General features: G+C 50.5%; 1 long non-coding RNA gene across 2 annotated transcripts; it reads left to right on the forward strand.

Annotated features, from left to right (window-relative positions):
* Positions 1-48,409: 48,409 nt before the first annotated feature.
* Positions 48,410-54,058, forward strand: LOC104694929. 2 transcript variants are annotated; one of them, XR_005602210.1, is made up of 5 exons: positions 48,410-48,636; positions 49,938-50,085; positions 50,234-50,371; positions 52,273-52,562; positions 53,826-54,058. It is a non-coding gene; the product is annotated as an uncharacterized LOC104694929 (long non-coding RNA). The 2 variants fall into 2 exon arrangements; XR_005602211.1 differs by having other exon boundaries at positions 52,273-52,322.
* Positions 54,059-70,611: the final 16,553 nt, after the last annotated feature.

A 70,611-nucleotide genomic window follows, 5' to 3' on the forward strand; every position in this document is an offset into this window, starting at 1 on the left:
GATTCACCTAAGCAGGAGGAGAGTGCAGGCTCCTAGCACTGTGGAATGTTAATTAAATGGATATTTTTATACCACAATGTGTTTAGTTGTATAAATCAAAGATTTATTGAGTGTCTATAATGGACAGAAATAAAACTTGATTTAAAATACACAGTTTTCCAAGTGAACAAGATGGAGGAAGCTCATAATCTGAACTGTATTTTTTTTCTCTGCTGCTTTCTAGAACAGGGGCACTACAAGAACCGTATTCAGCTCTCAATCCCTAAAATTATATCTGGTATAGGAACTGAGAAAAATCAAATGGCAAAGAAAGTCAGGGTTTCTTGTCTGATGGTCATCAATTCCCTCTGGATGGGTCCTGCTGTACTTCTGGAAATAGAGAACAGCATCAGGGACCCCACAATCCATGGAAGCAACCTGATGGATGCAGGAACAGTTCCCAACACCCCACCTGAGGCCAAGAGAAACTTTGATTGGTCCTGGTTTACTCTGCAAATATCAAAACAATGAAATTAAATCATGGGTTAGGCTGGCCCAAGAGGAAATGGGTTGAGTTTTCTTGCAGAAACAAAACAAATGTTGTATCTTCTTTTTTCTTCTCTTTTGCAGTATTTCAAGGAAAGACGCAAATCTGTGAAAGGGGAATTCTGAGCTTAAGAACTATTAAAAACCCCTAACAAACTCCCTACAGCTTTCCCATGCTTATTTCTCAGTAACCCATTTTTTAATCAATTGTTGACCCTTAACCAAGATGTTTTTACAACTGGGTTTAAACATTTCCTCTGCCTGAGGTGTGTGAGTGCATTTCTACATCATCTCCCAGCATCCCCCAAAAAGCAGGAGTCTGTGGGGGATTTGGGCACTGCCACCCTCCCTGGGAGGGTGGGCAGGCCCTGGCACAGGGTGCCCAGAGCAGCTGGGGCTGCCCCTGGATCCCTGGCAGTGCCCAAGGCCAGGCTGGACATTGGGGCTGGGAGCAGCCTGGGACAGTGGGAGGTGTCCCTGCCATGGCAGGGCTGGCACTGGATGGGTTCTAAGGTCCCTTCCCACCCACACCAGTCTGGGATTCTGGGGATGTGTGGTTTGCTGTGGGGTGTCTGTGTGCCCCTCAGGGAGGGGCTGTGCTGTACAGGAGGGCACAGCTCGGGGAGCTTTGTCCTGGTTCCACTCCAGCTCATTCCCAGGCTGGGCACCCCACGGCGCTCAACAGGAATTCTCCAGAGCCGGGCTCGGGCCGGGCCACCCCAAGGTCATTGTGCACTCTTTGACTTTACAGCAGCCTGACTTTTGCTCGAAAAGTAACAATTTAAGGAATTTGAAGAGTATAATGCCGACTTGGAGGAACTCTGGGCTGCCCACGTTGAGACTGATTACAGGTTCACTGGCAGTTCACACTTTCACGGGCGATTTCATCGGTGCCAATGGAATTGCAAGGACATAAAACTGCTGTGACAGGAGACTGAGCCCAGGGTAAAAATGAGTGATCTTGACCAAAAAACTGTTACATGTGGGTCACAGCCCTACCCAGCTTTGTTTCCTTTTCCCTTTAGAATATAATTGAAGTGGGTTTTGTTGTGCCAAAAATGAAAGATTTCAAAAAATACCTTCCTCTGGTGGGAATTAACCTCCTGACCCTTTTATGGCCCCTGGAAGAGGAGGAGGCGTGGGTCTGGTTTGGGTGCTGGCTGAGGTGAGGCTGAGCATGGCCCACCCACAGTGCAGGGATGTGGGATGTCCTATGTGGAGCAGTGCCTGAAAAAGGGTGGGAGATCTCCATCCCGGGGCTGCTGAGGGACAGCAGAGTTCCCTGGGAAGCCTGGCCTAGTGGAAGGCATCCCTGGCCATGAAGGAGATGATCTTGAATGTCCCATCCACCCCAAACCATTCTGTGCCTCTATGAAAGTGAGGAGTCGGAGCTGGTCTCCACTCTGCAGAATGTGCCCAAAAATCCTGCCCTGGCTGTGGGGACCGTCTCACAGAAATGCTTCACTGGGCTGAAGAGCTTCTATGGAAACTTTTTACTTTGATGAGTGAGCCTTTTCTGATGGAAAAAGCACTTTGTGGGGAAATTCTTGATGAGAAATTCTTTGCAGTGTTATTGTGCTCCTCCCTTAGAGCTCCCATTCCCAGCTGCTCTCCCCTGCCACTGTTCAGACATTCCTCCCAAACAGACAATGACATTTTCAAAGGGAAAATGAAAATTTAACCCATTTGTAACTTAATTGAGGGCTGCCCAATGTATACCATCACAAGTCATCACATATGCAAATGAGGGGCTATTCCTGAGCCGTCCTGGGGCGTGGTCCTCTCTCTTTGCAATTAAAAGCAGGATAAGAGTGGGGGGTGAGCAGGGCAGCCCCCAACCCCCCGTGTCCCCTCCAGGTGTGAAATGCTGGGTGCTCCTTCCTGGGCTCCGCGTTCTGCCCAGGTGGCATTTGGTGCGGACAGAGCGATGTCCTGGTCCCAAAGGAGTCACCCAGGCCTGGCTGGGCGCCACTGACAGCGCTGGTCAGCACCAGAAGGGCTCTCGATGGATGGGAATTGAGGACGCTTCACTTTTTGGAGCAATATCAGCAAAACCCTAAAGCGGTCCTCGATGTGAGGTAGCACCCCGGCCGGCTGTGCCCGGCGGGAGAGGCGGCTGTGGGAGCTTGCATTCCCTGTGGGGCAGAGGGAATTGTCAATAAACCAGGACTGTTTGACTAAGGAACGTTTCCCAGCCAAATCCCGTCAGGTAGAGAAAAACTGTTTCCATCGGAGCTCGTTTGTAGTCGTGAGCTGGGGCTTAAGGGTTTTTAACCTTTTTCTCACATCACCCCTCCTGCAATCAGAGCCTCTCCCCGGAGGCAGAGCGCCGTGGCGTTCCAGGAGTGGATTAATCCCGGGAAATCACCGGCCCCGCGGGATGCAGCGCGGTGGCAGCTGCTCAGCAAACCAATTTCAATTCCTCCTGCTTTTTTAACTTGATGGGTGTGAGCCCGGGATCACCGACTTCCCGTCTGGGAGAGGGAAGCGGAAGGACGGTCCTCACATTCAATCAAATCGCCCCTAATGAGGCACATTTCAATTAGCGCAGCCCAGCCAGGCGCCCGCGAGCCCTAAACCCCTGCGCTGAAGCCGGGATTGTACCGGGAGGAGATGTTTGATTCCCGTGCAGGGCAGACTGCTGGGGTCTGAGCCCGCTCCTCGTGCTTGGGTGACATCGAAAGAGGGGTTTGTGGAGGGAGGGATGGAGGGAACGGATCCCAGGGTTCTCCTGCGACACAGGAGAGCTGGGAATGCCCTTCCCTGTCCGCAGCTCAGAAGAGGTAAATGCGGACAACCCCCTTCCTTCCTGTGCCTGTGGCAATCCCAGCAAAATGAAATTATATATTCCCATCATAAACATTATTGTTTCAAAGCTCTTTCTGCTTTAGGCTGCTTCATCCTGCTTCTCCTTCCCGCTGGAGTCCATTATGGCTCACCTTATTTGTGTACGGATTTTCCCTTTCAGAATCAAAGCACCTGGAGAATAAAAGGAACAAAGGAACGAAATGAGCGGAATGGGAAGTGTGGCCTGCACTCAGAACAGGAGCGGAGCTGCCCCGGCCACTCCTGGTCCTTATTCCCCAGTTTGCTGTGGTGGCTGCCCCAGAGGTCCTGAATCCTGGACTCGGCCAATGGCTCTGCAGAGCTGGTTACTGCATTCGGGTGGGTTTCTGCCTTGGTTCAGCACAGCAGTCCTGCTCCCTGCGATGCTGGCTGAAGGATCCTCACATCCAGGGGAGAGCAGATTCCCACGGGGATGCTGACGTTCTCCAGAGGATTTGGGGAGTATCACACCTGGTTCTCAGCCAGGGGTGTGAGGCAGCAGGTCCCAGCCCACGATAAACAGATTAGGGAAAACACAAGAACTTTGAAAATCTGGGATTACAGAGCCCCTGGTGTGCAGCACGGGACGCAGCTGGAGAGCGGGATCCAGGAATCTGCTGCTCCCGGAGCCGCTCGGTGCAGCCTGTGGGAACAGCTGGAGCTCACAGACAGCACGGGCTGTCCAGGGAGCAGGATGGAAATGCAGGGAAGGGGCTGGGACATGGAGAGCAGCATCTCCTGCTCGGCCTCCCAAGCCCCGTTTGCCCAGCACAGCTCCTGCCGTGCTCTGGGTGCAGGCAGAGCTCCCGGGGGTGTGAGTTGCAGATCTGTGCCAAATGTGTTTGTTCCTCTTGTAAAACACACTGAAAGTGTTCCATTAGAAGCCTCAGCCTAAAAAATCCTCTATTAAACATGGAGACACTTTATTTTCTGGCATCACTTGCTTTCTTGATAAATGGGGAGCAAACCCCACCATGGAACCTCTTAAGGAATTCCTATTTAATTAGAGGTGCTTTTGGGATTCCTCATTGTTCAGCTGTGTGAGTGCATGAGGCCATTGGCACTATTTTGTTATATTAATGGTACAACGAAAAGATGGCCCATAAACATCCTCTCTCCCTGGAACATCCCGCAAGCGGCAGTGTGTGCTCAGGAGAGCCGATGGGATGTGGTGAGAGGGGAAAGCCTTGTTTGGAGGGAGCCCATAAACTTTTCAGCAGGTTTAATAAAACATAATGTTGGCCTTTGGCTGCACTGATCACTCTTAGAATTGTTACAACACGATGGGCACTTTTGTATTTGTCAGGCACTCTTTACAATCCTACACAGAGAAAGAAGGGGTCTCAGAGCAGGAGCAGCGAGGGCTGGAGCATGAGACAGACAGAACGCAGCGTGGGTCACACAGCCAAGTGTCCAAACAGATTTCTTGGCATCTGCTTTGAGCAGCACTGGCAAGTGATGAGGTTTATTATCACTGTTCAAACAAGCAAACTGGCACAGGCTGCCCAGAGCAGCTGTGGCTGCCCCCGGGTCCCTGGCAGTGTCCAAGGTCAGGTTGGACAGGGCTTGGAGCTTGGCACTGGATGGGCTTTAAGGTCCCTTCCAAGCAGTCTGTGACTCTGACACATTCTTGAAATACTTGCAGAAAGTGAAGCTGCTTTGTAGGAGCAGCAGCAGCTCCACTGCAGGTGCGACTCTGCATGGGGAACGCCCGGCCGGGCAGCGCGGGATGGATCATCCCTGAGCCACCAGCGAGGGGACCACTGCCCTTCCACAGCACAGCTGGAGCAGTCAAAGGCCACGCAGGGTCCTTCTCATTTCCTGCCTGGAGGTGGGGCAGGGAAACTGGAATGTTCAGGGACTCTGCTTTGAGGTTGCCCCCTGCATGCCGAGCTCCTGGCTCGGTGTTTAATCCCCTGTTTGGAGGTGTGGATCACATGCTGGGACTGGCTTAGAGCTGTCCCCAGTGATGGTCTGCACACACAGACTCAGTAAACATCCATAGATCCACAGCAGCCCTCAATAACTCCTTAGCTGTTCATCCTTCTGGAGCACTGTGCTCGTGCCAATTCCTCAGCCTCCAAATCTCTCCCACCGTCAGAAATATTGGAAAATCTATTTGTAAGAGCTCTCTTTCAGGAAAAGCCTCAGAAGCTTTTATACCAGTGCTGATGTGTTTTCCCCCAGAGCACACCAGAACAAGAATTCCTTTTTTTTTGTGCAGGGACAGTCCCTGAGCAGCCCAGCCCCGGGACAGGAGCTGCGGAAGCGACCCTTTGGCAAAGGAGCTGGTGACTGGGAGACGGAGTGGAGGACTTCCTCAGTCCTTCCTTCCCACGGGGTCCTGGCTTTTCCAGTAATTTACATCCTTAACTGATATTTTTCCATGGGAGAAGAGACTGAGGAGTGTAACTTTGATCCCCAGGGCAGGTTGCCTGTGGGAGCTCAGGGATCCCAGCCAAGGTGGGGGGAGGAGGGAGGTTTTCCTCTGCAGGCTGGGAAGGCTGGGGGGGAACGGTCTCTTTCCCATTTTCCTCTGGAGGGAGAGATCTGGAGGCACACTAAGGTGGAGCAGGAGGTTTCCTGGTTGTAGTGAGGAACACAAGTTTCTCCAAATATCTTGTATTTCTTCAACCTTATTAATCTGTGATATTTTAGATGAAATAAAGTTTATTTTACAAAAAAAGAGGAAGAAAATTAGTAAATCTGGACATCCATGGTTGTGCTGGGCTATCCTGGTGTGTTTTGAGGCCAAGTTGAAGTCTATAAACCCCAGCTTGGGATCTTTGGGTGAAACATGTCATTTGGGATGAAATTATTATCATTATTAGCACTGATGACTGTGACACAGAGTGGCCTGGAATGGCAGGTGAAGCCAACACGCCATTACCCAGAATGTCCACATTCCATCTCTCCTTGGCAGTCGTGGGGTGTGTTTGCTGTTGGGATTGCCAGCATGGGATGTAATTTGAATTTTTAGGATTTATTAAAGTCAAAGAAAAAGACAGTGGTTTAGGGATCACTGGAGAACATGTTCTTAAAAGGGAGGGCTGCACCTGAGCAGCAGATTGTACCTTCCACATGGAATTCATGAGAGTCAGCCCAGAGGGGCACAAACAGCTTTGCTCCAGGATTCTGGGATTTCCAGCACAGAATTTCTATAACTGGTGAGCCCAGGTGAGAAGGTCCATGAGCAAAATACAGCAGGGATCTCCTCCATCCGCCCAGGAGGCACAAAATCTACATTTGGAGTGTGGGATGGGGCATGTCCAGGGCAGGGAACGGAGCTGGGAAGGGGCTGGAGCCCCAGGAGCGGCTGAGGGAGCTGGAAAGGGGCTCAGGCTGGAGCAAAGGAGGCTCAGGGGGGACCTTGTGGCTCTGCACAAGTCCCTGACAGGAGGGGGCAGCCGGGGGGGTCGGGCTCTGCTGGCAGGGAACAGGGACAGGAGGAGAGGGAACGGCCTGAGGCTGGGCCAGGGCAGGCTCAGGGTGGATATTGGGGCAAATTTCTATCCAAAAAGGGCTGTCCAGGCCTGGCACAGCTGCCCAGGGAGGTTTGGAGTGCCCATCCCTGGAGGGATTTGAAGGCCCTGTGGATGTGGCACTTGGGGATGTGGGTCAGTGGTGGCCTGGGCAGTGCTGGGATGGTTGGACTCGGTGTTCCCAGAGGGTTTGTGCCCCTGCAGGACTCCGGGACTCTCCGATGTGCCAGGCTGGGAGGGCTCCAGGCCCTGCGGCTCCCCGGCTCCGGGCAGGGGGCTCAGCCACCCCCAGCACGCCTCCAGCACAGCCTCCCCACGGGGATGGGCCCTGGAGCTGATCCCTGCCCAGGGGAACAGGGCACCTCTGCTTTCCCAAAGTCCCTTTTCCTGTCCCCAAATGCCCCCTTGCCCTGGCAGAAGCAGCGCGGACGGAGCAGGGATGGGCCAGGGCACTCCTGGGAGCCTGGGGCACTCTGTGATATCTATTTTAACGTTGGGCACATCTAAATAGCTCAATTCCAGCTGCATTTGTGGGAAGAATGAAGGATTTGAGTCGGTGGGGCCCAAGGTGCCTGTTTGGCCCTGCCCTGGGGCAGTGCAGGGACGCTCCTGCCTGGCCTGACAGCTCGTCTCACACTTGGGGGCAAATTAAACTGTGCTGGAGGAGAAATTGGTGTTAAACAGCACAGCCTGGGCAGCTGAATGTGCACTTTCATTGGTGTCTTCTTTGGTTTGCCCACAGGAAGGAAAATTTTCCCAAAGAATCAGGGTGAGAAGTTTTATGTCAGTGGAAAAAGTGGAGTACAGAGCACCTCAGGATACTCACTAATGAACGTGTTGTGCCTCTACTAATTTCTACAGTGTGTATATTTAAATACTTGCAACATCTGCAATAATTGCTAGCACTTGGCTGCCTATGAGGGAAAATATTAAACTATAAAGCTTTGACCGTTCCTCAGTAGAGGAAAGGGAAAACATGAAATCTGTACAAAAAACTGTCTTTGTCTTTGGATTGTAAGTGAAAATATCTTTATTAAAGTCACAGGAAAACCTTTTGGCAGATTGAGCAAGAATATGTACAACATGTCCATTTGCATGCACATGTACAAATAAACAATGACGTTAATTTATCTGATGCAGCTACTTAGGGCAATATCCCTCAAGATCTGCCAGCTCAGCTGCAGGGCTTTAACAGCAGGACACATGTCCCTGTGTATAAACCTGGGCTGCAATCATGGCAAGGGAGATCAGGTCAGTCAGTAATTTCCCTTGCCCTGGGTGTAATAAACTCTGGGGTACCCAGGTAGGGAAAATGTCAAACCCTTCATTTATTTAAAATCATTAATTCTGATATTAAAACTTGGAATGTGATTTCATTGTGGCTATGTCTTCATTTCAAACACCACTCAGGAACTCTTTCCTAAAAGCTCTTTTCACAGCTGTGTTGGGTGGAATTTGTGACTTGGGGTTTTTGCACCCTCAAGCTGAGCTGCTGCGGAATTGTGTCTCTAATAAACAGCTCATCCACTCGCAGAGCTTCCTTTAAAGTTCTCTGAAGTGAAGGCAAGAGGAAAATCTGCACTGAGGGAAATGGAGGCTTGATGCAAATTTATTCTACATTCTAGCACCATTCCCACTAACGATTATGACACTATTTTTCTTTCAGGGAGATAAATCCTAGCTGATACATAAATATCTTCCTTTTTTCATGTCCTTTGTGGGATAATTTCTATTCACAGCCACCAGACTTGCTGTTGTTGTTATGCCACGAGCTTTAGTCCTGTCACAGCTTTTTAACTCTCCTCTGGATTTTGCCAGTCACCAAATTTATTGGTTTGGACAGAACTGAGGGTGCTGAGAGCTAATAGAGGACATTGAGGGGACAAGGGGAACAGCTTCCCGCTGCCAGAGGGCAGGGCTGGATGGGATCTTGGGCAGGAATTGTTCCCTGGCAGGGTGGGCAGGCCCTGGCAACAGGGTGCCCAGCAGCAGCTGGGGCTGCCCCTGGATCCTGGCAGTGCCCAAGGCCAGGCTGGACACTGGGGGCTGGGAGCAGCCTGGGACAGTGGGAGGTGTCCCTGCCATGGCAGGGCTGGCCACTGGATGGGCTTTGGGGTCCTTCCCACTCAACCCATCCATGAGTCCCTAAATTCCATGTGCCGCTGGAGCACAGCCAGGTGTGTCCGTGAGCAGCTCGGCCAAGGGAGTTTATATTCAACACTGAAATTCCATAGTGAGGGCACTTTGTGTTTCCTGGCAGTCAGGGCCCTGGTTGTTCTTCAGAGCTGTGCCTGATTTATCTGAGACAATAAAATGCTCTGTTGTTCTTGTCAGAAAGGGAAGGAGAAGATTTTGCAGACTAAGTGAGGCAGAGCGCTGTGCTTGATCTCAGCCTTTGTTTAGGGGAAGGGAGAAGCAGATTAATAGTGCAATGTTTGCAGCCTCTTTGTGCTGATGGAAAGGCATGAATGCTGTTTCAATTCCTTTATAAATATATATCTCAGTGCTGTGCAGCTGTGGTGAGTGCACATCCAGCCTGAGTGGGAGGATTTTCCCAGGTGGGTTATTGATGATGGGATGTGTGAGAGAGTCAGGGCAGTGAGGACCTGCAGGGCCCTGCTCTTCCCACCTCACTGCTGAGGGGGCACAGGGGGCTCCTGGGACAGGAAGGACGAAATATGGAATATCTACTTGTGGTCATTGCTGCTGATCTAAGATTTGCTGTTTCTAGGAGCTGCCCTCAGTCGATGACAGAGTAATTAAAGTCAGAAAAGACTTCTGGGGTCATCCAACCCAACCATCACCTCAGCACCAGCACTGTCCCTGTCCCCAGGTGCCACAGCCACACGTTTTCTGAGCACTTTCAGGGGTGGGGACTCCACCCCTGCCCTGGGCAGTTTGTTCAAATGCTTTACAACCCTGTCCATGATTTTTTTCCCTAACACACAGGGGGGGTTGCAGCTTTATTGCTACCCAGAATAAATTAAAATACCTAAAGCACGGCCTCTGCCTGGCAGAGGAATGTCATCGGTGCACAGTCGAACCAAGAATACAGATAAACACAAAATGTTGAGTAAAACAATTCTAACTTTTTTTTATTCAGATGTTTAAACTGTAAGAAATATTTTCATACTAAGTGCATCAGTCATGGCAGATGTGGGGTTTGACCCCTCAGCCTCTGCCCACCCTGGTGTGGGGGGTGGGTTTGAGCAGCAAACTGCAGCTCTGACACCACCCCTGTTTGCTGGGGACTGCCTTTGATCCTGAGATCTGGAGAACAGGGCTGACAGCCTGAGCAAGTACTACAGGATGCTAACAACTCTGTTTTAATGCATTTTTAACGCTGTAAAGGAGGTGGTGTGGAGCTCGTGGAAGGTTTTATGGCAGAGTTTTAGTGCCTGTCATTAAGGCAATAGAAAGTTATACCCCTTCTTCCATAGGTTAAGAATATTTTGCCATTACTTACAACTGCATTTTCATTGCCCTGATGGCATTTTCTGAGAACACGGCATCAGAAGAGGAGTTTTGCTTCCACAGCAAAGATTAAATGTTGTGCGTGAATATCAGCTTAAATGGTATCAGTGTTAGCTCAGATTATAGAAACAGCTGAAGCAGTTCTAGAATCAGAATCCCAGGCTGGTTTGGGTTGGGAGGGACCTTAAGGACCACCCAATTCCACCCCTGCCATGGGCAGGGACACCTCCCACTGTCCCAGGCTGCTCCCAGCCCCAATGTCCAGCCTGGCCTTGGGCACTGTCAGGGATCCAGGGGCAGCCACAACTTTTGCTGAGGATTTTCAAGCCCTTGCTGCTCAGGGATGTTTAAACACCACTGAGGTGGAATTCAAGTGTGAAGAGAGGGTGAAATCAGCACCTTTTCATTTCTGGGAAGTCCAAGAGAAACTCAGTGACCATCACTGAGCAGGGGGACCAGGCGCGTGTCCCGTGGGAAGAGCCCCTGCAGCGCCTGGGGGAGCAGTGGATGCAAAGGCTGCTTTGGGGTCACTGCCCACACCGAGGATTCCCTGGGAATACACGGCTGGGACAGGGATGTGGTGCTATCCTGCCTCATGCCTGCAGATACCCAACGTGCTGGAGAAGCAAGGAGGGAAAAAGCAGAGAGCTGTAATATTCATCGTTCCTTTCTGTCCCAAACATGCTGTTTCCAGGAACAGAATGAGGAATTCACCCAAGTGGAAAACAGGCCAACATGAAGCAGATAACGCTGCTTTTATGACTTAGCGGGGAAATGATAGTTTAAAATACTTGTTTATTCACTGCATAGATAGAGCTACGCGGTTTCTTCCATAAATTTATCTTGTTCACACTTCATTATTCTCAGAAAGATAAATACAAGGAAGCAGAGGAAGATTGGAAGGGGAAGGCATTTAAAAGTGCTGCTGAACCACATCTGAGAGCACAGTGAATTATGCACCATCCTTTAAAGGTGCATTAGCAGCTGTTACTCGTGGCAGTGGCTGGGCTGTCTTTGCCAGCTCGGGTCACCCATGGAGGCTGCACACGCTTCATTTTCTCTGTTTGACATTTATTGAATGAAACCTGCACCACTCAATGGCACAGCCAACAATCCTGGAGCCAAAGCTGCTGCCAGGATCAGCCAAGTAGGAAGTTCAGGAGGGTTTATCCTGAGATCTGGAGTCAAGGGTTCCCAGAGCCATGGCCATGGAGTGATGGATCACCTGGAGCGAGGAGTCCCCCTGGCTGGAGACCTCCTTTCGTGTCAAGAAAGGGATTAAAACTTCACTTGCAGTGACATTTTGTGGTCCTGTTTATGTTGGAGACACATTTTTGTGGGCACTTGGGCACGAGGATCCTTTCATGCTTTGGGACTCCCAGCACCTGGCGATTCCAGCGGTGGGAAAGATCATGGAAACACAGAATCATGGAATGGATTGGGTTGGAAGGGACCTTGAAGCTCATCTTGTCCCACGCATGGCCAGGGACACCTTCCCTACCCCAGGTTTCTCCCAGCCCCATCCAGCCTGGTTAGATATTAACAATTGGTGGATTCTAATAGGGCCACACAAGGCAGGCTGCTCCTTTGGACAGGGAGACAGGGATTTGTGCATGTGGATCCTGCCTTCAGCCTTTGCAAGGGAACAAAAAAAACCCACAGGGGTAATGGCTCAGATCTGATACCTCCTCAGGCCCCAGCAACAGGATCCAGGGTGTTCCTGTCACAGCACAGGATCCTGGGTGTTCCTGTCACAGCACAGGATCCAGGGTGTTCCTGTCACACAATGGGATCCAGGGTGTTCCTGTCACAGGAACTTCAGAAGAACCAATCCCCAGCACTTTGGTTTCACTCAGAGGAGAGCTATTAGCTGCTCAGTACCAGGTAGAAATGAAATTTAAATCCCTGTAAAAGACAATTGCATAGTTAAAAATACATTTCCTCGTGCTCCTGGCACTTTTCAGCTTTTCTTTCAATATCCTTTTTAAGGGAGCAGGAGAAATGTGTGCGTTTGTTTTCTGAGCCGCCTCCTCCCAGCTCCAATCAAAGGCAGTCTGCAGCACTTGAATAACATTTATTTACTGCAGAAATATTATTTGTCTCTCATCCTCTGGAAGGTATAAATTTTCCATATGCTTGATACATTAAGAGGTGTACTGAACGTTAAAAGCCAAAACCCAGACATCTTCCCGTGAGCATGATGAATTGTGTGGGGAGATTCACTCCAGGAGCTGAATGCCTGGAGCTGCGGGAATGCGAGTTTGTGTCTCAACAGGAGCTGTCTGTGCTGCTTATTTATCACAGATCCCAATGAAGAAATTGGCCCTGAATTCCTTAAAAGCTTTTACTTCTCTATTCAAAGGACTGAAGAAAAATTACCTCTCCACCAATATTTTTTTGATTTCCAGCGCAAACTCTCTTTTGCTGCTATTTAGGGGCTTAGATAGGATCCAGTCATCTCCTTTCTTTTGTGATTGTTGTGCTTTAGATGGAATAACTGTTGGTGGGAAAACATTGCCTGATTGGCTGCCTAATCCTTTACCAAACAACCAAACATTGGGGGGGTTTTATTTCGCACAAATTATTCGGAGGGAGAAATGCTACTTGCATACCATGTATGTAAAAGGGAAAAAGCCATCTGTGACCATCAAAATGAGCACAAATAAATAGCTGGTTGGAGAGAGAATCCTGATGGATCTTTGTGAGCGGGAGAGCCGATGGAAATACGGATAATGCCGATAACTGACGAACGACTCCACTTCTGAGGGAACCTGCAGCCTCTGGGCTCAGCTCTGTGTTTTGTGGAGCACTGGAATTGTAAGCAGTGCTCACAAACAGAATGAATTGTGGAACTCACTATGAAATTCATTGTCTTGGTGTTCTCCCCCTGCCTCGCTCCCCCTGGGGTGACATTCCCGGTGCTGGGGAGGCTCTGCCCGGCCCCTCTGCGGCTGCCTTGGGCTGCAAAAGGCTGGAAAAGCAAACCTGCCCCATGCACAGGACTCCTTCCGAGCAGCAGAGTGGCTTCTCCTCTCCTCCTGCTCCATCACTAAAGCATCCTTGCACCTGGGAGCCTTCCAGGCTCCTCCCAATCAACAGAAGCTGCTGAGACCCTTCTGTTAACAACCTCCCCGTGATTTATTGCTCTGCTCTGATCCAGGTGTTCATCCCTCTTCTTAGGACAGAGGGATAAATGTTTTTTCCTCGACAGAGATGGAAATGCTGCCTTTTTATCAGCGGGGGATACATGTTGTATTTTGTTATTTCAGGAATGTTCTGCTGCTCTGTGTGGTGGCTGTGCAGGGATTTTTTTTAACCCCACGTGCAGTTATAGTAACATGGTGTTATTCTTCCGAAAAATTCAAACAGGTTCTTGCAAAAGTAACACAGAATCAACCTTTAGAATTGAAATGGAGGGTTTGCCCTGCGGGGCTGGTTCCTGCTTGAGAAGCACTATAAGATGGCCAGAAATTCCCTGCAAAAGGCTCCTGCAGGGAACACTGCTCCCTGGAGGTGAGGCTTCGTCTCGGAGAGCGCTGAAGTCAGGGGAAGTAATCCAATTAATATGTGAGTTTTGTATCAGGCTGTATTCAACCAGAAAAATCAACTCGTTTTTAAGATCCGTAATTGTCGTGCACATCATCCACCCAGGTGAGAACCAGAGGCACTTCTGGGCCATCACACAAACTTTAATGAAGCAGGGACAGAGGGGACTGAAATGTCTGCCCAGGCCACCCCACACTCCTTCTGCCCCGTGTTCCAACACTCACTGACCACAGCCACGGCCATGCTCTGAGAGCCCTGGGAGTCCTGCACAGCTCTCCCAGGACAAGCTGGATCTGCACTGCCTGCAGACCTGGTGGCAGCATTCCTGGAGGCACGGGCACGTCTGCCCTAACCCTGCAAGCCTGAGACTGCTTTCAATTCTGGATGAGGATGGTGGTACCCACACGTGAGCAGTGACAGAGTTTCACACTCCACCTCTGTACCCCACATCCATCACAGCCAGGAAAGTTCCAGATTGCCCCTGACACCTGCTCTCCGTCTGCTGTTCCCTTTCTTCTTGGGAAGGGTTTGAAAAGCTCGGGAGCTGAGCATGGCAGACTTAATTAAAGCCTCTGGTCTGACAATGTCTCTCCATCCCTCAGGTCTGAGATGAAACAATTCTCCCCAAACCGAAAGCACTTGAAAGTATTGTCTTTGTTCTCGTGTTCAGAAAGATGAGAAAGGCCCAAAGTCCCCTCAGCTGTAGGAGGTGAAATTGTGTTTGGCTTATTTTCCTCTCTCAACAGCGCTGTATCATGTTCTTGAGAGCTCCTGCCTGTTTTCCGGGCGTGATCCCACGATCTCTCTGGGAATGTCTCATTACTTGCAGCATATGCTGCCAGCTCTGGCTCGGCAGGGACTGGGGATGGGCTGGGAAGCTGGGAATGGTGCTGGGCAGGGACTGGGATGGGCTGGGAAGCTGGGAACAGCCCTGGGCAGGGGTGGGCAGTGGTTTAATACAGCTCCATCCCTCGGACTGGGCGCCTGACCCAGCAGCTCCCCCGGCCCCGCTGGCCCCAGGCCAGGCCCTTCCCTTGTCCCCATGAGGGGTGACCCCCAGCCAGGGAAGGAAACACGATGCTTCCTCTCCTCCAGACTGGGAATGGGAAAATAAACAGGGATGGATAAAGAAACCCAAAGGAGATGAGCTGAAGACTGAGAGCTAAAAAACACAGGAAAAAGGCTCAAAGAATGATAATACTGGGGAATTGTGTGATTTTGGAAAGGGAAGATAAAACCCCTCCACCTTTGCTGTGCAGAATGAACACGGAGCTGCACCAAGGCTGGAGGAGGGAGCAGCATCCTGCAGGAGCCACCCTGGCCGTGGTCAGGGACAGCTCCTCGCTGGACCCTTCATGGACCAAGCAGTGACATTTTAGGAAGGCAGGAAGGACTCCTGCCCCTGGTGCCCCTGGTTGTGCCTCCTTGCACTTGACCTCCAGGGACAGGAATCTCAGGCAGCACGAGCCAAGTGTTCTGTGCTTTTACTGCTCGGCAGTTTCAGGCAAGGACTTGGAGTTTACTGCTGACTTTATTGGGAGATTTTGTTTCTCCTTGAAGTCACCCAGCATTCTTTCATTCTCTTCTTTTTTCTTTTTTTTTTTTTTCCCTTTTCCCTGTGATTTTGCTTTTCATTTGTCTTTGGGTAGAATGGGATTTCCAGAACCAGGAAGATTCCAGGGCACAGCAGGCTAATCTGGAGAGCTGCACATGTTCTGTTTGGGCACGTTGCTATTAAATATTGCTGCTGAGACTGGGAAGAAGAAGAAGAAAGGGAACCTCAGCTCCCACCAACTTGTCCCCCCTCTCTGCTCACTGCTTTCTGAAGCAGTTGCTTTTCTACCTCCCCCAGTTTGGGGGCAATACAAATATTTCTATTTCCAACCTGAGGAATGCAGGTTCCTTTAGCCAATTGCCATGAGAAAAGTGGGGGCAACTGAAGTTTTATTTTCAGTCGAGGGAATGATTCACTGGATCCCCTTGTTACTTTAAAAATGATAATTGAAAAGGTCTTTGTTGTGTAAGCACAAACCTTGACTGTTTGGAGTTCTGGATGTTTAGAGCACATGGAATTTATGATTTCGAGAAGTAATTGTAGTCTTGGGGCCAAAAATATCTAACCCACAGTACAGTTCTATTCTGAGGGACCAAATGTATTTCTAATCAGCTTCTGAACTAAACCAAGTTTCACAAAGAAATGCAGTTCCCCAGACTGGCACAGTTCACAGAAGTTCTGCCTAAACTCAGAACAGCAGCTCCCAGAGCTGCTTCATCCATCTCCTGCCTGGATCCCGTTGGTTTGGGACACACAGCGCAGTGGGATACAGGCTGGGAGGTGTGGATACAAAAATGCTGCTAGCGAGGATTTTCTTGCTGTTTTCTAAGTCCGTGAGAGACTTTTCTCTCTCACAGAAGAGGTAGCAGAATTATGTAAACAACCAAACCACCACCTGCAACCTTGAAAAGTCTTGTTTATGGTATAGTAGAAAAATACTTTGACAATGGATGTTTTAGGATTTTGGCCAATCACCCCAAGGGGTGGCTGATCCTTTGTCCAATTAGACTATGAAGAAAAAAGTCTATAAAAGAGTTTGTAAAATAATTAAAGAAATCAATCTTGCTGCACAATTCCTGCCTGCTGGATTGTCTCTCCTCCTCCTCCCTAAGGCTGTGGGACACGGTGATGTACCCCAGGGCCCAGGCCTGCGGTAATAGGGAGGCACCAGCAGCTCTGTGCTGTGGTGTAAAGGCCACTGGCTTCTGGAAAACCTCAGCTCTGCACGGGAGAGACAACAAAATGACACCAAAAGTTAGATTTAGTGTCTACACTGGTGCAGGGGGGTTTGGGCAGACAAAGCTGGGAAGATGTACCCGGTACCCGGGGCTTTATCGCTGCCACAGGTGCAGATTTAGGGGAGAGCACGGGAAAAGGAATCTCCATGGCCTGCAGAGATTGCAAGCAGGTCCCAGCAGTGCTCCTGGGCTCAGGCTGTGCGAGAGCAGAGTGTTTTATACTGCATCCATTAAATGTGAAAGCCCTTTCACCTGTTTTTTACCTTTTGGGTCAATCTGATCACAAAAGGAAAAATATACCCAGGGCAGAAGACAATGTGGATAGAGCCTGCTGTCTGTGATTTATTGTTTTAATTAAAAGCTTTTTAAGCTTTAATTAAAAAGGTACATCAGCACTCAGTATTCAAGAAAAATGCCTTTGTGTTTAGGTCAATTGAATAACGTAAAATATAATGAGATACATATTTCTAGTCTGGAGTTTCACACGGAAAAAAAGCAATATACATAATTAAAAAGTAAATGCAAACTGATAGAAGGGAGCTGTTGGCAGGTGAAATAAAACGTTTGCTTTAAATTAACACCAGCAGTAAGGATGGTTTTTTTTATTTCCTCCCTGGAACATGCCTTAAAAACCCCGTGGTACAAATGGAGTCGAGTTCATGGATGTGCATCCAAGGCCGTGCTAAATGAGGAGCAGGTCATTATTCCTGATGCTAATGGTGCTGAGAGAGAGCCGAGGGTGACAGCTGGGAGGGGGACAAGCTGAGGCACAGAAATTGGGGGTTTTCTGCACTGGGAAGCCCCTGGAGTTGGAGGGGTCCCTGCCCAGGGCAGGGGTGGGAATGGGTGAGCTTTAAGGTGCCTCCAAACCCAGCCCAGATGGGATTCCAGGATTCCATGGAGCTGCTCACACCCCCCTCAGTGCTACCACTGTGGGGGTGTCCCGTGTGTCCTGTCCCCCCCAGCTGCCAGGGGGAGGATTTTCCTATGTCCCAGCTTTTGGTGTCTCCCATTCCCACTGAGCGTTTCCTGTCACCTAAAACCCACCAGCAGCATTTGCAGCGGAGTTCCAGTGCTGGGATTCACTGACTGAGCCAGAGGGGGCCACAAAGTTGGCCTCAATCTCTACTTCCTGCCTTGTGACCCATGTTCTTTCAGAGCCACCATGAAATTCCAGTTCCTGTGGATTTAGAGGCGGAAAACCTTTCAGTGAAGGTGTAGACGCAGCAAATAGAAACCATTTTTCATCCTGATCTCTTCTTTACCAAAGCCAACCTTATAAAGGTCTGTGAAGTAATTTATCAATTTCCTAAGAACAAAACATTTTGATACCTTTAGAAAACTCTGAAAACATATAGAAAAAACTTAAATTTTCTTCAAAATGGTATTATTTTATCTTTTTTCTTTACTTTTTGAAGTTACAAATACTATGGGTAGAGTTCTATGTGCTTGTGATTTTAGTGGTCCAAGGTTCTTATGACCACAGAGACTTTGAAGTTTATAGGTACAAGTCAGAGGTTAGAGGAAACTGAGGGAAAATGACTCCTAATCTATCTTAATTTGTTATTTTCTTCTATTAAAACATTTTTTCAGGAGGGCATCATTATGTGTCAACAGTGTAAACAGTAAAGAGAAGCATTAAATGGAATTTATGAGGGTTTGTTTTAAAAGATTTTAACTCCAAAATCTCACTTTGGTTTTATTGGAATCAACAGTCAAATGTTCCTGTATTGCAGGTAAATGGAGAGATTTCATCCCAAATCAGGTTTTCTGCAAAAATTTCCTCATGCCAAGGTCACTGCCAAGAGAAGGTTTTAGACAGTGCACCGTGGTTTTTATAATTAGTTCTTTATTTCCTTTTTGCGCTCCAAGAGGCACAAGTACAGGGCACAGAGCAGCATAATTCCCATTCGCATGTTTAATTTAGGAGGCAAAATCCTTCCAGAGTTTTTCCCCGTGCTTTTGTTCAGTGGGAAGATCCCTCCCTGGGCAGCCAGGCTCTGCTGTCACCGCTTCTCTGGCAGCGGGGCTGGGAGCGACCCAGGCCATGCAGAAAATGCAGCACTGGGCAGTGCTTAAAGCAGGGCGGCCGAGGGAGGAGTTCTTGGGGGGCTTTAGAGGAGGAGAGGTCCAGCTCCTTGCTGCTGTGCTGGGTGTGGATGGAGTCCCTGGCTGGCCTGAGGAGCAGCTCCGCAGGACAGGCGCTTTTCTCTTCATTAACAAATCTGATAGTTTAAAAGCAAACCGTTTGTGGAGTGGAGAATTCAGCTCATTTTTGTGTACAAAATCCTTGAAGATGTTTCTGAAAGCCCCTCTGGCTCAGGTGAAAAGAGCTATGAAAGGCAAAGTAGTCAATAAGCGACAAAGTTAAGAGGGTTTCTTTATGGTTGTACCGAGAGGGGGAATCGTGGGAAACACAAAAGGTGGAAAGGCTCTTAGGTGTGAGAAAAAAGCAGGTTTCAGAAATAAAGCAAAAGAATTTAGAAATCAGCTCTCGCTGTGAAAACTTGAAGATAGGAGAGGATACAATTATATAGCAAGCAAGGACACTAAAACAATGGTTAGAGTTTTTACATTTGACTGAGATAGGTCTTGAAGTTACAGAAGATATGCTTAGCAAAACAGATAAGTTTAAGCTTAATAATGGAATATTGTGCATTGTTACATAAGGCATAACAAGCAAGTATTGTGTGCACCAGGTGTACGTGTGCTATTGAAGATTGGTTAGAACAGGTGTCTGTAGACTTTAGAAGCGTGCTATTGGCTAAAAGCCTTTACGAATGCTCGGTAAGAGGGACATCTTTGGCTGCCTGTGATGACGTGAGCCTTGTAGCATCTCTTGTGTCTGAACTCTGTATATGAGACTGATGCCGGAATAAAATAATAAAAAGGCTCCTGGAGCATCTGCCCGGGCTCCCCGTCCCCGTTTGCTCTCCAAAAACGCCGACAGGGTGGAGCTCCCTGACCTCCCTGTGGCTCCCAGCTGGCTCCCAGGGCTGGGGCTGTGCTTTGGGGTGTTGGGGGCTCACGGCGGTGGGAGGGCTTAGGAGGAAGGTGTGTGATGCAGAAGGCTGGGCTGAAAAAGGAAAAACCCAGAGGCAGCGTCTGATAGCTGCGAGCAGAGCGAGGCGGCGCCGCTGTCCCGGCAGGACGCGGTGGGCCCCGGTGGGACCCCAGGCCTGTGCCCGTCTGGGGCCACCGTGTCCGTCTGGGGCCCCCATGCCCGTCTGGGGCACCTGTGTCCGTCCGGGGCCTGTGCCCGTCCGGGGCCTGTGCCCGTCCGGGGCCTGTGTCCGTCTGGGGCCCCCATGCCCGTCTGGGGCCTGCCGTGTCCGTCCAGGGCCTGTGCCCGTCTGGGGCCGCCGTGTCCGTCTGGGGCCCCCATGCCCGTCTGGGGCCGCCGTGTCCGTCTGGGGCTGCCGTGTCCGTCCAGGGCCTGTGTCCATCTGGGGCCCCCATGCCCGTCTGGGGCTGCCGTGTCCGTCCAGGGCCTGTGTCCGTCTGGGGCCCCCATGCCCGTCTGGGGCTGCCGTGTCCGTCCGGGGCCTGTGTCCATCTGGGGCCCCCATGCCCGTCTGGGGCCGCCGTGTCCGTCCAGGGCCTGTGCCCGTCTGGGGCCTGTGTCCGTCTGGGGCCGCCGTGTCCGTCCGGGGCCCCCGTGCCCGTCCAGGACCTGTGTCCATCCAGGGCCTGTGCCCGTCCGGGGCCTGTGTCCGTCCGGGGACCCCGTGTCCATCTGGGGCCTGTGTCCATCCAGGGCCTGTGCCCGTCTGGCTGCGCACCCAGAGCTGTGAGTGCCGTTGCTCCGTTGCCTCTCAGGGATGTTCCCTTCCCGGTGTCCCGTCCTGCACGCGGATCCTGGCAGGGCCATTTCCCCAGGCTGGGCTGCCTGGCCAGACCGCGGGAATTACCGCGCCATCTGAAAGGATTTTGGGTGTTCCTCCCATGGCTCGAGCAGCTGCAGAGCTCATGTTGTCAATCTCCTGGCCCCAAAGGCCTCTCTGTTAGGCTGTGTTTACTTTCCTCTGTCGCCTTTTCCTCCTCTCCACTTTGCTGTCAGGCCCCCTTTTACCCCGAGGGTTTAATTTTCTTGTAGATTATCTGGCTAAGCTAAAATGAGACAACGGCTGAATTAACATCTCTTTATTTTGCTGTTAATTGCCACTTGACCAGCTACTCCAAAATTGCACTGTGAAGCTGCATAATGAAAGAATACACGATTAAGAATGTTATTTTTTTTTTTTCTAATTTAAATTCAAACCAGTTTTTCTTATTTGCATGAATAAGCATCACAGGAGCCAAACGGGGCTGTGCTGGGGGAAGTGTTGGGGTTCCCAATCGCACTCCAGTTGCTTTTTCTAACTCATTTTAGCCCTTGGATGTATTTGTCAATCCGTGTTGTACATTCTGGCCGTGAGTGTTTGGTATTGACTGTTCCTGTTGGCAGCTCTGCCGTTTCTTGGGTGATTTCTGTGTTATCACCCACCCCTCGTTCTCACCCCTAGAGTGCTTTAGCAAACACTTGGTGCTTCTGCTCGGCAAAATCCCCCCCATTCCTTCCCCACCAGCCAAGTTAGGTCACTTTAACCTTTTTGGCTGAGCCTGCACTTGCTGTGCAGTTCACTCCTGTCAGGAAAACTCCTTGGGCCCGTGTTTGCCTTGTTCACATTTCTGTAAATGTAAAATGACTGCACAGGCTCAGCAATCCGTTCCTGTTTAAAGGGAAGTCAACTCAATTTTCCTCTTCTTACAAAGTGCCTGGGTCTCCCAGGCACACAGAAAAGCCCATGTAACAATCTTGTAGAGTTGGAGCTTGATTTTTCTGAGCTCTTATTTAGCATTGCAAAAATACTCCACGTGAATGCTGCAGAAAACCCCAGCAGGTACTTCTGCTCTGCTTTGCTCTCTCTGTACTGAGTTATTATTAGAAATTAACGTTTCCAGGATTTTTATTCAGTTATGTGCTGCTGAGGGTCACACAGCCCTGTCCAAGATCACAGTGATGCCCTCCAAACAGGGTCTGTGGTTTTTGTTAGTGAGCTACATTCCCTTCTCTTGTCATTCTTAGCAAGCTCATATTGGTTTCTTGTGCCTTTTTGCTTTTTTTTCCTGTGGCCTGGCTAGGCTGTTCTTATTCAGCTGATCACTAAATAACATTTGGTCTGTGGTGAAAGTGTTCCCAGTCTATCTGCTCATCACTTCTCATCTGTGTCAGGCACAAATTGCAAGACTACCAGAGACAGGAACTTTTTTTCTGTTGTGGTGGAAGTAGAGAAGAAGTGGCGCCTCTGTGTTTTCTGTTCTCCCCATCTGTAGTCAAGGCAAGGAAGGGGTTTCTGGGTTGTGCTGCTTTGACATCCCATTTTTCTTCCAGTTCCTGCAACTGAAAGCATGAACTGGCAGGGATGGAGCAGCAAAGGAAAAGGGGAAGGGTGGAAAAATTCCAGCCAGGTGACATGTCCAGTGCAGCCTGAGGTGTGTGCCCTGATCAGGACAGGGAGAGGAAAGGAGCAAAGAGAGCTCCTGTGCCTTGAAGGCTCAGGCTGTGCCTGCTCAGCAACACAAAATGGGCTGAAAACTTCCCCAGAACACTAACAAAGGCAGAATAAACAATGGGTTTCTGCCAGCACTAGCTGGTGGCTTGTAATTAGTGCAAAACCATCAGAAAAGGAAAACTGGTTGCAGTCAAAATAGGGAAGTTTCGTGCCCTCAGTTCCTGGAGGGTGTTGGTTCTGCACAGGAGAGCAGCTGTGAAGTACTGGGGAGGTGGAATTCCAGGGGGACCAGCTCTGGGGTGCTGCACACAAGGAAACGTCAGCGATCTTGATTAAAAGCCATGACTAAATTCAGGCCTGTTCCTGAGGGAATGTATCCATGGTTATCTTAAAATTTTACAGAAGGTGACAAACCAAGTGCTGCCCAGGCTCTGCTCTCTCTGCAGAGGTTCCAGGGACGTTTTCCATCAGCCTGGGGCTGAGATGTGTGTTTTGCCCCCACTCAGCCATGACAAAGCCCTGCTTAACCTGGTCCTGATGAAATCCCAGCCCACGTTCTCCTCCTGGGTCTCACTGCTGGCTCAGCCCCAGCCAGGGCTGTGTGAGGCTGTTGGAGCTGGGCTCAGCACGGAGCAGGTTCCAAACAAACCTGGAGCTGAACGAGGCACCCGTCCAGGGCTGCAGAGTGTGACATTCCACAGGGCTTCTGTGCCCGCTCCTTTGGAAGTGGAGATGAAGCTGGAACAAAAAGCAGCAGCTAAAATTAAGACAAGTTCCAGCTCCTTCGCTAGTGGGTGCTGAGGCTGTTTCTAGGGAAACAGATAATCAGTTGGTGTAAAGAGAGATGTTCCCAAATACCCAGAGTTATTTGGAGCCCAGTCCTGGTGGGCTCTGCCCTGGAGGCTCCGTGGTGGACTCGGCTCTCTTGGGAAGCTGCGTGCAAAGCGATGGTTGGGAGTTCCTTGGCAGTGCTGAGACCAATCTGGGACAAAATCTGATACAGCTGAACTTTGCCCCCCTTGAATTATCGTTCAAACTGACGTAATTTTGGTGGCTGCTCCTGGTCTGCTTTATTGCTCTTATTGAAAGCTTGAGGTTGTTTTGTAAAGAATTGGCCAGCTGTAGAGCAGGAGAGCTGGCAGAGCTTGTTTGAGCACCCATCCCTCCCCAGGTAGGACCTTCCCTCACCCCTGGGAGCTGCCAGGGCAGGGCCCTGGCCATGGCCCACACCTGAGGCTCAGGTGAGTGGCTGCCCGTGCTGGGCTGCTCAACCTTGGCCAGTGGGATCTCAGCCTGGGCAATGTCTCGCTCACATTCCAAGAAGCTAATTTCTAAGAGAGTGACACAGTTTTGTCTCTGTTTTAGCCTGGGCCATCAGGAAAATTCAGTCACTTGGGCAACCACTATTTTACAGGGCAGGATTCCTAGATTGTTGTCGGGTGGAACAGAGTGGATTTTTGCCTCTCCTCGCAGCTGGTTTAATTTGTATTTGAGCTTCAGAAGACTGCAGGGTCAATACGAGAGATTTCTGAGCAGAATTGCAAGTGGGGTTTCAGGCAGGTTGCAGAACACGGGATTGAAGGATTCTGGCAGCCAGGGCTGGTGTGGTTGGAGTAGGGGCAGTGCAGCTGGAGATGCTCCTGGTCCTATTTTTCCTGCCTTTCTTTGCCTCCATCCTTCCCAACAAATTTTGTGACCGTAGGCTGAGGGATAATTTGGCACATGCAGTTCTTTTAAGCAAATGTTAAAAGCAGTCGTTTGGTGTTTTAGTGGTTGTGTCTCAAACCACTGCCCTGTGCCAGTGTCACACAGCTCCTCCCTTGCTCTGGCTTTCTTCCATCTCTGCCTGTGTAAGGTGTCCTGTCTGCCTTTCCCACCTTGCTCCTCCCTGTCATTCCTCAGGCTGCAGCCCCTTCCTCTGCCCCTCTCCCTGTTGTTCTCCTTTGCTCTCCCTGCTCCTGTCTCCCTCACTCCCAGGATTCGTTCCAGTGCCAACTTTGCTCGCATTTTCCAGCCTCCAAAAAAAAGGACACATTTATGAATCAACATAAAACACGTTCCAGCTGCTCCTCCAAAACACATCCCCATGCCCAGGGAGTGCCTTCTCCAGCCCCTCTCCGGCTGCTGGGTCTGTGCTGATGTTTGTTTCTGCAGATGGTATTTGTGGAGGCAAGAACCTGTTCCTGGTGCCTCGGATCCTGCAGTGAAGGGCACAGGTACAACTATCAAGAGCACTTTTACTGTGAGCTGCCATTTATTGTTTCCTGCTCCCTGGCAGCCGGGTCCTGGGCCACCATCAGTTTGCATCAATCTTTTTTTGAAAACCCAACCCTAATGTGGATTCACTGGAAGGGCATTTTGCACACTGGGGGCATGAATGTCATTGCAATGGATGCCCCCATGAGCAGGTCCTGGGGCAGAGTGAAAGGCCCCTATTTAATGTTACATCTCTTGGCCGTGTGCAGCACAGGATTTTCTGCCACCAAAATCCCTCCTGCTTCCTCCTGTGCTCACAGCTCCTAAAGGAGTGTGGGTAAACTCCTGTCTGCCCAACACCCTGTGGGAGTTGTGTCTGCTCCCCTCTTTTAGCCTTTTATTTTACCCTGGAGCAGGTACCCACCTCTTTGCATCATTTCAGCTACAAACTGGAGTAGTGAGAGTTAAAATCAGCTTCATCTATCAGTTCCTGGAAAGCACTTTTGGGTTAACACCAAACTCTTACTCTTTACTGTAGGAGGGTTTTAAATGTGGTTGTTTTGCAGGAATAGACTTTAGAGGAGCAGCACAGAAAATATTCTGAACTATGACTAAGAGCCAGTGATCACCAGGGTAATCTCCATCTGGTTTGCAAAATAATTCAAACTGCTGTTGGCCAGTAAAACCATTTTCAGATAAACTACAGAATTCCAGCCTGGTTTGGGTGAGAAGGGACCTCAAAGCCCCTCCAGTGCCACCCCTGCCATGGCAGGGACACCTCCCACTGTCCCAGGCTGCTCCCAGCCCCAATGTCCAGCCTGGCCTTGGGCACTGCCAGGGATCCAGGGGCAGCCCCAGCTGCTCTGGGCACCCTGTGCCAGGGCCTGCCCACCCTCCCAGGGAACAATTCCTTCCCAATCTCCCATCCATCCCTGCCCTCTGGCACTGGGAAGCCATTCCCTGTGTCCTTCTATCCCAACACTCTGGAGTCACCCCAGCAGCCTCCCTGACCCCCTGTGTTTGCACAGGGCTGTTTCTCTCGGGATGAAGTGCAGCTACTGGACGTGGAGTTTGCCTGCCTTGCCCAGTGAAATGGAAGCCTCAAACAGAGGCGTCTGCGTTCGTGTGCACAGCAAACAGTGCCAGATGTCCTTTGGGAGCTCTGCTCTCACACCCAGGCTGCAAACACCTTGTTTTGATGTTGCTGGGGTATGAGGAGAGTGTTTGGGTTTGTTCTGTGAGAAGATGATTCAAGTATCTGGAGATGGTGGGGAGAGCTGGAGTAGTCACAAAGGTAACACACCCATTTAAATGATGCGGCTGAATTGTGTGTTTCCCTTTGCCCAATTACTGCACCACTTCACTTTTATGATGCCTGTTCCTGGAGAGCAGCAGTTTTTCCAAAGGAAATGGCAGGCTGATTCCAGATGTGATCCAGGGATTTTATATATTTATATATCCATATAGGTACAGTGTATGTGTGTGTGTGAGTGCACAGCTCCTGTGTAAACTCAAACCCACGCTCTGAGTGCTCCCTTCTTGGTGCTTGTCCAACATTGGGAGCAGCTCAAACCTGCTGAGAGAATGTCCAGGGTGGCAGATCAGGGACATTGGGATTTATTAGGGACCTATGTGATTGTGGGGAAAAGAAAAGATGTGAAATAATGTGTAAAAACTGCACCCTGAAACAGCCAGGCAAATAAAACCTCAAAAACCCACCTAGAAGAGACATTTTCAGCTGCAAGAAGCAGAGTGTAAGTGGGAAGTTGTTAGACTTGTCCCAGCTTTGGCAGATCTCAGGGCATCTAATGGTGCACGGGGGAAAAATCCAGTGTGCCTGTCACAGCTCTGAACAGAGAGAGATGCAAGGAAGGAAAGGGGGGCTTGCCTTCGATTTGCACTGCTGTACACAAGGCAAGAAAGAGCTTATTAGAGGTCCAGGAAGGAGTAGGAGCAGATTAACGGTGAAGTATGACTCTCTTCTAAAGGCACAGAACACCAGGCCCTGTCGGGAAGTCAGCAGTGCAGTGAGAGATGAGGCAGAAGGGGCTCTTAAAGCATCTGTCCCGGAGCACCTCTCCTGCCTTGTCCATATTTTTTTCCCAAAGGAAGTCACTTCTCAGCCTCTGACTGTTTTTATCAGTGATGTCCTGGTTGTGCCTCCCCCTGCCCCAGCAGGGCTGGGGATCTTCCAGGGGCTGGAGGTTCAGAGCTTGTGTTTCCTCTCCCGTTGCCCCAGGTCTGTGGGGTTTGTGTGATGGGGGTTCCTGTGCTGTCCCATCAGCTGGAAGTTATCCGTGTGCTTGTTAGGGACAAACCCTCCCAGGAAACTCCCTGGTCTTTGGCCCTGGTGCATGGCCTTGCCCTGCTCTCTGTTTTCACTCTTTCAGTAGAAATTTGTGGCTGGGACCACAGCTGATGGGAGAGAATTCCTGGGGAAATCCGAGTGGCTGCCGAAGCCCTGGGAGGCTGGAGGTGCCTTTTCCTTGTTGGAATGGCAGCCCAGGAAGGGCTGCAGTGCCAGCTTAGAGCAGTGGCACAGCCCACACTGGGAGTGATGTGGTCAGGAAAGCTGAACTGGCTCTGAATGTTCTGGGATTTGGGGCTGAGTACTGATTTTGGCAGTACCCAGATCGGGGCTGGGGCAGGGGAGGAATTCACCTGCAGGGAGGTTCAGAGAGCAGGCAGCCTGTGGGAGCCAGACTGAACTGCAATGCACACACTGAGCATACACACACATTTTATATCTTTATAGATAAATTCTGAAAACAGCTGCCTAGACCAGCTCCATTAGACTGCAGAGAGGTCTCTGTTGCTTTGGCTTTCTTCTCCCAGCTGCTGGAGCTGTGCTTTGAACAGAGTGACCCAGCAACGAGCCCCTTACCCACCAGGCTTGGGCTTGAGCTATTCTCAAAACGTATTTCATCAAAACCTGTGAGATGTGACCCAGAAAACATGACCCCTCGAGAGGATGTGTTGCTTATTTTCCTTGAATTCATCCTCTTCATTGCAGAACAGTTTGGTGGTAAGTTGCTGAGATGAAATATGGAAGGGCAGGGTTTAAATCTCTTCTGCCTGAGAAGCTTCAGCTAAGCACATCTCCCTCCCTTGGGAGGTTTTCCAGCTGCTGGATGCTGGGAAAGGGACCCCCACCCACCCGCCCCGGTGTGGGAAAGGTGCCAGAGTCCCCTGGCCTAAAGAGAAGCAAAAGGAAGAAACGTAACTGTGATGGGGAGCAGGGAGTTTGGGGGCTCTGGTCCATTTACGTACAAGATACATTAACAATCCTGGAAAAAGAAGGTGCTTGGCTGCTGCACTCTTCTTTTGGAGTATGTTCAAAGGCAGCTCTGAATAGGTGAGGATTCCCCTTTCTGACACCTACATACAGTTAAGAAATCTGGCCCCAAATGGTTACTCTGCCCTTTCCTGTGACCTCCCTGGGCCTTCTGAAATGAAATATTCTGGCTGTGAGAAGGGAACACAAAACCCCATTCCCAGAATGAACCATGACCTTACTCCTTTAGCTTCTCCCTTTGCCTCTCCCCCGAGCTTTATGTTCACCCAGCCCCATAAACCTGCCCCCCAGCAGTGGCAGACCCCTGTCCTGCACGGAGCTTTTTGGGATGTCCTCGGGGCTGCAGCCTCGAGCTGCTGCTCGGATTTCCTGAATGTTTAACTGGACTGGGGATTGAGCTGATTTCTTGCTCGTGAGCTTTACAACTAAAGGACATAAAATAAGTCTTTGCTGAAGTGGAGCAAATGTTTTGCAGCTCGTACAGCCCCCCTGGGTTCGGATGTTGTGAGGCTGTTGATAATTTCAGGTTCATTTCTTACTGTCCTTGCACTGGAGAGCTCAGAGCCCTCTTAGTGCTTTTAAGCTTGAGCAGATGGAATAATAAGAGTGGCAATGAAACTTACAATTTGTGACATAAAAAGGTGGCAAATATTCTGGGCATTTGATAGTGATTAATTTATATTGATTTATTTTCTGCCTCAGTCATATTTCACTTTAGCCAGTGCTGAGGAGTTGTGTGAGGAGCAGAACATGCTGCATAGTACAAAATCAAGTGTCAAGGGACAAAGGAATGGAGCCTGAATTATTTTGTACAACCACCTGATGAGGTCATGCTGTGTTAAAAAAATAAATGTTTTATTCCCTATCAATTATTCAGTGCTTTAGTAGCCAAAACTCAAACATGGTTGCGTCCCAGTCCCAGAAAGCCTGAGCCCCAGGATTTCCTCCTGCTGAGCCAGTGCCAGGCTGGCATCCCCTGGCACCTTTTGTGTGCTGTGTTTTGTGGGGGATGTGGGATTGCTGCAGGGGGAAAGCCACAGATGTGCAAGTGCCACTCTGTAATTCCCAGGGAACAGGGACAGGAGGAGAGGGAACGGCCTCAGGCTGTGCCCGGGGAGGCTCAGGGTGGACAGCAGCAGGAATTTCCCCATGGAAAGGGTGGACAGGCCTTGGCAGGGGCTGCCCAGGGAGGTTTGGAGTGCCCATCCCTGGAGGTGTCCAAGGAAGGCCCGGAGGTGGCACTCAGGGCTCTGGGCTGGGGACAAGGTGGGGATGGGGCACAGGGTGGATGCATGGACTTGGGATGCCTCAGGGATTCTGGGATAAAATTATTGTGAATGATCCCGTAGGGCTCAATCCTGGAAAGCTCAGACTGTCCATGAAACCTGTGACAATCCTAAAAGTAGGAAGAGTTGGGATCGGTGGGGAGTTGGGTACCTGCCTCTCTCCCAGCCCCATTCTGTAACCTGCCAGTCCTCTGAAAACTCCCAGGAAAATTTTCCCTCTGTCAGAGACATTACAGAGACTTGCCCATGCTCAGATCTTTGGTCACACAACCTTCTCCTGCTGCTGCTGAGGACAGTGAGAAGAGCAGCACTCCCAGTCCTGACTGACAATTATTTTCCTGACAGATACTAATTTTGACAAATATTGGAGAAACAAGTACGGGCTCCCTTCACACTTCTCCCAAAGATGTCCTGTCTGCAGTGTCCCTTCTGGGACATTGTGTTACAGCACCCAGCTGGGGGTTGCTGTGGGGAGTCTGAATTTGCAGGAGAGAATTGAAAGTTCCCTTTGCAGTAAGTTCCAAGGAGGAGCTCAGAAAAGCATTATTTCCCCAATAATGGCGCTGCAGCAGCTGAGCTCTCCGTAGCATCCGAGGGTGGGGGACTGCGGCCAGCGCTGCCCAGGCGATCCCATCAGGAGGGGCTCATTCATTTCCATTAGAACCGGGGTCACAACAAATAAATCACAGCACTCCACAAGCTGCAATAAACACATTACCTGGGCAGGAAGGAGAGCAGCGGGGTGGGCCATTACTGAAGATAAATTATCAGGCTCCACTGGTGAGTGCTAATGCTCCTGAATCACAGGGGTGTTTTCTACTCAACTCTTGAAAGGTAAAATTAAAGTCCTTCCAAAGAGCTCATTCAAAACCCAATCTCGGCGCTGCTGAGCTCTTGCCTAAAGATGAAAACCTCGATCTCAGCAATGCTTGAAACTTGAGCCAACCCCTCGGGGAAGGGCGGCTGGGGCTGGGGCTGTGCTGGGCTCCGAGCCTGGCTGGGATTCCCTGACGCAGCTCATCAGATGCTCAGCAGCCGTGCAGTGCTGATCACATCCTCTGCAGCGCGGTCACCCCCGCTTGGCTGGACTGACTCCACCTGCACGACTCGAGGTGACTGTTTAAGTGAAAAATGGGAAAGGAAGGAAAGGAGAAGGTTAGCAAGATAGAATTTACTCTTCTGGAAGAGAAAAGCAGATGAGTTATGTCTGTGTGTGGCTGTGCTTGCAGGCGGGACCTGGCCTCCCATCTCTCACTGAAATGCAGCTCCGGGACAGCGCGGTCACCGCAGGGCTGCAGACACCAAAGCAGGCGCAGGAAGGCTTCGGGGAGTGTGGCAGTGACGGACTGGGGTGACAGCCAAAGCTCTTTGCAGGCCTGCTGTGAGCCTGTGTGGGGCTGTTTCAGACACTAAACACAGCTGAGGTATCTCGGGGCTGGTCTCACAAAGATGACAAAGTCCTCCCAAATTAACCCCTCGGGAGCTGTAAAAGCAGCACAGCCCCGGTACCGCAGCGAACACATCGATCTCTCCCTCCAGGCAGGTGCTCTCTGCTTTTTGTTTCTCTGTGATTGCTGAGCAGGACCCTCAGTGAAGCTTTGCTCTGATGAAGGGACACTGGGACATTCAGGCAGCGAAAATGCCTCTCTTTATTTTGGCGAGCTTTGCCCGGCAGGCGCTCGCTCGAGTGTGGGCTTGTCCTGTCGAACAGGAATGGCCCTTCCTGGCCTCGGGGGCTGTGTTCTCTGAACTGCTGGTGCAGGGATGTCCCTGGCTGCAGCAGGCGCTTCCTGCCTCGCTCCCTTCGTTTCTGTATCAGCTCCCTCGCTGGTTTTCAAGAGCGAAAATCCCTGCATTTACAGGAGGGGCTCTGTGCCGCCCCAAGGCAGGGAGGTCTGTGACTGCAGCATCCCAGGACGTGGCTCACCTCATCTTTCAGCAGACAAAAAGCACCTCCGAAATGCTCTTTAGACAGGACTGTGAGGGCTGCTGGTGGCTTTAACTCTACCCTTGATCCAACCCCACTGAAAGATAGAGGCCATTTGGAGGTCACTGCCAAATAATGCTCCCGCTGTAGTGGGGAAATAGACCTTTGACTAATGTGGCATTTCTTTGTGCATTTAAGTCACAAAAAGCTCCCCTTCCTGAAAGGCTGCTCGGGAGAAGTCAAAATATTGTTCCTCTTTCCTGTAAATAAATGCTGTAGATTTGACAGCCGTCACGGACCTGACTTTAAATTTATTCTTTGTACACACAGTTTATCAAAAGGGGTTAGAAACATCATTTTAAAACAATGTTTTGCTGCTCTCTGAAAACACAATGTGTAAATAATATTTCCTCAAGCATTTCATTTATGTGTTGGCTTTTGGATCCAGACTTTGGAAACTGATCTCTGTAGTAACATGAATTGATCTGACTGACCCAAATTACCTTTATGTGCAGAGACTTTCCTTGTCTGCGGGTATGGAAAACTGTGATGAATGCAAGAGGAGTTTTGGTGATGGGAGAGCGTGGCTGTGTCCCCCTTCTGCCAGGGCAGGGGTGAGTACCCACCCCTGGAGGGGTTTCACAGCCCTGTGGATGTGGCACTTGGGGACGTGGGCCAGCGGTGGCCTGGGCAGTTGCTGGGAATGGTTGGACTCCACGGGCTCAGAGAACTTTTCCAACCTGAACAGTTCTGTGATTCTCCAGGACTCTGCCCCTTGACTTGCTTAGGTTGCTTGACACTGGCCATGCACTAAAGGTCTGTGTTAAATATTCCCCTGGCTCTTAAAATGGTGGCAGATTTCCTGTCCTGTGTGACCCAGGACTCGATGCACTTGACACTGGAAAAACTCCTTAACTCAGCTGCCTCCTGAGCAGTCCCTGCATTGTTCATGCCTCTCCCTGAATTTCCTTGCGTTTATTCAGTTTTGCTCCCTAAATAATGTAAAAGTACGTTTGTGCCTCTCCTTCCCAGCAGCAGAGTATTCTCCTGGCTGTTACATAATGCAATGGAGCTAAAACTGTCCATGTGCTGCGGCAGCAGGGCAGGACTGGGGTCCAGCTGGGATTCCCCTGAGTCTGAGGCAGCCCTGGAAATCAGCACTGTGCAGTGCCTGTGGTTTCCATGAGGGAAACACTGACCACTTGTGACAGGACACTCTTCCCACGTTGCACATCAAGGGAGCTGTACGGATATCTTGTCCAAATTAATCTAGCAGGAGTAGGTTTATTTTCTCCTTGTGTTTGGGACAGATCCAGTAGGTGCTTGTGTCTTCATGGGGCATGAGAGGGGACAGGGAAGTTCAGGAGTGGTTCTCACATTGTCTGCAGTTCAGCAGGCACTGTCCCCAGCCTGGGGACAGCGTGGGCATGTTGGGGTGTCCTGGGCAGGGCCAGGAACTGGGCTGGATGCCCCTGTGGGTCCCAGATCAGGATATTCTGGGACTCTGACTCTAATTTAGGTGCCTTTAGGGAGAGGAGCTGTGCTGGGGGCTGTGTGGGGCTCACTGGCTCCGTCCCCACTCCTGGGCTGGGAGCAGAGGCTGTGATGTGCAGAGACCTTGTGTTGCCCTCCCACCTGACAGGATTCACTTGTTTCTATAAGTTCAATTTTTTTCTTCTTGACTGTTCGCAAGGGTGGGATAAAACACTGGAGTTTTACTGTTGGGTTTTTGTAGCACAGGCAGAAATAAACCCAATAACCCCCTGTATTTCTGCCATAAACTCGCCCCTTTACAGCAGTAACCGCCTGGTAAAACTCAGGCAATGATTTTCAGCTCTGATTCTTCTCGTGCCATTCCCCAGCCCCATTTCACTGAATCAAACTGCAGTGGGAGTGAACCAGCAGTGAAACAGAGCCAGGGAGTCCCAGAGGCAGCGGCTGTGCTGTCCCCATGCTGAGGGAACATGGATGTGGCTAGATGTCACCTGGATGTGGCTCCAGAGAGCCGTGCGTGGCTGCTCCCTGGTTTTCTGGCTCTTGGAGCTGCTCCTGTGGCTCTGGATCCGTCTCAGCCTGTGTTTCCCAGCCCATGCTGTTCCAGCTGCTCCCCAGGCAGGCTGGGATCAATAACTGCTGCTGCTCCTCACATTTTCTGCGGCTCCTGCTGTGGCAGCGGTTTGGTTGGTGGTTTGGTTTTGATGACCTGGTGTTGATGTTCCTGGGAGTTTTGATGTTCCATTAATACTGACAGCACTTTTTCCCCCTTTGTGTTGCCCCTGTTGCCCACTTGTGAGGTTACCTGGGCTCTGCAGCAGCCGTGTGAGCCCATGGGGCTGCTCCCTGGGCAGCACAGGTGGCAGCAGAGCAGACAGGGACTTGGGGCTTCAGCTCCTCCTTATGGGCGGTTTTTCAGTCACTCGAGCTCAACCTCCATCCCGTGGAACCACAATTACTCCTGGTCTGACACACCCCATCTGTTTGCTTAATGAGAAAATAATTTCATCTTACTTAAAATCACCTTCTCCTTTCCTTTCTTTACGGAGGGGATTTAACAGGTTGTTTTTGGCCTGCAGGATGTTGAGGTGGAGTGAGAAGTGATGGTGTTGAAGGTGATGCATTTGTTTGATAGTGAGAGGTGAAAACACATAATATTGTTAGTTTATAAAAATATCAAAAGCTGGCACCATTGGAGTAAGTAAACGCTGGCAAAATGGTATCTTTAACCCCTGAAATAGGATAATTCCCAGTCATGGAAGCGTATACTCTTAGTGCACCTTGGAAAAGAAGCTTCGGATGTGAGGGGGAATCTCCCAGGTGTATTGAAAGCCAGCGTTTTTTATCAATATCAATCTGAATCCTGCTCTGGATTGCTCTCTTGGGATCTGCTTTTCTTTCTCTTAAAAGCTGTAGCAGCTCCAGGGGCGTTTGGCTGGTGGAAATGAGTTGTCCTTGTCTGTACAGGGGCTGGTTTTATTCAGACCAAACAAACTGCTCCAAAGGCCCTCACCCCGAGTTTGGGGGCTCTCTTGAGGGTCCCTGCCTGGGACACGCGGGGTGGGGTGGCAGTGCTGTGTCACCCAGGGGTGTCCCTTGCACCCCTGCCACGTTTGTGTGCACCCTTCTCTGCTCTGGGCTTGGTCCTATGGCTCTGTAATGACATTGGTTTAGGAGTTTAAGTTCGTGATCTGCTCTCTAAGGTTATTTTTAATACAGTGCCAGTACTCCAAAGGTCAGAAAGTGGCTGCTTTCCCTTGGGACACGGGCCAGGGGTGGCCTTGGCAGTGCTTGGGAATGGTTGCACCCAACGGTCTGACAGGGCTTTCCCAAGCTGTGATTCCATGCTCTGTGAAGTTCCCCACACAGGAGTAGATTTTGGGTCCTTTTCCCATGAAATCCCATTACGAGGCTGCCCCGGCCCCACAGCTTTAGGCAGGGCTATGTCCCCTGGAACACAGCAGATAGGGCTGACCCTTTCTGGCCATTCAGGTCCCTCTGGAAGTGTCTCCCTGCACGTGTGAACGAGCAGGAAATCAAAGAGCTCCAGCATCTTCCCATGAAGTCTCCTGCCTGCTCTTCCCAGGGGAGCTCATTTACCTGCGGAGTGAAATCCCTGCTGGTGCAAACCCAGGAGTGCCTCCAGTGTGAGCCCAGCCAGAGCGGGGCTGGGAAGCCCTCTCACCCAGCAGGCTAATGTGCTTCTCTTACTTCTGAATTACAAGCAAAACGTACTTCATTAGAGGTGCTCCTTTGCTTACTCTCCAGCGTTATTAACTACCTGCTAAACCTTTCTTTTATTTGTTGATGTATTACACAGAAAACACAGAATTAGCTCTCGGGCAACTCCTTAATGTAGGCAAGCCTTGAACATGTGCTACCTTGTTATCCAAGTTGTGGATAATCTGAAATTCACACGTTTCTCCTGAACCCAAAATTCACCCAGAAATTAAATGTAATCCCAAGTGCTGGTTATCTGAATCCTTCAGACATCCCTCAAGTCACACGACTAATCAGGATCACTGGGATGCAGCCTCTAAGCAGCCTAATTTTATTCAGTCAGGAAAAATGTCACTAAAGAATAAACCCCATTGCATGGTAAATCATCTGGATCCTTTTAGTAGGGTTTAACATTCTCATTTTCTCTTTTTCAGCATTTTCCATTAGGATCAGTGGGAAGGATTTGACTTGAGCACCCATGGACACCTCTCTTTGGCAAGGAGTGGCAAAGTCAAATCCATGGGTTTCAAAATCTGCTCCACAATTAAATTTTCCGAAAGACCTATTGATTTTGAGTAGGATTTTGTGTTTTGGGAGCTGATGGCAATGAGTGTTAGCAGGCAGGCATTATTCAAAGCTGAGCTCTGCTGACTGACAGTTCATTTCACAGTTTGCTGCAGCTCCGTGTACATCTGCTGAGTGCCGGGCAGGGGGCAGCGGGAGGGGGCAGCGCTGGCAGAGCTGCAGGGTGAGCTGCCAGCTCCCCACAGCCCCAGTATTTACAAAGGGACAAGTTCCAGGGGTGACACCGTCCCTGAGGGAGCCTCCAGCCCACCCTGCAGGCCCCGTCCTTCCCCAGGAATGTTCCCGCTGGAGCGGGGCTGCAGGGACGTGCAGGGGAGGCTCTGGGGCCGAGCCCAGCCCCTGACCCTGCACAGTGTCCTGGAGCTTCCTCTGCCTCCCCTGCCATCAGTCAGAGCCAAGGGCTGCCAGGGATGGAGCTGCAGCCTCTGGGCTTGGGCGAGCTGCCTGAAGGGAGAGCTGCCAAAGCATTCCATTGATCCATGCTCCTGGAATGTGCCTTCCAGAGGCTGGCAGGTGCAGCACCCTGTGCTGGGGTCCAGAGACTGGAAGGAAGGAAAAACCTGGGGCAGGTTTGCATCCTCCTGCTGGGGGAAGTGAGCAGGCTCAGAGTTCAGCTCTCACCTGGTCCTGTGTTTTCTGTAATTTCACGGGGCTGGACATTCCCTGACCTTGGTCCTTCAGGCTGGAGCCCCTCTGGAGCCAGGCTGGGAGAGCTGGGGGTGCTCACCTGGAGAAGGGAAGGATCCAGGGAGAGCTCAGAGCCCCTTACAGGGCCTAAAGGGGCTCCAGGAGAGCTGGAGAGGGACTGGGGACAAGGCATGGAGGGACAGGACACAGGGAATGGCTTCCCAGTGCCAGAGGGCAGGGCTGGATGGGAGATTGGGCAGGAATTGTTCCCTGGCAGGGTGGGCAGGCCCTGGCACAGGGTGCCCAGAGCAGCTGTGGCTGCCCCTGGATCCCTGGCAGTGCCCAAGGTCAGGCTGGACACTGGGGCTGGGAGCAGCCTGGGACAGTGGGAGGTGCCCATGGCAGGGGTGGGATGGGATCACAGAATCAGGGAATGGCTTGGGATGGAAGGGATCTTAAGGACCATCCCGGGCTCTGGGCTGTTTCCATGCCCTCCAGCACTTTCAGTTGTCAGTCCATCGCTCTTTGCCTGCCAGGCCCTGTGGTGACCAAGTTCTGCCTTTTGGTTTCTCTGTTTAATACTTCTTGGTTTCAAGTTCTCGACTCTCATTAATGTAATTTTCCACCCTTTCCTTCCACAGTTTGTGACAGAATTGTGTGTGAGCAACTTATTTGGATGGATGGAACAGATGAAGAATTTAAGAAGGGTGTTACTGCCCCAGACCAAGTGTGGATTTAGTTCTGCTTCTCTTTCTCCTGTCTCCTCCTTTCCTTTCTCTGCCTCATTATTTTCGCTAAGGGAATGCACTGCTCTGTTGAGTTGCTGGGATCACCGTGGTGTCGTTGGAAAGCTGTTGGAGGGTCAGGTTTTCTCCCCTCCTCCCTGAGCACTCAGTAACTCACCTGGCCACGTGCAGCCCGGCAGCTGCCAGGCTCAGCACGTCTGCAGCGAGCAAAGTGTTCTCTTCAGCATATTATTTAATCCAATTTCTGTTCTGTGTGTTTGAAAGGCAGTGATGGGAAGCAAAGAGCTGAAAATTGGAATAACTTAGAGGCATCGCAGTACAGGAGTGCGTGGGGAAGGGGGAGGACTCACCCAGCTGTATTTTGCTGTCGTTTCTCTAATGATAACACTTAAATGGGCCCATTATCCATTCTGAAATGCAATTGTGGGAATGTACAATTTCCTGCACTGCACCGAGTGAGGGACTTGACCTATTTAAATCTCAGAAGGAGAGAGAGAAAATGACGGTGTGATGTCCCCTGAAGGAGGAACTTGTGGACTTGCAAAAATTGCTCCTGGCCGGGGCTGTTCCAGTGAGGCTCCACAGCCCCTGGGGCTGGCACAGAGACCAGACCTGCCCACAGCCCTGAGCTCACCGTGCTCCTGCCACAGGGAGCTCTGAGGAGACAAACCTCTTCCCAAAGTCATTGGGTTCTGCACAGTTCCTCCATCTGCTGCCAGATGGCTCGGGGTGAATCCTGGAGATTTCCACAGCTTGTGTTTCAGATTAGGCTGGGGATGCAATGGGATAGGGCAGGGGCTCATGGCTTTGAAGTAAAAGGGGGGATTTAGAGTAGATGTTGGGCAGGAATTGTTCCCTGGGAGGGTGGGCAGGCCCTGGCACAGGGTGCCCAGAGCAGCTGGGGCTGCCCCTGGATCCCTGGCAGTGTCCAAGGCCAGGCTGGACATTGGGGCTGGGAGCAGCCTGGGACAGTGGGAGGTGTCCCTGCCATGGCAGGGCTGGGATGGGATGATCTCGAAGGTCCCTTCCCACCCAAAGCAGGCTGGGATTCTGGGATTGTGTGACATTTATATGAGGAAGTTCAGTGCAGTAACTCTGTCCCAGGAGGGGCAGAGCTGCTGCCCCAGCAAAGGGAGGATCCTGCCGGATTGTGGTGGGGGTTGCAGGGACCCACTCCTTTGGCCACCTGCTGCTCTCACATTGGGAGTGATCACAGAATCACAGACTGGTTTGGGCTGGAATAGACCTTAAAGCCTTTCTAGATCCAATTCCCCTTCCATGGGCAGCAGTGCATAATCTGCATTTTCTGTTGATTTGGTTATGACTGAAACTATGGGAAAGAAAATGGGAATTTGTGAAGTTGTTTTGGGGGAAAAAAAAAAGGTAAAAAATTGATTCTTAGTGAAGCTGGTATTCCATTATTAATTTTGGAGCTCCTGAGCAGAAAACTCACATATTGCATAACTCCCTTTGGCTCCAGGTGTAGCAGCAGCACAGGAAGGTGGCAAAGCTTCAATATTTGCGTGCTCTGTGGCCTGGGTTAAACTTCTGCCTGTGTTCTAAGGGAAGATCATACAGTTTCTGAGCACTCACCAAGAAATTTGTATGGAGAGTTGGGAAGATGTAAGTGAACATTTGTGTGGTGGAGATAATCACATATGGGTGGGGACTGTGCTGGAGGATGACATGAGGGAGAATTTTGAAATCACATGTGTGTTAACAGATGGTTAAACCTGACACCAAATGTGAATTTCTTAGTGCAGAAACCATCAAGAACAATTTAAAAACCATGTTTTTGTGAAATAATGAGGAAAATGACCCCTACTTTAATCCTGGGTTATAAATTACCTCACTGGAAAGAAATTGTCTGATTTGAAGTGCTGTGACCTCAGGAGCTGCACAGATGGTGTCAGGCTGATCCCAAGGGCGGTGATGCCACCGCTGGGCAGGGCACCAGCCAGAGCTACCTCAGAGCCCGAAAAGGCTTTCTCAGGGCTCGGAAAGGTGCAGGGCTTTGTGGAATGCCTGAGCTGGGCTTTGCCTGGGGGGACCTCGGCAGGTGGGAGCAGAGAGAGCCTCATGCCTGTGCTGGGGGCAGGGCTGGGCTGGACCATTGTCACTGCTGGCCACTGCTGCCACCAGCCAGGCTCAGCCCGGGGTGCCGTGGAAAGGCTCCACTTGGGAATCACAGGATGCCTGCTCTTGGAAGGGACCTTAAAGGCCTCCCACAGCCCAGGTTGCTCAAGGTGACACTGGTCCTGCTCCTGATGGCCAGGGAAGAGCTCCCCCCACCCAGGCTCCTGTCCCAGTTCCAGGAGGAGCTGGAGCTGCTGGGTGCCCTCACAGGGGCTTTGCAGGCTGTTCCCAGGTGTCACTGTTTATCACAGCTCTGCAAACGACCCAGGTCCCTGCCTGGAACAGGAATCATCGCTCTGCCCTGCACCTCAGCAGCATTTCAAACACCACAATTAGAATTTTTAAGTGGTTTTTTTTCCTACCCTGGAAATATAAAGATCAGTGCATAACGTTCCCGGTGCGTTGTGGCTTTTCCTGCTTTGGAAATGCAGAACAAGCCTGCTTTAAACCCAGCAAACACCAGCTGAAGGCTCGCTTGGTTACACAGCCTAATTATAAACATTCTGCACATTCCAAAAGCACAGTGGAGTAAATAAATGTATCACCCAGCTGAAGAATGCATCCCTCAGTGTCAGACAGTGAACACTTCTGAAAGTAATTAAAAGCAAAGTATCCATTGGAGTTCTGCAATTTAGCAGAAGTTTAGATTTTACTTCAGAAATTGGTATGGAGTCGGGGAGAGCCCCCCCATGCGAACAATAGCCATGAATATTCATGTCTCTGGAGCTGGAAAATGAGCGATCTCTGTTGAGAATAGAAACAAAGTGGTTTTTTTCTGTGTGTCTTTGAACAGGAAAGGCTGTGTGCATTATAGAAATAACTTGTGTTGTTCTGCTGTCACAGTTTATTGCTCAGGGGATGAGATGGGCATTGGGCTGGGCTGCCCCTCCCTGAAGCACGGGGAGCCCTTGGATCTCTTCATTATTAGTGGAAGTGCAGTGTGGCAGCCCCTGCTCTGCTGTGAGCAGCTCCAGTCCATTTTCCCGCTGAATTATCCTTGATGCCAGAGAAGGTATTCTTGAAATAGCCCACATTATCCACGAGAGACTGATAGGAGATGATAAAATCCATTTTATTTATGGTCTTTCCATCTCTCCTGTCAGTGTAATGTATTGCATCACGGGGAACCCGGGCTTTGCCTTGCCCTTGCTCCGAGAGCGGCTTTGCCGCGTGCCCATCCCTGAGCCGCAGCTCTCGGCGCTGCTTCCCGCTGCTGTGATTTATGGAGAGCTGGCTGGGCTGCGATAGCTGTGGCAGAATATTGCATGTTCTGCCTCTCCTGGACATGTAACTGCGCAGACAACATCCCTTATTCCTGCCCTAAGGCGCGCAGTCCCCCTGCATTGCTGCAGGAGGGGAGAGCATCCGGAGCCCTCGGCCGCTTTAGGCGCTTGTGCCACAGCCGCCCCCGGAGCTGAGTGCCCCGGCCTGGCTCCCTCATCCCTGCTCTGCCCAGGAGAGGGTTTGGCTCTGGAGAAGAGGATGTTTTAAGTAGGAATGGCTTGTGGTCAGGATCCCCCAGACCCCTTTTAAGGAAGGAGTGGCAATGGATGTTTGCCTGGCAAGACGTTGCCCAAGCTGGGTTCTGGCTCTCTGGGAAGGGTGAGGTCATGCCCTGGCCCTGACCAGGTGTGGGGGTTCTTTCTGGGTTCGGAGACACCAGAAACCATGGAAGTGTTGCTGCTGGAGGAAACCCATGGGAGGCCAGGCGTCCGCTTGCCACGGCCCTTGGCCCGCTCCCCTGTATCCCGACACTGGGATGTGATGGGGATGAAGGAGCTGGAGGTACTGGTGCCACTGGGGCTGAAGAGCAGGCTCCGCTGGTCTGAAGGGATTCCATCCCAAAATGATGCCCTGGGACAACAGACCACAGAGGATCACTGACACGGGAGGTCAGTGCTGGGTTCCAGGTTTTCCTTCCCGACTTTCTGTTCAGCCCTGCTCGGTGCTTCCCCGCAGCAGGGTTGGCATGGCAGCAAAACCACCCCAAATCTGCCTTTTAACAGCAGAGAAACACCAAGTGTTGCATAGAGGGATGAGCACTTAATTAAAATTACAGCCCAAAGCCACCCACCTCCAGACTCTGAGCTCAACACGGTTCCATTTGTACCCAACTCAAGAGCTGAGCGTATTATTCAGTTCAAATGAAGCCCCCTGTCAAAACACCTCCTTACCTGCTCTGGGGGAGTCTGCACGAGCTCCTCGTCCCTGACCTTTCCTATTTCTTTTTGTAGCTAATGTTGCTTCATACAAGTAGATTTTAATTGTTGCCGCTCAAGGTTTGGAAGAGATTTGTAGAGATAAAATTTGAAAGGCTGGGAAATTAAAAGATTTCTCGGAAGAGAAGGATCTCAAAGAGGAGACACAAACACCAGACCATGAGTTATTTATTTCTTGAACTGTTTCCTGTCATTGTACAGGAAGACATTGTCCATTCCAGGTTAAACCTTTCAGGGCATGTCGAAGTAAATTGGCTCAGAATAACTGCCAGGAGCAGGGCTGGGAGTTGGCCTGGAAGATCCCTTTGGGTCCTTCCAGCTCAGGACATTCTGTGATTCCATGATTACGTGCTTGGGAAGCCTGCTGGCAAAACTGCATGGGCAGGTGTTGTCCTGAGCGTGGCTTTTCCCATTCCACACTTCCCGTGGCACAGGGCTCTGGTCCTGGCAGCGGCATTGGGGATGCTCGGGGATGCTCAGGGACCTCAGCCCTGGGCTCCACAGCTCTGAGAGCAGGACACTTTCCCACATTAAATGTACCAAAGAATGCACAGGTTCCCTGACCTGGCTGTGAAATTGTAGAAGAAATTGCAGTAATTACCTCGAACTGCCACCTCCAACCATGCTGCACCACAGATTTTTTTGAAGTAAATCTGTATTTCACTTTACAAATACCTATGAATGTTTTAATTCTCCCCTTCTACAAAAGAGATGCGCGAGCTGACAGAAATTATTCACCATTTGGGACTTCTGCGATCAGGCAAACTATTTAATTTTCTAAGTGTAGATTCGAGGTCTGACTTTGAGGAGCTGAAGTTTTGAATATTACATTATTTCTTTATTTTACAAGTGCATGCAGGGACGGCACTGCGCTGCTGGTGAAAGCCTTCAGGACTTTGTGTGGGGAAAGTCTGCACTTGGCTCCAGGTTATCTTAGAGAAGTAAAACTTCTGAGCTTTCTGCAAGAATCCAGATATATAGATATTATATATATATGTGTGTGTTAAAGGATTGAAATATATCTGTGTCTGTCTAAGCTTCCATAACTGACTGAACCAAGGTCTGATCTGAAGGCAAACTCCTCCCAACTGCCCTTGGTTTCCTTTCTCTGTCTTGCAATCACATCAATCTAATGGAAGATACCTGAGCCTTAATTTGGAATTTTTTTATGACCTTGGGTTTAAAAAACCTCTGTGTTTCAGCATGGAAAGGGAGGTCAAGCCTTGGCAGGGGCTGCCCAGGGAGGTTTGGAGTGCCCATCCCTGGAGGTGTCCAAGGAAGGGCTGGAGGTGGCACTCAGGGCTCTGGGCTGGGGACAAGGTGGGGATGGGCACAGCCTGGACTCGATGATCCTGGGGGGCTTTTCCAGCCTTAAAGATTCTGGGATTCTGTGTTGTTTTTTCATTTGTTTTTCTTTTTTTTTTCCTCCAACCCACAGGGATTCTGTAACTCTTAGACCTGTTGGCTGAATACTGTTGAAATTATGCTTTTATTTTCGAGGAGTTTTGCATTCTGCATCTCATTTTATTGTGAGCATACATCAGCTATTACCGAGCGTGACTCCAGAACTAATTTTTCTTCTATTTTCCCGGTTTTTCCTTGCCTTCATGCCAATTGTGTTTTACAGCACACCTTGCTCGCTGCCCTTTCGTTATAATTTTAGGGGATTGTCACATATTTCACACTAACTTTTTTCAGTGTTGCTTGGAGAAAGGTTAAGTAGGTTCTTGATTACCCCTGTAGTTCTGGGGTTTATGGCCCTGTTGAATTAAGAGCACCTGATTTGTGGCATGGCTTGAGCACCAAATGTATACATTGAATTATTTCTTTACATCTCATCGGAGCTGGGAGTATTCTAGAGGGTAAATATGTATGCAAATTACCTATATTGAGAAAGCTTCCTACACTTTCCATTTACAGAAGATGGATTTATTCCTTTGGAAATATAACTGTGAAAAGACCCAAATCTTTCCAGTCTTTAGAAACCATTCCAGAGTGCCACAGGAGAGGGGCAGCTTTACAGCCATGGTAGAAGATGGTTTTATGTGTGAGTTACTTTTTATGTTGCACTGAGCCCAAATACTCACACATGCTCTGATCCCTGTTCTCAGTTCATATATTTATATTTATTAATTATTTAAGACATTCATTGTTACTGTGTGACTTTGTTCCTTGTCTTGCCTAATGTGCCTTGGCATGTCAGAGCTGTATTTTTACAAAAACCCCACAATTCTAATCAGAAGATACTTAGTGTGCTGTGAAAATTCCGTTCCCAAGACAGAGGGAGTGGGGGGATGCTTTTTCTGGACTTACAGGAGTTACAAAGCAGACTGGGTTGGCTTCTTAAGAATGCAAATGATTGCGTGTGAGCAAGATCCGTTGGTACAAAAATAAAATATTCCACATCCTGCTTGGGAAATAATAATCCATATCCAAGCAACACGTAGTAGGTGGCTGAATAAGACCTTGGCCTCAACTTTCTGCAAAACATGAGGAGCTGTATTAATTTGGCAGAGATTAAAAATCAAAGTGTCAGTGGTAGCCAGCAGAGTCACGGTCTCCTTGCGATGGGGGTGGATGTGCCCAGCTTGCTCTGGAAGCTTAAAATTCCAGGCACATTTCCCCACGAGGTTTCCAGTGCTGGTGTTTGATTAACTGTGTCTCACATGAAGCATTTCTTCTCTAATGCGCTCTTGATGTATTTGATAATGTACAAATTCCTGATGTATCATAGAAGGGGGGCTTTAGTTTAAGGCAAACTTTGATAATTCTTTAACTTTGGTAAGTGGAGAAATCCTTCCCTGGGAGGGTGGGCAGGCCCTGGCACAGGGTGCCCAGAGCAGCTGGGGCTGCCCCTGGATCCCTGGCAGTGCCCAAGGCCAGGCTGGACACTGGGGCTGGGAGCAGCCTGGGACAGTGGGAGGTGTCCCTGCCCATGGCAGGGGTGGCACTGGGTGGGCTTTAAGGTCCCTTCCAGCCCAAACCAGGCTGGGATTCCATGATTCTGTGATTCCATAAATCTGATTCTAAGCCAGCAGAGCCAGACTTTATTCCCATGAGATTCCCATGAGATTTCAGTCCTATAGAGGTCAATCCCAATATTTTTTACAAGCTGGAGAAAAGTGTGTGATGGCAGCAGCACAGGAGGTGACCTCTGGGAGTCCCAGCCGTAATGGCTTTGTGTTTGTTGTTTCCATTTGATTCTATCCAGCTCCTATAAATCCCACACCTCCAGGGCGGAGAGCTCTGGGAGAACTGTCCATGCTGTCCCTGAGCCTGCCAGGGAAACTCAGTTGTGCCAGTCTGAGCCCTGGTTTTGCAGTGGGCTGGGCTGGGGAGCCCTGGGCTGTCCCAGGAATGCTGTGCCAGGTGATGGATGGTGGGTGGGATGTGCTCCCGCTGTCCTGCTCTGAGCTCGGAATTCCCAGTGCAGTGCTGGGAGTGAGAAACCAGGCCAGGGGAAGGTAATTAGTCCCTCTCCAGTTACGGAAGGAAACTGCCAATTTTGTGCATTGTTTTATAAATAAAGCCCTCACAGGAGTGGAATGAGCTGCTCCATATGTGCCGTTCCTCATGCACAGAGCACGGGGGGTTTATTATCATATTTTTGATGACTTGCTGTTGTTCTCTGTTTACTTTTGCCCAAAAATATGTCCTTGCTCTGCTGTAGTAATTTCCAGGTTCCCTAATTTGTTTTGTTTGAAGTGTATTTCTCGCAGTCACACACTCCAGCATAATGCTGGCATGGAGCTTGTTATTTAGCAACTCATTTAAATGAAAATAGACATAATTTAAATAGACGGAAATGTCCTTTAATACTATTTTTAAAGACTAATGGAAGAGCTCTGCGGGCTGGTGCGATGCACTCTGGAATACAAAATAAACAGAGTTGTTCAGACGCATTTAGATGATTCTTCCAGCCCTTCATGGGGTTGTTTCAACTGCACAGTGGTAAGATTTATCAAAGGGATTGGGAATCACTTTGATACAAAAGAGATATTTATTTCTCTGCAAGCTGGCGTTTCCAGGAGGTGATGGAAGGGTTTCTTGTTTTTTGAAATACTGTTTTAGAAAATGCCAGTGGTGAGAATCCTTTGTGTCTGCAGCTTCTGCTCTTTCATGTACAGTGCCCAAATGATGATGGATTGTTTTAATTGGAGAGATTGCTGCATTTCTCTTTGGGGTGGGTTAGAGGATGGACACAGCCTCAAGCTGGGCCAGGAGAGGTCTGGATTGAGTATTTGGAATTATTTCTCCATGGGAAGGGCTGCCCAGGCCTGGCAGAGCTGCCCAGGGCAGGGGTGAGTCCCCATCCCTGGAGGGCTTTAAAAGCCCTGTGGATGTGGCACTTGGGGACATGGGGCAGTGGTGGCCTTGGCTGTGCTGGGATGGTTGGACTCAATGATCTGAGAGGGCTTTTCCAGCCTCACAATTCCCTGACTGCAAGACATGGAGCACAGCAGCAGCCAAGGCACGCCTGTGGTGTGGCTGATGTTCCCCCAGATAACAGCACCCGGGAGCATCAGGGCCAGGTTAGGCCTAATTAGGGTTAAAGCTTTAGGGACTAGGATTAGGATCAGTGTCTCCAAATGCAAACAGAGGCACTGTAAGCAGGGCTTTAGATACATATAAAATTTTATTTATTTATTTCTATATTTATATGTGTTTGTATTTCTTCCTTTTTTAACATAAGAAACACTTTTGCTCTTTCTGGGTTCAAAGAATTTAACACAGTATCTGAAGTTTCATGAGTGAGCAGAGGAATGCTGATGGGCGTCTTTATCGTCTCTTCCCTCCCTCTTTTATGTCTCATGAGCAAAATTTGGTAAATTGGGGCAAGGAATAGCAAGTTTAAGCAAGGTTTGGGCAAAGAAGAAAAAAGGCCTCATGAAGTCCCAGCCTTTACTTTCCTCCTTTTTGGTGAAATGAATGTGGCTGGGAGGGACTTCAGGAGCTCTGTGCCTGAAAGGGATTTTTAAAAATAATTTAAAAACAATTTTAAGTGAATGTTTGCATTCAAAGAGGAGGTTTCAGGGCCGTGCCATGGGCAGGGCAGGGACCTCCCACTATCCCAGGTTGCTCCAAGTCCCATCCAACCTGGCCTTTGGCACTGCCAGGGATCCGGGGGCAGCCACAGCTTGTGCTCACCATTGCTTCTCCACAGGAAAGGAATTTGTCCCACTCTGCAGACATATAGTTTTTAAACCATGGCAGCTGTATAAATTAATTTTTATGACCTGCAGTATTTAATCTTATTAAATAATGACTTTAGGAGCCTGTTCCCTGGTGTAAGAGGATTAGGCTGCTCCACACTTTGTTTGTACTGCAGCGTGGAATCAGCTTAACACAAGTTTTATTGAATTTTTCCAACTTATCTTAGGAGAAGTGGTTAAGCAGAACTCATTGCCAATTACTCTGCTGAGTTAGGGTGACACCAAGTGCTGCAGGTCTTTGCTGGTCCCCTGGGTGCTCAGGGCTCTCCGGGTCCCTGCTGTCCCTTGTGTCACAGTGAGTGTCTGCAGAAGGGGAGCAAAGCCAGAGAATCCCAGATTGGTTTGGGTTGGGAGGGACCCCAAAGCCCACCCAGTGCCACCCCTGCCATGGCAGGGACACCTCCCACTGTCCCAGGCTGCTCCCAGCCCCAATGTCCAGCCTGGCCTTGGGCACTGCCAGGGATCCAGGGGCAGCCCCAGCTGCTCTGGGCACCCTGTGCCAGGGCCTGCCCACCCTCCCAGGGAACAATTCCTTCCCAATCTCCCATCCAGCCCTGCCCTCTGGCACTGGGAAGCCATTCCCTGGGTCCTGTCCCTCCATGCCTTGTCCCCAGTCCCTCTGCAGCTCTCCTGGAGCCCCTTTAGGCCCTGTAAGGGGCTCTGAGCTCTCCCTGATCCTCCTCTTCTCCAGGTGAGCACCCCCAGCTCTCCCAGCCTGGCTCCAGAGGGGCTCCAGCCCTGGGAGCAGCTCCGTGGCCTCCTCTGGCCTCTCTCCAGCAGCTCCACGTCCTTCTTGAGTTTGGGGCTCCAGGGCTGGATGCAGAACCAGAGAAGAGGTGTCCAGGTGGATGAGGCCACGTGAAAGCCCATCAGGAACCTGACCATGTGCGAGCCCTGGATCCACCCACCCCCCACGGATGTGCCTGTGGCTGCTTTTCCAGTGTCTCCACGTCCTGGCCTCTGGCCCTGCAGCCCCCGTGTGCTGCGTGGGAGCAGGAGTGGGAGGGAAGCTGCTCCTGGGTTTCCCTTCCCTCCATTCAGCTGCTTCCCCTGGAAAATGCAAGCTGCATTAAAGAGGCGGCATCAAGCTGGTAGAAGAAAGAGGTTTAAAAAAAACTCCACAGAAAAATGCCATAAATTAGAGCCATTGAGAGTTTCAATTTCTTTATTCTCATTGTTAATGTAATTTTTTTCACTTCTTTCTGTCTAACAGGATTGAAATTTCTACCAGTGTAGTATTGGCACAATATAATAAAATGAAACTCTTTCAACAAACTGTTGCTATAGAAAACTTAAAAGCAGGAAATTAATGTGCTTTGAAGTGCTGTAATTGTGGTTAATAGAGGGGTACATGGAGGATTAAAAAATATATATTTTGCTTGCTTACTTTTCCCTCACCTGAATTCAGTTTTGAGGCAAAAAGCAAGACATTTTAAATTCCCTTAATGTCTCCAAATTAAACTGCTCCTCTTTGTATTTCTGGATCACTCTCAAGTTTCTGTAATTAGGAATAGAAATAAGGCTGGAAAATGGAAGAGGCAGAAGCATGAAAAAATTAACTTTTCACGGGTTGCAGCAAGTGCCGGTTTTTCTCCCTGAAGCTCAGATTTTAGGGAGCCTGGGATATTTTAAAGATTATTAGCATGGAGAGATTTGTTCATCAAAGGTGTGTTTTAATGGAATATTTAGAAATATTGGAGTATGTAAATAAATAAAAATCAAAACGAAGTTTCCTAGGTGGGGCATCTCCACTTACCCCAGGCATCTCCACTTACCCAGGCTGTGCTCAGAGCTTGGCCTCTCCCATTGTTTATGGAGGTTATAAAATCGTCCTGTTGCCCCAAGAGAACCCAAACCAGGGGAGTCAATGGGCTGGGGGAGCTGGGGGTGCTCACCTGGAGAAGAGAAGGATCCAGGGAGAGCTCCGAGCCCCTTGCAGGGCCTAAAGGGGCTCCAGGAGAGCTGGAGAGGGACTGGGGACAAGGGCTGGAGGGACAGGAGCCAGGGAATGGCTTCCCAGTGCCAGAGGGCAGGGCTGGATGGAATATTGGGAAGGAATTGTTCCCTGTGAGGGTGGGCAGGCCCTGGCACAGGGTGCCCAGAGCAGCTGGGGCTGCCCCTGGATCCCTGGCAGTGCCCAAGGCCAGGCTGGACATTGGGGCTGGGAGCAGCCTGGGACAGTGGGAGGTGTCCCTGCCATGGGAGGGCTGGGAACTGGATCAGCTTTAGGGTCCCTTCCAACCCGAAGCAGGCTGGGATCCTGTGAGTTCTAATGAAGAATGAGAAAAGTGCTGTTTCCAATGGTGATTTCAGTACCGTGGATCCCTTCCCCTGCCCGTGCCGGCTCTGGGTACCGCGCACTGAGCAGGGCTGGGGCAGGGGGAGACAGGGCTCTTACAGTCACACCTTACACTGAATAACGGCGCTTTTGTTTGGGTTTTTTTAGGCAAAAAGGAACTGTTTGATGTAACAGGAAATTTCCCCACGACATTTCTGTGACTGGCACTGAATGCTGAGCGTCTGGAGAGGAGCAGACCCGGTGCGAGCTCGGGTAGGAGCTCACCCCATCCTTTCCCCCGACTCGGACCCCGTTAGCTGGGGCTGGCAGGATCACGGTCATCCCCAAACCCTGCCCCAGCTCCTGCTGGGCCGGGTGCCAGCCCTGGTGCCAAGGCAGAGCTCAGCCCCCTTTCAGGGGCAGGGGAGGCGGTCGGAGCAGGGGCTGAACGGCGGCTGCGAGGAGCGGGCCCGAGAAAAGGCTGTGCTGGGCCATTGTCAGCTCTGGCTTTCACTGACCTGTGCAGGGCTACAGCCTGGAGCAGCTCCAGCCTCACAGACCCGTACAAAGCCACGAGCATTGGCTTTGTTCCTTCCCTGCGGGGTGTGAGGGTGACATCCCCTCAGAGCAGGAGCAGCACGGCCCCAGCCGGCAGAGCTGCCTGCAGAGAGCCCGGCCCGCAGAGAAAACACGGAATATTTATAGCTCCGAGGGCTCCAGGCGCAGGGGACGGACCCTGGGGAGCAGCAGCAGCAGCAGCAGAGCCTTTCTGGGAAGGAGGATCCGATCCGTGCGGCCGAGCCGAGCCCCGGCAGCGCCCGGCGCCAGGGCAGGGCTGGGATGAGCCCGGGGACTGCCGGTAACCGCGGCTCCTCCTGCCCACAGACAGCCTGAGCGCATTACCGAGGAAATTGGAGATGGCAGGGAACAGCCAGCTTTCCATTCTTTATGTTTCTCCCATTCTGTTTTGTGGGTTTGTCAATTTATTGGCCATTTCATCCAGCTCCTACTGGAGCACTTGCTACTGAATCGATGTAAAGATAATTTTAGTTTGCTTGCATGTAAAATTTATTCAAATATTGATAGTTCTCCTCACAATATGGCCCACATAGATCTGTCAGGACAAGGCAACCTATTTCTGAAAGCGATGTTTAAAATTAACTTCAGGATTTCAGAGCTGGACATGCATTACTTGGAATAATTTTAACACTTCAGGTTTTGAATCAGTAGCCCTGTTTGTAACTTAAATAACCATAAGAAGAATTCAGTACTAAGCACCAAAGTGCCTTGGCTGATGTTTGAAAGCTCTGTGTGTGTATTCCTAAGGCGGGGTGGGGGAAGGGAGGATGATCAGGAGAGAAAATTCCCATTTGTGTTTGCTTTCCTTGCGATCTCTTATTGTCTCAGATCTGCTTCTTTTTTCCTTCATCCCTCCTTTTTCTTGGTCCATCCCCAGGTTTGATGTGCCAGAGCCAGCACTCACAAAAGGCTGATTCCATATTCCCGTTTTGCTTTTCCTTTTAAACTGAGGATGTTGAGCTATCTCAGTAATTTGAATTTTCCATGTTGAGCAGGACGTGGTGTCCAGTGGAAAGGATGACTGACCCTGGTGATTGCCTGATGGTCTCCAGATCTGGTGTGGAGCCTGTGCCTTCCTCCCTGCTCATCTGCTGACCTGTGCAGCATCCCAGCACTGCTTTGGGCCATTTCATTCACTCCTGGGTGCGTTTGATCCTCGAAGCCTTTGTTGGGACACCTTGGATGGGAGAAAAGCTGATACTTGTTATTTATTTGGGAGTGAGCTGCTTCCTGGGAATTTTTGAAAGCTTTAATTCCTTTTCTAGGCTTTAAGTTTGAATTCCTGTTTCAGGTTTTGCTGTTTGCCGGTGTCAGTGTGGCAGAGGTGGATAATCCCATTGGATAGGGTTTGGGATAATGGCTTTCCCAGCACTTCCCACTTCACAGTACAAGCCTCAGTCCTGCAGACACAACCAGAGTTATGTTCCAGGTAATTCCTAGAACTAACTAGACAGAACCAGACTTTTTTTTTTTTTTTTTCATTTCCATCTCCTTTTATATCTGAAACAAATTCCAATGCATGAGAAGGAAATAGGGACCCATCAGTATTAGATGTCAGATTAGAAGCTTTAAATAGGTAGGTCTGGAGGGAAGGCAGAAGCACTTGCACAATTCCTTTTTCAGGAATTCTCCTGGGAAGAAGAGAGATCCTCACACAGCATCTCTCTGAAAGCAGAATTACCTTTTTTAGATGGCTGATGAAAGTAGATGTGATGGCTACAAAACCCCTCTCCCACTCCCTCCAGTCTTAATTAATAGCTGGGCAAAGTTCATATGAATTTCCCACCTTGCAGAGACACCTCTTTGAACCTTTGTGCAAATATATTTTGAAGGGTTTTTTTGACCAACACTTAAAATATGTTTATTACCTGTGTTTTTTTCCCCAAGTCCTGATTCCTTAAAGTGAAAATAATGAAAGAAATGCTTTAACTCCTCAGTCCTTCAGGTGCCCTGTCCTGCACTGAGCGCACAGAACTCCCGAGCTTCCTCGGGGCTGTTCATTTATTTGCCAAAGACCAAAAGGTCAGGCACTTCCAGCTCGGTGAAGCTTCCAGTGAATTACATCATGCATAAAAATTTGCTATTTCCAAGCTACCCAGCCTCTCCTGTGAGGATACCTTGCTCGCCTGAGCAGAAAACAGGCTGTGCTAGCAGCTTTTGTGAGCAATGTTCTCCATGAGCACACGGGCCCTCCACACAGCCCCTGCATGCAGCCCCAGCTCCTGGCTCCAGTGCTGCCCTCGGGGGCCATCCACAGGTTTGATCCCCATTTATTCTGCAGGGAATCACAGGGAAATGAGCTCCTGTCCAGGGCTGAGATGTGCACAGTAAGGGCCTGTCTTGAGCTGTGCACACAAACAGGGTTTGAGTGTCCGCTTAAGGCCCCAAACCTTCAGAAAAGACTGGGCAGGCATAATCATAGGATCATGGGATCATCAGGCTTGGAAAAGGCCTCCAAGATCATCAAATTCAACCTTCAGCCAAACCCCACCATGCCCACTAACCCATAGCACAAAGTCCCAGGTCTGCTCCTTTTGAACACCTCCAGGGATGGGGACTCCACCACCACCCCTTCAGTGAAATCTTTCCTCATATCCAACCTGAGCCTCCCCTGGGGCAGCTTGAGGCCATTTCCCCTTGTCCTGTCCCTGTTCCCTGGGAGAAGAGGCTGATCCCACCTGGCCACCACTTCCTGTCAGGTTATGAACTTCCTCACAGTCTGATTGTTGCAGAATCATGGAATGGTTTGGATTGGAAGGGACCCCAAAGCCCATCCAGTGCCAGCCCTGCCATGGCAGGGACACCTCCCACTGTGCCAGGCTGCTCCAGCCCCAATGTCCAGCCTGGCCTTGGGCACTGCCAGGGATCCAGGGGCAGCCCCAGCTGCTCTGGGCACCCTGTGCCAGGGGCTCCCTGCCCTCCCAGGGAACAATTCCTTCACTTACCAAGGTTACAGACTTAGCAAAGTTTTCCTTAGATTAAAAAATTAAATTACATTACAGCAGTTGTAGGTGCTGGAGCTGCAGTTTTCTCTCTGTTGGGGTGGCTCTGCCCTGGTTTCTTCTCTGGGATCAGAGGGAGGGGAGATGCTCCAACAGCCTGAGCCTTGCAGTGACAGTTTTGTGGTGGAAGCAGATCAATAGGTGGGACCTGGAAAATACAACCAAACCCTGAGGGGCTGGGGGTGTCAGTCACGAATCCTGCTGAGTGATCAGTCAGTGACTGGTGGGGGTGGAAGGGGCAGTGGGGCCCTGTGCTGCCCACAGGGACCCGGGGGAGGGGGCAGGGATGTGTTGTGATTGTGCAATCCATTATTTATTTTATTTTTAGGAATAAGAGATGACTAATGCTGAACCACTCCCAGAAGATTTAAACCTTCGGTAAGCCCCATGGAGCAGGATTATCCCCACCTGCCTGACTCCCCTGCCCTGGCACCCTGGGGCTCCCTGGGAGCAGCACTCAGGTGAGGGGAGGCACAGGGCTCACCACAGCCTTTGGAGCGTCCATCCCACAGTGGTGGCACCTGCAGCACCTTCCAGCTCCTGGGCTCTGAGGGACGAGGATTGACCTGGTGGCTGTGGGAATTCAACAGCTGAGCATGGAGAGAAGGCAGTGGTGAGGTGAGAGGGGAGGGAACCAGCTGGTTCCCTCTGGGACCTAGGAAGAGGTTGTTTTATCTCCTTTGAGTAAAAGTTCAGCCCTGTTGAGTCTCCCCTGTTCCCTTCCCTCTGTTGTTCCCTTCCCTCTGTTCCTGGGTGGCGTTGGACATCCTCTGTGCTGAGGGGAGATAACACCCAGTTCTCCTGGTGAATGATAGCAGCATTGTGGCATTTGATGAACCCAGCTGAGAGCACGATCTGTGCACGGGTGTGTTTAGGCAAGGCCCCTGGACTGGAAGTCCTGTCTCTTCCAGAATCACATTTCCAATTCAGAAAAGACTGGGCAGGCATATTCATAGGATCATGGGATTGTCAAGCTCGGATACCGCAAAACTGCAAATCCACGGGAGCTGGCACCCAGCCGATGATAATGAAAACCATGTGTGGGAAAGGACAGTGGAAATGGAGGTGCTGCTCTTGTAGGAGCACTCCCAAAGCAGGAAGAGTCCCACACATCTCTCTCAGGGCTGGCTTTCCTGAACCTCCAGGCTGGACACTGGGGCTGGGAGCAGCCTGGGACAGTGGAAGGTGTCCCTGCCCATGGCAGGGGTGGAGCTGGATGAGCTTTAAGGTCCCTTCCCACCCAGGCCATTCTGTTATTTTTTATGATTCTGTGTAATATTGCAAAACCATCCTTTTTGCAAATTCTGTCCTGAATTTAGAAAATAATTCTAAATGAGTTTATTAAGAAATGAATTCTGATCAATTTTTAAAGGAAAAATGAGACTTACCATGAAAAAATTTTGAACCATAGCAACAGTATAAAAATTATTTTTTGAGGGGGATCTTTTACAACTTAATTCCATCCCTATTTTCTATTTTTAACTTTTAATCAAAGCTTCTGGCTTGTTGGGAAATACAATAAATCTTTATATCTCCAAAGCTTTTAAAGTGTTCACTGTGCCTGCTGTTCTCTTTCTGACAGGAGATTATCCTTTTGAGTTGGAAATTTTCTGTAATTTGGGTCTAAAACGATTGAAAGTGGAAGTGGGGCCTCAGGTCCGATTAACAGCAGCCCTAATGAAGGTGTGGGATGTGTGGAGGCTTTTCATGGCAGGGATGTGCTCCGGCCCCGCTGCCGTGGCCACGCTCAGAGCTCGGAGAAAGTCCCACTTTTGTCCTACGGTCGCTTTTCTTTTTTGGTTCCAGCCCTGCTGTCCTCACACAGCCCTGTCACAGGGACTTGCCCAAACCTGAGCGTTGTTTTCCCCGCTCTGTCCTCAGCTGGAGCTGCCTCAGCACCATCACCAAACCGGAACAGTGGGGATTCCATGGAATCACAGCATCACTGAGGTTGGAGAAGACATCCCAGGTCATCGGTCCCAAACTGCACCCAGATCCCACCACGCCCAATAAACCCCATCGCAGAGTTCCTCATCTGCTCGGTTCTTGAACACTTGCAGGGATGGGGACTCCACCACTGCCCTGGGCAGCTGTGCCAGGCCTTGAGCGCTGTTTCAGGGAAGGAATTTTCCCCAATATCCACCCTGAACCTCTCCTGGTGTAACTTGAGACCATTTTCTGCTCTCCTTTTCCAAGTTCCTTGGAGAAGAGGCCAACTAACTCACTAACTCCTCCTTAGTTTATTATTAATAAAATGTATAAAATCATTGAGTCATTAATTTTAAGGCATTGGATCCCAGGATTTCCTGCCTGACTTTTTCTGCTTTTTATTTCCTATCTGCTCAGAAACTTCCCCAAGACTTGGATTCCTTCTTTTTCCTCTTCCCACTTTGAAATTAATCATTTGTGTGTTCCAGTCTGTTGGATGCTCAAAGGAGCACATGGAAGAGGAACAAACCCCAACCCTCCAGCTGCAGGATGCTTCATCCAGCACCATTTCCCTTAGCTGCAAGTGGGAAGGTGAAGCTGCTGGAGCCAAGCTCTGGGGTGGGGCTTGACCCTGGGGAATGGATGTGGTGATGTGGGAAACTTATCCAGGTGATGTGGTGATGTGGGAAACTTATCCCTCATGGTGTTCATTTATTTCCTGAGAAATATTTCTTTTGGGATGGCTGCTTTTTTCTGGAGAGCTGGACTTGAATAACATGTTTATTAGGGCATTTCAAAGCATTTATTAGGGTATTTCAGTGCATTTTAGGATATTTTCAATGCATTTTTAGGGTGTCTCAAGGCCAGGGCTGGGGCACTCCCTCGCTGTCTCCAAATGATGGGAATCAGATCCAACAGTTCCTACTATGAAAACTTAGGGAAGCTGCTGCAGCCAAACCAGGAGATTGTAATCCTTGAGTGACCATAACCATTGGGGGAGTGGGAGGACAGGAGGCTCTAAAGCTGCCCTCTTGAGCCACACTTACTAAATCACTTTTACAGCCTGCAAATTCCCATGGATGCTTCATGTTCCCTGATTTTGTTAATGCTGCCCTTAAATTTAGCTTTAAATTCTTGTTACCATCAAGCTTTGCTTATGGATTTTGAGCACATGGGAATTAATTTCAGACTATTGCCTTAAAAGTAGGAAAACACAGTATTTGTGCAAGGCTTCTAAAATATTTTGTTCTCAACTTAAGAGTCCTACTGTTTCATACAAACCATCAACACTTTGAGTGAGTAATTCTCCTAAAAATAACTCCTACCTGAAAGGGAAATGACTCACCTTTAATGTGAGTCAGCCCGTGGACTTCAGAACCCCCAGGATTTCTTCCTAGCAGAGGTGGGACTGTGTCACTGGATGACCTCCAAGGTCCCTCCCAGCCCAAACCAGGCTGGGATTCTGTGATTTTATCAAGGTGCTGAAGTCCAGACCCATGGCTCCCCTTGGACAGCTCTGACACTCCCTCTGCTTCCATGGTGGTGGAGTGCCCATCCCTGGAGGTGTCCCAGGAAGGCCTGGAGGTGACACTCAGAGCTCTGGGCTGGGGACAAGGTGGGGATGGGGCACAGCTCGGACTGGATCATCTCAGAGATCGTTTCCAACCTTTTTGGTTCTGGGATTCTGTGATTCCCTGCTCCTCCCAGCCTTGCTCTCCTGCCATCACCAGCTTTCAGCTGCAGTATTGATGGCACTTCATATTCCTTCCCTCTGCTTTTTAGTCCATAAAGACCCCTTTTAATTCTCTGAAATGAAGCTTCTGTTTTCAGAGAAGCTCTTCCTCACCTCTTCTCTCTCCAGTGAGCAACACCCTAAACTCTGCTCCCCCCTGGGATGAACCCACTGGTGTTGGGGCAGTGGGGGGGCTCTGTGGCCTCTGATCAGGGCTGGGCCCACCCCAGCTCTGCCGACCCTGGGGGAATGTCAGGACCTGAACCCAAACCCGTTTCCCTCAGAAGTGGCTTTGTGACAGTGCCTCACATGGCTGCTTCCCACAGCCTTGAGTTGTTCCCATGCAGGACCCACGAGGCTCACAAAGGCATCCACATGCCCTGAGCCTCTTGAGCTGACAATTCCGTGGGAACAGAGTCTGCCTCACGATTTTCTGCTATTTCCTGCTCTGTCCTGATGGCAAATTGCCTTGGGAAGAGCCTCTCCTGCTGGGCTCAGGAACCTGCCTGATTTCTGTTGTTGCTCTGGAGTGCCTTCAACAGCGTCTGCATGCACAGGGTGAGTAACAGGCACTGTGGGGAAAAGGGACTTGGGACTGAATCCCAAAGAACCTGTCTGGAGCTGCTGGTGCCGGGCTGTGCTCTCCAGGCTGTGCTGTCCCTGCTTTCCCAGTGTCCTGGCTTTCCCACTGCCATCGTGTCCCTGCACAGGACCGGGAGTGACTGTCCAGCCTCAGGACGGCGTGGGGCTGGCTCTGCCCCTCCTCCTGCTGCTGTCTCCCAGGGCTCCCAGCTTTGGAGTCGATAGCACATGGATTTTCCAATTCTGATCTCAGACAAGCAGTGCTCAGCTCGGGTCAGCACAGACTCCCTTCGCTGCAGCTCTGGCTGTGATTGCTGATAAAAGATATTCCTGAAGACCCAAAAACACCACGGACCCACCATCTCCTCATAGACAGAACAGGTTTATTGAAAAGCATGTGGCTTTCACCTCCTGGCCAAAAATCCCAGGGTTTTTTTCCAGCTGTCTCCTGCAGTGTGAACCACACTGGCCTGAGTGATGGGGCTGCACCAGTTGCTCAAGGATATTTTGTGTTGAGCGATGTCCAGCTGGATTTAATGACACCTGAAGGGCTGTTCCTGCCTGGCTGAGTGCTCCAGCCCCACCGAGTATCAGAGAAACCTGATATGTGACAAGTGGTATTTAAAGGAATTGTGGTCCTGGGATTTATTTGTCATGGATCAGTTTAATTAGGAATGGCATTGTGCTGATTGGAAGCCATGCTCTGAAGGACTCGTTCACTTTGGTTTGGATGTTAGAAATCCATGGATTTCCCCAAGGCCCTGCATTTGGAATGAGCTAATCCTGCTGGTGTAACAACCACTGCCTTGGCAGTGCTGGGGGAATGCTTGGATCCATAGTCTGGGAGGGTTTTTCCAAATGAAACCATTCCAAGTTTCTGTGAAGATGAACTCTTTCTCATCCTGGCTTTTAGGGAAAGATTTCACGGAGCTCACCCTGAGGATGTTTAAGGCAGAGGTAGCTGGAGCTGACAGTTCATTAACAATGCATGGGATGGACTAAGCTGACATTGCCCAATGGGCCATTAAGCAAAACTGCTGCCAGCAGCTTTAAACTCTCATGCCTTAAGTGACATCCAAACTACGAGTTTGGATCTCAGGAATAAAGCAATTCCTGGAAGAATGCACTGGAGGAGTTTCCCTGAACAGCAGATTTTTCCAGGGAGCTGTTGCTCAGCACAGCCACAGCAGCATTTCACAAAGCACAGTTCCGTGACAAGCCCCAAAAGTTCCATTTTGTATCCAAACACCAACATGTTTTGGGGGTGTGAGTGGCTGCCCCTGGATCCCTGGCAGTGCCCAAGGCCAGGCTGGACATTGGGGCTGGAGCAGCCTGGGACAGTGGGAGGTGTCCCTGCCCATGGCAGGGGTGGCACTGGGTGGGCTTTGGGGTCCCTTCCCACCCACACCAGTCTGGGATTCTGTGGTCCTAGGAAAAGATGCTCGCTGGAGAACAGGAATTCTCCCCTGGCACCGAGCTCAGGGCTCAAGAGCTGAGAGCCCAGGGGGCTGAGGAGCAGCTTCCCCTTCTCCCTCAGCTCCTGTTCACCTGTAGGAGGAGTTAGGGACAGCCTGGTGTCTGTCCGAAACCCTCTGCAGTGCATGGCACGTGCCAGCAAGCAGGGAGGGAAATCCTCATCGGAATGAGAGGGTTGATAATGGAAATAATGAGATTGGAATTAAAAATTTCAAGTTTCAAATCCAGTCTAGGACATGAAAGTTTGGGGAAAGCAGCAGTGCCAAAGCTGTGTTTGTGTCCTGGGCCCTGCCTGGGTGGAGTTGGTCCCTGGGGATGCAGAGAGGGGCTGGGGGTGTTTGTCCTCACATGAACACAGGACTGGGTGTGCTGGGGCAGGGTTTCACCCTGTCCCTGTGCCAGGGAGGGCAGAGCCTCAGGAAGGACGTGTTTTATAAAGGAAGCACATCCCTCAGTGGGGCTGTGGTTCAGAGCACGGAACTCTGATCCCAGTCTCAAATTCAGCATTGCAACCAACATTAAAACAACACTTCAGTGAAAAAGGCAAACCTCCCAATTTTTTCAGTCTGACATCTGCAGTGCACACTCAGAACAGGGGTGGGGGAGGTTGGGAGGGGCTGGAGTTTGCTTTTGGTTCGTGCTGGTGACAGAGCTGTTGAAGTTTTCAATGTCACTTGGAGTACTTTTAACACAATTTATCAATACCTTAATGACAACTGCCCCTTTGTGCATGCTGAGGTAATTGGGTTGAAATTCCCCAGCTGTCTGATGCAGGTGTCGCTCCTGGAGCTGGGAAGGGAGAGGAGGAACTGTGATTCCCCAGCGTGGGAATGGGGCACTGGGAGTTCTGTTCCCAAAATAAGGGTATTGTCTCCGGTGTATCTGCCCACTTTTATATAATGGAGTTTATTCATATGCCATGGAGTGACAGGACACAGGGAATGGCTTCCACTGCCAGAGGGCAGGGATGGATGGGAGATTGGGCAGGAATTGTTCCCTGGGAGGGTGGGCAGGCCCTGGCACAGGGTGCCCAGAGAAGATGGGGTGGCTGCCCTTGGATCCCTCTGGGGGCTTTAGTGGGGCTGTGCAGGGCCAGGAGCTCCACAGCTGTCAGGGGAAGTGATTTGATGGAGATCTGACCCTTCCTTGGCTTCTTTCTGCGCCTCCTAAAGCCTGAGCTCGGTATCTGGGTGGTTTAATTTGATATCTGCCACTTGTGGCTGTGCTGATCGATATTGGTAATATCTGTTCATAGGGAGATTTTCCAGGAGCCGGAGCACATGTTCCACACTCAGCCTAAGCCAGCACTGCAATTTTGTGTGGGGATTAGTTTGAGACTCGAGCTACGCAATATTTTCCTCTCCAGAGCGTTCATTGCCTTTAGCCTGATATTGATCATTATTTTTTTTTTATTATTATTATTATCTGCAGTCCCCGGCAGTGACCTGTGCTGGAAATCCCAGCTCCTGCTCGGGTCAGCCCACAGCAGCTGTGGTGCAGAAGGATCAGTACCTTGGAGAGCTGCTCCGAGGGGAGAGGGCTCCCTGCTCCATCCCGCTGGAAATGCGGGTGTTACGGGCAGGTTTTCCCTGCTCCATCCCGCTGGAAATGCGGGTGTTACGGGCAGGTTTTCCCTGCTCCATCCCGCTGGAAATGCGGGTGTTACGGGCAGGTTTTCCCTGCTCCATCCCGCTGGAAATGCGGGTGTTACGGGCAGGTTTTCCCTGCTCCATCCCGCTGGAAATGCGGGTGTTACGGGCAGGTTTTCCCTGCTCCATCCCGCTGGAAATGCGGGTGTTACGGGCCGGTTTTCCCTGCTCCATCCCGCTGGAAATGCGGGTGTTACGGGCAGGTTTTCCCTGCTCCGTCCCGGTGGAAATGCGGGTGTTACGGGCAGGTTTTCCCTGCTCCGTCCCGGTGGAAATGCGGGTGTTACGGGCAGGTTTTCCCTGCTCCATCCCGCTGGAAATGCGGGTGTTACGGGCAGGTTTTCCCTGCTCCGTCCCGGTGGAAATGCGGGTGTTACGGGCAGGTTTTCCCTGCTCCATCCCGGTGGAAATGCGGGTGTTACGGGCAGGTTTTCCCTGCTCCGTCCCGGTGGAAATGTGAGTGTTATGGGCAGGTTTTCCCTGCTCCATCCCGGTGGAAATGTGAGTGTTATGGGCAGGTTTTCCCTGCTCCGTCCCGGTGGAAATGTGAGTGTTATGGGCAGGTTTTCCCTGCTCTGTCCCGGTGGAAATGTGAGTGTTATGGGCAGGTTTTCCCTGCTCCATCCTCACACACACAAGGTTTGGCCGAGTCACTACTCCCCATCCCGACAACAGCAGCTCAGGCCACAGAAACCACCCCGAAATTGAATTTCTCTGCCAAATAAATAATTGTGCTGCACCAGACAGTTACAGTGGGAACTGAATTGTTTCAGCAGAGAAGTGTCCTCTACTTAGAGGAATTTGTTTTTCAAATAGGAAATTTGCTTCTCCTTGCCCTGAATTATAGAAAGGAAATATCAATGCCGAGGGATAAATTCAAGCAATGACACTTTGTAAATCCTCTGGCCTGTGACAGCCAGTTAAGGTGAAGGAGGTCCTGGTTTTTAGATTATTTCCAGCCCAGGTGATCTGACAAAAAGCTGCTCTACAAGTTGTCCAACACCTTTTCTGGGAGGTCTTGCAGAATTTTTGTGCTTGGCTTAGTACTGACATTTAAAGCTGGTCTAGAGCAATTATTTCTGGGTTTCCTCTATAACATTAAATCCTTACTGTAGCAATTCTGAAAAGAGTTTTCTATTATTTAATCCTGTGATATCTGAGTGGAATAAGAGGGTTTCATTGGGAGGTTTTGGGCACTAATTTTAGGTGAACACCGTTTGCTGGCAGCTCACAATCACAGCAAGGAAAACTCATCACTGTGGTACCACACAGTCCTTAAAATACACCGAGTTTGTGGGAATAAAGTTGGTTCTGATGTGTCCCCACTGCAATGGTGTCTGTAAGGGGAATAATACTGGTCAAGTTTGTTCCGAGGTTGGTGAATGGTAGAACAGAAATGCTGCCATACAGGGGGAATTTGCAGCTGCCTATAAAACCTTTGGGGCCCAGGAAAACACTCAAACTCTGTTTTAGTGAGAGGAGAAGGCTGGAATAATGCTCCCATTGGAATGGTGGGAATTGCACACTGGGGGTGAGGCTGGACAAGCTGGGTAAGACAGATGAGTGAGGAAAGCTTGAGCTGGGGTTCTGTCCAGCCCCCTCACATCCAAATGCTTAAAGTTCATCAGGTTTCTCCTGAACAGCAGTTACAGTGATCATAACAGGGCCACAAATCCCTGGTGCTGGCTGCAGACCATCCACACTCATCCCATTAAAATTCAAATGAAGGTAATTCGAATTTGGCGTTCTAATGCAGGTAAACAAAAGGAACGCCCGCGTTAGGTGGCAGCCCCTGCTTGTTTGTAATGGATTTGGCAGTTACTGAGATGGATGGGTTTGTACAGAAGGGCTGGGCTGAAGGGCTGTGAAATGAAGGCTGGGGATGGTGGATTCCGAGGCCTGAGCTGGCTCCTTTCTTCCTGCACCAGCAGCTGTCACAGCAGGCCCTGCACAGCTCCTGCAGCCCTGGGAGGATGGCAAAATCCCGAGCTCCTCCTGCCCAGCTGCCCCGAGCTCAGCAGGGCAGTTCTGAAGGACAGGTTGTCATTGTCACCCAGCCTGCTCCATGCGACACGTGGTGTTTTCCTTTGGAGCCCGTGGTGCTCCCAAAACAACCAACCTGACCTGGCACAGGGTGCCCAGAGCAGCTGGGGCTGCCCCTGGATCCCTGGCAGTGCCCAAGGCCAGGCTGGACATTGGGGCTGGGAGCAGCCTGGGACAGTGGGAGGTGTCCCTGCCATGGCAGGGCTGGCACTGGATGGGCTTTGGGGTCCCTCCCACCCAGACCATTCCATGATTTGCTTTGTCCCCAGGCTTTCCCAGGCAAAACCCTCCAATTCCATTCTGAACACCTGGCTGAGTTTAGCAGAGCGAGGCCTCAAATCCAGGCTGCTGCCCGTTCCCAGAGCAAGGACACAGCTCAGCTGCCAAACAGAACTGAGATCCCCAGTGATTTCTTGTCCTAAATTCAAGCAACCCAGACCGTGTGGGGTAAGCACCATCCTTCATTCCTGTGCTCTGCTGTTCTCTTCATGCAGCTCCAGCCCAGCCTGGGTTTGACCCAGGGCACTTTGGCTCAGCACATCTTGGGTGGGACTGGTTGAACCGTGCCTGACACTGAAAACTGAATTAGAGGGAGAAAAACTCTCAGTTAGAGAGACTTGGGTAAAAGTACAATACTGTAGAGCATGAGGCTCTCACCTGTATAGTTTGTAAGGCCTGGGAATCCGTTTAAAAGATGAATTATTTAATATTAACACCCCCCTTGCCCTATAAGCAAGAGAAGTGGGTAATGTATAGCAAAGACTCTGCCTTCCCCTCCAGCCAGAATTGCCAGTGTTTATTTATTGCCAATATCATCAGCAATGTCCTGAGCCTGTGTGAGGCTGCTGCTCGCAAACCACCGGAATGTTTCTAGATGAAATAGAAGATGGATAAAAAGGATCTTTATCCTGTCAGTTTGATGAATAATTACAGTATGGGAGCAGCTAAAGAGCTGTGCTTGGTGCAGGTTCCATCGTCAGAGTTAGGGCTGACAGAGAAATGGGTTTTTTTACTAGATTAACAAAAGCTGTGTTTACAATCCAAAAATTGACTGGATGGCCCCAGTCCTTTATGGGGGTATTAATGCATGTTTAATTCAAATATATGGCATTGATCTGGGTCGTGCTGAATATAATGGAGCTTCCAGCATGATGGGCCTCTCCTAAAGCCTCAGACTCCAAGTGCTTGCCTGACTCCACGCTTTCTAAGTCTGTTTTTCTGCAATTAATGACAATCTGTGAACTTCCCTTGGCACAAGGGTTGTCATTGGAAATCAGTGTCTGTGATGAAGCTGTTCCACACCAGGACGGGTCCCTTTGGGGCCACAGCTCCAGCCTCATGCTGTGTCCGTGTGCGTGTTCCTGGGGTTCCTCTGGGTGACTGAACACTGAGATCCCGATTTGCACCCCGGGAGATCCCAGCTGTAAACACAATCCTGGAAATGAGCATGTGCTTGGAATCACTCAGTTCTGTAGGGAAGGGCTCTGTGCAGTCAGGGCACTAAACCCCACTGAGCTCTCCCTGGAGTGTGGGAGAGCACAGGGCCACGTCGGGATGGGATTAAGCTGAGGGAGGGTGGGTTTAGAGTCTGTATTCGGAGAAATCCCTCCCTATGAGGGTGAGGAGGCCCTGGCACAGAGCAGCTGTGGTTGCCCCAGCCCTGGAACGTCCAAGGCCAGCTTGGACAGGGCTTGGAGCACCTTGTGAAGCAGAAGCCCCAGGGCTGGCCCAGTCTGTGCTCCTGAGTGCTCTGACCCACCAGCTCTTTGCTGAGCTCAGGACTTTGCTCTCAGGGTCCAAAATCTGCCACCATCAGATTAGAAAGACTATGGGCAAAGTGACCCCACCAAAGCCTCCATGGATTTAATGTGATGTGTGCTCAGTGCCTCCTCACTTTTTGAAGAACATTTAGTTTGGAATTTAGCCCAGAAAGTGCATCTGCCCCAGCAATTTACACCTCATTGGCTAAGCCTAAGGAGGGAGGAAATGAAGGTGATTAATTAAGGAAAAATAAATGAGTCTCACTTTGTGTGGACCGTGGCTGATTTGCCTTTGTACAGAAAAGCTGTTTGGGGGCTGGTGTGGCCCTGGATTGTGAACTAAAATTCAGTGTGTGTGATGGACTGCCAGGGACCAGCTCAGGGGAGCTGAGCAGGGTTGTGGTAAGGAAGGAAAATGTGCAACACAGCTCAGAAGGGCTCTTCCCCCGTGCTGCCATTTGTCTTTCCATAAGGTTTTGTTCTCACTTCATTCTATGCTAAGGATGATGCTAAATTTGCTATTTTCGAGATGTAAGAGTCCAAAGAAAAGTTAATTGCTCCTGAGAGTGGATAAAACGTCTCTGAAAGTATATTTATTTGGGGAAAAAAAAAATCTTCTAGTGGTGTTTAGGCTCTGGGTTTGATTCTTTCTTGATGCTGGTGTAAATCAGGAGCAAATCAAGACAAGTCTGGTCTGCCCTCCGGAGCTTCTGAGGGGATGTTCCTCAAGTACTTTATGTGAACCCCCCTGTTGAAAGTGGGAAATGCACTGGTGTCACCAGAAAGAGGAAATAGTCCTTTGTAATGGATTATTTGTTGTTTAGGTGCTGCTCTGGCAATGTCTAGACTCTGTATTAGCAATAAATCTGACCAGGATCATCCCCATCAGCTCCATGTCCCTCGTGCCTGGCCCAGAGCCTTCCCTCGGCTCCTCTGCCACACTGGAATATGGAACCGAAGCAGCTCCTGCACGTGCAGGAAAAGCCAGATTAAAGCAGGAATGGCACCAGGGTCTGTATTATGTGCAGCAGCTGAAGAATAAAGCTGTGGTCGAGTGAGAAATGAGAGGTTTGGTTGGGTTTTAGTGCCAGCACTGAGACTTTGCTGCAGTTTTCTAACAGAAATGGGTGGAAATCCTTCTCTGCTGTCTGAGCAGCCTGAGCAGGGCCCGTGGGCTCTGGTGTCAGGTGTGGGTGGCCAGGGGCTGCCAGCCCTGCGGGGTGGCCGGGGCCAGCTCTCCCTGGGCCCTGCAGAGGGATCTCGCCCTGTGCAGCTGCAGCTCCCACCTCCTGCAGAGCTCAGGGAACGAGCTCCCACTGCCTGCCCAGAGCAAGCCTTGGGTGCAGCAGGGGCACGAGCCCCAGCTCCCTGACAGAGGAGAAGCCCTGTGCCCAGCAGCCCCTCCCTGGGTGCTGCCCCGTGCCCACCTGAGCGCCCATCCCGGGGGCTCCACATCGGCTCTCAGTGTGTTCATCTGGGCAGCCCCCCGGGTAACCTGTGATCTCCTGTGGCTGTCAGGGCCTGACTGCCCCAAGGCACCAGCCCTGACTCTTCAGAGGTGAGGACATTTTATTCCTAACAAAGCACTCACAGTCTTGTCTTCTCATTTTAAAGGGGCTGGATTCTGTTGGTGGTTGGTTATTCTGTGCCCCTCATTACAGGGAAAAACTCCTTTGGAGAATGCCTCCAGGCTCTCCTTTGTGGGACACCAAAGGTTTGAGTTCATTTTGATACATCACAGTTAGAAAAAAAAGAAAAAGTCATGAAGATTAAAAGACTTATGACAATCTCCTTTGGACTTTGCTCTGCCTTCAGCAGCAGCATCTTTATTGGCTCCAGGAGGAGGAAAATATTCTCTGAGCTAATGAGACTGGCAGCTTAAACCTAAATGTTGTGGCTTTTCCATGAAGCAGGGCAGAGATTGCCTCATGCAAATGTCGGCAGTTTCACTGCCCAGCCCTCAAACTTCACAGGAGAAGTTCTCACCCTTGGACGAGAATGAGCAAGAGATGTCCTGAGATGGGGAAGAGGAGCAAACTTGAAGCTGGTCAAGGCTTTTGAAATGAGTTTTGTTCTAGCTAGACTGAAACTTGTTTAAAAATCAGTCAATTAAGGTAATAGGCAGCACATTCTTGTGCTAGGGAGAGCCGTAAAGCAGCAGCACAAAAAAGAGAAGTATTTCCTTCTGTGAAGCCACTTAGATTAAACAGATCAATAACACACCTGTATCACGGGAAAACAGCCATAAATGACTCAAAACTCCTGGGTTTGAAGAAATCTTCGGGCAGATGGGCACAGGCAGAGCTGCTCTCGCTGCTGCTGGAAGCTGTCCCTGCACATGGCAGCGTTAATGACCCCGGCTGCTGTCACCAGCAAATGAGGGATGGGTGGGAAATGGGCACACAGGGAGAAAGCCTGGAGGTAACACAGAATGAAGGAAGCCAGTAGCTGTGTGCCATGCAGTGGATTTAAAATCCAGCCTCAGCTCCTGGTGGGAGAGTGGGAAACTCCATCTCTCAACGCATCAAACACCGCCACCGAGGGAAACACCGGCTCTGAATCCATCTCCAGCTGTCCTTCACCTTGGAAATCTGGGAATGGCAAGTGCTGTCTTCCTTCAGGTGGAGGGCTTATTGCTCTGCCATTCCCGGGCCTGGGTGGGTGCCGAGGCGGGATGTGGGGGCAATGGGCCAGGTGCCAGCAGCTCTGGTTTGGGGGCAGTGGGACAGGTGCCAGCAGCTCCAGCAGCAGTTCCGTGGTTTCCCTAGGAAAGCCCATTTCCAAGCAGAACTTGGCCGGGTGCCTGCCATTCCTTTCACACTTTCCAAAGGAGCTAATGGGAATTTAGAGCAGCGAGCTCGGCCCTTTGTCCCGCTGCCAGGCTCTGTGGCTGTACGAGCCCGTGCTGACAGCTCCGAGGGTTTTCCTGCACAGGGAAGGAACACGGGCTGGGGGAACGATACCAAAGCGCTCGGGAAAGCAGAGCTGGTTTTTCCTCCCCTGCTCTCCTCGGGATAACAAGAGCTGCTGTTTGCAAAACAAACGAGGGCTTGTTCAGGTGTGAATTCCCTGTCCCGGGGCTGTGCAGCTTCACTCCGCTCCTTCTGGAGCGGAGAAGGATCCAGGGAGAGCTCCGAGCCCCTTGCAGGGCCTAAAGGGGCTCCAGGAGAGCTGGAGAGGGACTGGGGACAAGGCATGGAGGGACAGGACACAGGGAATGGCTTCAAACTGAAAGAGGGGAATTTTAGGATAAATATATGGAAGGAATTGTTCCCTGGGAGGGTGGGCAGGCCCTGGCACAGGGTGCCCAGAGCAGCTGGGGCTGCCCCTGGATCCCTGGCAGTGCCCAAGGCCAGGCTGGACAGGAAGGTGTCCCTGCCCATGGCAGGGGGTGGCCGTAGGTGACCTTAAAGGATCCTTGAAGGATCCCTTCCAACCCAAGCCATCTTCTGGCTCTGTTCCTTCTGCTCTGCAGCCCAGCCTGAAGGGATGCAGAATTTTTTTCCATCTGACTTCTGCTAAATGAAATTTGATGGCAATACTGCATCAATGAGCTCGAAGGGTTTCTGCTGAAGATGCTTTGCAGAGCTGAATGATTCCTTGGGGGGATTGCTCTGCACTTTGCAGACTCCTCCTTGAATCTCTCCTGTGGCTTTAAAGGGAGAAGCAGCAAAGGGGAGGGTGGGATTCTACTATCAGCAACTTTTATCAGTTACTTCCAAAGCCATACAAAGAAAATCTTTTATAGGTGGCTCTGTTATCTGCTGCTTCATCTTCATATTACAAGAAATTTCTTCGCAGGATATTTTAATATCACTTTTTCTTTGCTTATCAGAAAGTCTAATACCGGGCAAACAGGCCCCAGCTGCTTGGTGGGGTTTATCTGAGCTCAGAAATGCAGTGTAATAACAGATCTTTAATAATGCAGCACGGGGCCGTGCCTGGCTGATTTATAAACTTCATAGCCACAGCAAGTCCCAGCTAACAGGGATTTACTGCTCCCTCTGCACCAGCATCCCAGGAATAATGGGGGAGCAGATGCGGAGTTAAAAGAGCGTCACCATTTGTTTCAGCAGGGCTTGGGATAAATCTGTCCTCCCGTGTCAAGGATCTCAGCTTTGCTCCTGGGCCAGGCAGAGCCTGGAGACAAGAGATAAAACACAAGTGCTGAGAGGGGCAGGACAGTATTTGCAAAGCAGCTCTGGGGCTGTGGGGTGTCTGTTCGGAGCTCAGTGCCCAGGAACTTCTCGTGTCTACCCTAAACCTTGTCCCTTTTTCATCCCAGCACGTGAGAGCTTGGTTTAGCAGTGGGACACAAGTGCCAGGACCCCTGGCTGAGGCAGAAAGGCCACTTAGGTCTTCTGTGCCTTGTTGGCCTGGGCTAGACCACCCTGCAGAGCCCTTCCAGAGCCTGATTCCAGCCCAAAGTGCTGCCCGAGGCTCCCACCCCAGCACTGACCCTCCCTGGCCAGAGCCTGGGCGAGGGGAGGCTTTGGGTGGGCAGAGGTGTCACCTGTGGAGCTTCCAGAGAACACCAGGAGGGGTCTGGGGAGGGACAAGGCTTTGGAGCAGCTCTGGCCTGGAGCTGCAGGCTGAGCCCTGGGAGTGCCTGGGAGCACCGAGGGGCCCTGTGGGACCCACCTCACTGCAGCCTCGCTCTCCACAGTCCCAGCCCTGTTTTACAGAGCCTGAACGTTCCGGATGTGTGCAGCCAGCTGGGCTTTCCCTGTGGGATCATCCATCATCCCCGTGACACTGCTCCTAACTGCCTAATAACAGCTCCAGATGGCACGGAGGCTTTGTGGGAGCTCCTGCCCATGCAGTGGCAAAAAATCTTCAATATTGTCTTTGAATATGCCACATTCAGTCCTTTCAAGAGAAGGGTCAGTGAGGTGAAGGGGTTAAATGTGATGCCAAGCTTGGAGATCTCAAGATCTTGGGCTTTTTCCATCTGAAGGGGAAGGAAAGCTGCACTTGGAGATTCAGGACAAACCAGGGTTTGGGGGTTTTCCTGTAAGGAGGTTTTAAAACACCTTGGATTATGTTAAAGCATTTGTATAAAGTGATGAGTGGGGAGGTTTGTCAACATCTTCAGTCTCAGCTGCCTTCAGAAATTCAAATGTCACAGCCAAGAAAAACACAGTGAGAATTGGCTGAAAACTTTGAACTTTTCAGGGAAAAGAAAGCAATGACGACATTATCTCCAAATTCCCCTAAAAGAGACACTCCCAATGCTCCCAGGGCTCTTGAGAAGGAGGCATCCTTCCCTGCACTGGAGCAGAAAGGAGTTAACTGCTGAGGGGGTGAGCAGAGCTTTTAAACAGACTGGGGAGAGAATTCTTCATCCACCTCTTTTCATTCTTCAAATGAACAAATGGCAAAAAGCTCCATGTTATGGTTTCTCAGCCCATTATTCTCCCCTCGTTGTCAGGGCAGCTGCTCGCTCCCTTACAAAGCAGGGGAAGGGCTGTGCTTGCTCTAAAGGGCATCCTTTCACTTCTTCTGTTCCTGCTGCCACTTTAAAGAGAGATAAGGAAAACGAGGTGCTATTTTTCCCTGCGAATACCTGTTTATCCTCGTTGTCATGTCTCTGCTCTGAACTTCGGAATGCGGTGGGAGGATTTCTCTCGCTCTCCCTTGGGCTGTTGCACAACTAAATCACAGCAGAAGGCAGAGGGTTCTGGCACAGCCTCCTCAGCTCGTGTGTGTCTCTGCAGGGAAAAATAGAATCGTGGAATCGGGGAGCCTGGAAAAGACCTCGAGGATCATCACAAGGAGGCAGGGTCCTGGGGAGGAGGGGTCATGCTGAGCCTGGAATTTGGGGAGTCTGGAATGGGTTGGGTGGAAGGGACCCCAAAGCCCATCCAGTGCCACCCCTGCCATGGGCAGGGACACCTCCCACTGTCCCAGGCTGCTCCCAGCCCCAATGTCCAGCCTGGCCTTGGGCACTGCCAGGGATCCAGGGGCAGCCCCAGCTGCTCTGGGCACCCTGTGCCAGGGCCTGCCCACCCTCCCAGGGAACAATTCCTTCCCAATATCCCATCTCAGTCTAATCTCTGGGTCACTCCTGTTCCAGAACCCCTGGTTCTGGAATGCTGGGTGCCAGCATTTTCTTGGGCATGTGCCTGCTCCTCTCCCTTCCCCAGCCCCAAACCTCTCCCCTGTTCCTTTAAAGGCAGCTTTATGCCCTCGGTTCCAGCAGGAGGGCTCATTCTCCCTGCTAGGTTGGCTTTTCTCTCAAATACATGGTTGAGAGCTTTAATCTGCTGCAAGCAGGTGCCACTGCAGGTGAGCTCTGCTAAGAGCGTATGTTTAATTATGCTGCTGAAGTCAGAAAAAGCTGTTATTTTAAAAAACTTCCTTTAATAGTCTGAGTAAGTGTTGGCAGCCAAACATTCTCAGCTGCAGATGCATTCAGCTTATTATTTCAAAACAAATTTCAGACTTGCAAAAATATTGAATTGAAGGAGTTTAAGTACAAAGGAAAAATTAGAGAGGTTTCATTCAGGGAGCTGCGGTCAGCTCCCTGCATCCCAGGAACTGAACTGAACAGGGAAGCCTCAGCCCTAGAGGGAAATCTGGGATGAGAAGCTCTGGGTAAGTGGCTTTAAGAGGTCAAAGAATGAAGGTGTGTGCTTGGAATCAAAGAACCCACGGCTTCCATGTCCCCAAGTGCCACAGCCACACTTAAATCCCTCCCGGATTGTGGGATGGGGACTCCTTGGATAGACTGTGCTAATGCCTGAGCACCCTTTCCATGAAGGAGCTTTCCCAATCTCCAATGTAAACCTCCCGTGGCACAGCTCGAGGCTGTTTGCTTTTGTCCTGTTGTTCCCTGGGAGCAGAGCCCGGCCCCGCCTGGCTGCCCCCTCTGTCAGGGAGCTGCTCTGCCAGAGCACCACGACTGGAGGGGTCAGGAGGTGATGGGGCTGGGGGGACTGGACACCCCTCCCTCCGAAACAACTGGAATTTCCAACAGTTCTCTGGGAAATAACAATTCCCAACTGACTCTCTCAGTGAAATGTGTCTGTGCTTCCCAGGCAGCCTTTGGATGGAGCCTTTGGAAGGAGCAGCCAGCCCACGGTGGGAGTGCTCCAGCAGGATCCCATTCCAGCTGCAGGGAAGGCTCTACTGTGCACCACTGCAGACTCAGTGACTTCAGGGGAATTTTATTTATGGGTGAATAATCCTCAGCATCGATCTCCCCAGCATTAATCTCAAAGCAAGGGCTTTACTTCCACATTTCCTGCTATTGTAAAATAACTGCCAGGTGGGACGCAGCGGAGGATGCAGCGGAGGATGCAGAGGGCTGCTCCACTCTGCAGCTGTCTGGGTTTGCTGTTTACAGCCACAGCTGCGCTCCCAGACCTCTCCCCAGGCAGATTTCCTGGGAACCTTCACTGTCTCTGAGTTCAAGCCGTAACAACCAGGTGCAAATCCAAGGTGATGTTTCAACTGTCTCCTCTCCCACTGAATTAGAGCCCTCTAATGATGCA

This window comes from Corvus cornix, chromosome 6 (genome assembly GCF_000738735.6).
Source record: "Corvus cornix cornix isolate S_Up_H32 chromosome 6, ASM73873v5, whole genome shotgun sequence".
NCBI classification, from domain to species: Eukaryota; Metazoa; Chordata; class Aves; order Passeriformes; family Corvidae; genus Corvus; species Corvus cornix.